The sequence below is a fragment of the Mauremys reevesii genome, linkage group 17 (genome assembly GCF_016161935.1).
Source record: "Mauremys reevesii isolate NIE-2019 linkage group 17, ASM1616193v1, whole genome shotgun sequence".
NCBI lineage: Eukaryota > Metazoa > Chordata > Testudines > Geoemydidae > Mauremys > Mauremys reevesii.
In genome coordinates, this window is record NC_052639.1 from 10,189,680 (window position 1) to 10,260,368 (window position 70,689).

General features: G+C 50.8%; 1 protein-coding gene and 7 non-coding genes across 8 annotated transcripts in view; 3 read left to right on the top strand and 5 right to left on the bottom strand.

Moving 5' to 3' along the window:
- Positions 1 to 5,881: 5,881 nt before the first annotated feature.
- On the top strand, positions 5,882 to 5,953 carry TRNAE-UUC. The gene has a single exon. It is a non-coding gene; the product is annotated as a tRNA-Glu (tRNA).
- A 3,377-nt stretch (positions 5,954 to 9,330) lies between these two features.
- Positions 9,331 to 9,402, bottom strand: TRNAC-GCA. The gene has a single exon. It is a non-coding gene; the product is annotated as a tRNA-Cys (tRNA).
- Positions 9,403 to 16,099: 6,697 nt separating this feature from the next.
- Positions 16,100 to 16,193, bottom strand: TRNAI-UAU. Its single transcript has 2 exons — positions 16,156 to 16,193; positions 16,100 to 16,135 (listed from the first exon to the last, which is right to left on the bottom strand). It is a non-coding gene; the product is annotated as a tRNA-Ile (tRNA).
- A 795-nt stretch (positions 16,194 to 16,988) lies between these two features.
- On the bottom strand, positions 16,989 to 17,060 carry TRNAQ-UUG. The gene has a single exon. It is a non-coding gene; the product is annotated as a tRNA-Gln (tRNA).
- Positions 17,061 to 20,271: 3,211 nt separating this feature from the next.
- Positions 20,272 to 20,353, bottom strand: TRNAS-UGA. Its single transcript has one exon. It is a non-coding gene; the product is annotated as a tRNA-Ser (tRNA).
- A 4,204-nt stretch (positions 20,354 to 24,557) lies between these two features.
- Positions 24,558 to 24,639, top strand: TRNAS-GCU. The gene has a single exon. It is a non-coding gene; the product is annotated as a tRNA-Ser (tRNA).
- Positions 24,640 to 48,444: 23,805 nt separating this feature from the next.
- Positions 48,445 to 70,689, top strand: part of LOC120385078 (zinc finger protein 850-like) — a gene marked incomplete at its 5' end in the record, with an annotated part of 387,202 nt that continues 364,957 nt past the window's right edge. Inside the window, 2 exons of the mRNA XM_039504205.1 lie at positions 48,445 to 49,645; positions 69,354 to 69,358. Of these exons, the coding sequence (XP_039360139.1) occupies positions 48,445 to 49,645; positions 69,354 to 69,358 (1,206 nt within the window). The remainder of the gene's footprint in view (positions 49,646 to 69,353; positions 69,359 to 70,689) is intronic.
- TRNAI-AAU lies at positions 68,482 to 68,555 on the bottom strand. Its single transcript has one exon. It is a non-coding gene; the product is annotated as a tRNA-Ile (tRNA).

Below are 70,689 nucleotides of genomic sequence, written 5' to 3' on the forward strand. Positions count from 1 at the left end.
ACGAGAAACGTGACGGAAACAGTGAGTAACAGCAAACCGCTTTTAATAATGTAGTACACAGTGGGGGGTTGAAACTTGGAGTTGGGACTGGGTGATGCTGTAAGGAAAGAACTTGTACAAATTTACAGCGAGAGGTGTCGTGAACCTGAGCGCTCTGCTGCGGTGCAGTGACAGTTCTCACGGCCCCTACCGCCCCTCCTTCTTGTAACTTTGGGTGAGGGGGGGACAGGACTTCTTGGCGTTGGAGGGCGGTTGCAGATGCAGTGCAGGGGGGCTCTCTCCTCCTGCCTGCGGTCCTGCAGAACATCTACAAGGCGCCGGAGCGTGTCCGTTTGCTCCCTCATTAGACCAAGCAGCGTTTTAGTCGCCTGCTGGTCTTCCTGCTGCCACCTATCCTCCCGTTCGATGTGTGTGCGATGCTGCTGACACAGGGTCTCCCTCCACTGTCTCTGCTCTGCCGCCTCCGCTCTGGAGCAGGCCATCAGTTCCTGGAACATGTCGTCCCTAGTCTTTTTCTTTCGCCGTCTAATCTGAGCCAGCCTCTGCGTGGGGATGCCGGGCAGTCCGGGAAGGAGCCAAGCTGTGTGATGCGAAAAAGTAGGTGATTCCCTTGAACACATACATGTTTGCCAACAGTGAACACAGTCTAGTCAGTTTCAGTGAACAAGACCATACAGGGCACCAAGTCTCAGGAGATCTCAGAACCAGTTCGAGATTTCGGAATACGCTCTCATTGGCGGCGCCATTGCACTGGAGAGCGCACAAGCGAGGAAAGACAGCTGCATCCCTCTTGCACAAAGTCCTGGTAAGCCTTACAGTACATACTGCTTATCAGTTAGTGGATAGCTGTGCTCTCCTGCTAAAGGCAATGTGCAAAGCAGAAAGGATTAGCCTTTTGCAGCCCCTCCCGCCAGTGCACGGGAACGATCAATGGATGCTTGTTCTCTGTGGCCTCTAGCACGTGGCTGTTAGGCGAGGGTCATTGTTATGCAACCTAATTGTAAACCATTAACAATAGTAACACTACACTAATTGCCCTACTTAGATGCAGTATTTGCAGAATGAGATCACCCTGAGGCGGGTCACTCGTGCGCAGAAAGACAGGATGTTACGGGACGCACTGCACAGACCAGGACCATATGCAGCAATGCTAGTAGAGGCGATGATTCCTCTGTATATTCGGATGTCCTGGCGTGGAAGAGTCTGCTTCCACGGAGCGCCCAACAAGGCACCTCTTCCGACGAACCTCCTGCGGAGGCTTTGCGAGGAACTGAATGACACCTTCATGGAATTGTCGATAGAGGATTATTATTCTATCCCCATTTGTGTGGACCTTCTTTTCATATAGTTTAATATTTAGAATTTTGTAAATACTGTTTCTATTTTTTCTATAACAATGTTATAAAAAATAAATGTTTATACGTGTGTAGCACTTACCGCCTGATCCTTCCCTGATTCTGAGTCCGGGTTAATGGCAGGAGGTTGGTAGGGGATCTCTGTGAGGGTGATGAAGAGATCCTGGCTGTCAGGGAAAGCGGGAGTGTGTTCGCTGTCGCCTGCGCCGTCCTCAGAAGACCCTTCCTCATCTTCCCCATCGGCGAACATCGAGGAGGAACTGTCCCGGTACACTATTCCGTCCCCGGAGTCCACCGTCACTGGTGGGGCAGTTGTGGCAGACCCACCTAGAATGGCATGCAGTGCCTCATAGAAGCGGCATGTCTGGGGCTGTGCTCCGGAGCGTCCGTTTGCCGCTCTGACTTTTTGATACCCTTGTCTTAGGTCCTTCACTTTCACGCGACACTGCATCGCATCCCGGCTGTATCCTTTGTCTTTCATGGCTTTAGAGACCTTCTCGAAGGTCTTCGCGTTCCGCTTGTTGGAGCGCAGCTCCGAGAGCACAGACTCCTCGCCCCACACAGTGATCAGATCCATGACTTCCCGGACAGTCCATGCTGGGGACCTCTTTCTATTCTGGGATTGCCCAGACTCCTCTGCTGGAGAGCTCTGCATCGTTGCAGGTGCTGCGGAGCTCGCCCCGATGTGCAACCAGGACGTCAGATTCAAAGTGCCCAGACAGGAAAATGAATTCAAATTTTCGCGGGTCATTTCCTGTGTGGCTGGCCAGAGAATCCAAGCTCGGACTGCTGTCCAGAGCGTCAACAGAGTGGTGCAGTGTGGGATAGCTCCCGGAGCTACTAAGTTTGATTAGCATCCACACCAAGCCTAATTCGAGCTAGCCATGTCGAATTTAGCGTTACTCCACCTGCCGGGGTGGAGTACCAAATTCGAACTAAAGAGCCCTCTAGTTCGAATTAAATGGCTTCCTGGTGTGGACGGTTGAGCGGTTAGTTCGAATTAACGCTGCTAAATTCGAATTAAAGTCCTAGTGTAGACCAGGCCTGGGACGCTCCTGAACAAACTGGGCACGAAGCCTCTCGCGTGTGACCCTCGCCGTGCAGCAGGAGGCAGAGGGAAGCTGATTGTCAGGGCTCAGGGCTGCTCCCTGCCATGCTGAGCCGGTGTCTGTGCTAAGTTCGGCATCAATCAGGTGATTCTGGGCAGTTCGGGGTCCCCGGGCTCCCACAGGAGGGTGAAGCAGGCTAGAGCTGCAGGGTGACAGTGGGGTTGCTGCCCCTGTGAACAGCTGCTGTAGCACCGCCTGGGCAGGACAGGGAGAGCCAGTTATACCCTCCCCCCCAGCCTGTATTGGGGGATGGGAGCACTCACACCCTGGGGACCCACCCACCAGAGATCTAGTGGGGGGAGAGTGGCACCCACACACCCAGGATCTTGTAGGGGGGGACAAGGGCATCCACACTCTGGGATCCTCTGCAGAGGGACGGACACCCACACATCCAGGATTCTGTATGGGGGGCAGAGGTACCCGGACACCTGGGCTGGGGGATGGGGGGCACCGAAACATCCAGGATCTTACCTGGGAGGACAGCGGCGCCTGCAGCTCGAGATGAGATGGGGGCTGGGGAAGAAGGAGCATTTCCCAGTTCCAGGCTGTCCCCGTCTGGCCAAGGCACAGAGCTCACAAGCAGAGTTTAAAGCTCCAGCTGCCAGGCTATGAAACAAGCCGGGCTCTGTGGCTGGTGCCTGTGATCCCAGCTCCTGGGGAGGCTGAGGCTGGCGGATTGCTTGAGCTCAGGAGTTCTGGGTTGCAGGGGGCTGTGCCGATCGGGTGTCCGCACTAAGCTCGGCATCAACATGGTGATCCCAGGGAAGCTTGGGGTCCCCAGGTTGCCTAAGGAGGGGTGAACCGGCCCAGGTCAGAAATGGAGCAGGTCAAAACTCCCATGCTGATCAGTAGTGGGATCGCACCTGTGAATAGCCCCTCCAGCGTAGCCTGGGCAAGACAGTGAGACACAGTCTCTTTTTATACAGACACCCCCCGCAGAGCCTGGAGGGGGGATGGGAGCACCCACGTGATGGGGATTCTGACTTGGGGGGAGGGACACACCCAAGCAACACAGATCTTGAAAAGGGGAACAGAGACACCCACAGATCCCGGATGGGGGCAGGCAGGGGAAACCACACACGGGAGCTAGTTCATGGGGTGGGGGACAGAGACGCCCACCAGAGATCCTGGATGGGAGCACCCACATGATGGGGATCTTGAACTGGGAGGAGGGAAGCACCATGTACCAGAGGTTCTGAAGGGGGAACAGGGACACCCACACACCAGGTGTCTTGCAGCAAGAGCTGCGGTCTTCATTTACACAAGGCAGTGATGGGGATTTAACCACGTCCCTTGCGGAGCTTGTTCCACTAGATGATTAGCCTCATTCAACACTACAAGTTTATATCGAATTTAGCAGCGTTAAATCACATTAACCCTGCACCCATCCACACAATGAAGCCCTTTATATCGATCTAAAGGGCTCTTAATACTGGTATCTGTACTCCTCCCCGACAAGGGGAGTAGCACTGAAATCGGTATTGCCATGTCGGATTAGGGTTAGTGTGGCCACAATTCGACGGTATTGGCATCCAGGCGCTATCCCACAGTGCACCATTGTGACCGCTCTGGACAGCAATCTGAACTCGGATGCACTGGCCAGGTTGACAGGAAAAGCCCCATGAACTTTTGATTTTCATTTCCTGTTTGCCCAGCGTGGAGCGCAGATCAGCACAGGTGACCATGCAGTCCCAGAATCCAAAAAGAGCTCCAGCATGGACCGTACGGGAGATACTGAAGCTGATCTCTGTATGGCGAGATGAATCTGTTCTATCAGAACTCCGTTCCAAAAGACAAAATGCCTAAACATTTGACAAAATCTCCAAGGCCATGATAGACAGAGGCCACAACAGGGACTCAACACAGTGCTGAAACTTAAGGAGCTGTAGCTATCCCACAGTTCCCCTCACTCTCCGAAAACCATTTGAATTCTTGGCTGAGTTCCCAAAGCCTGATGGGTCAAAAACATTGTTGCGGGTGGTTCAGGGTATATGTCGTTGCCCGCCCACCCCGTGAAAGCAAAGGGAAAAAATCATTTCTCGCCTTTTTTCAGTGTCACCGTATGTCTACTGGATGCTGCTGGCAGACGCAGTGCTGCAGCGCTACACAACACCATCCCCTCCCTTCCCTTCCCGGTACTACAGGACTGATGTTATGGTAGGACTGATATCTGTCATTGTCATCCCGTGAGTGCTCCTGGCTGGCCTTGGTCAGGTCAGCTGGGGGTGCCTGGGCAAAAATGGGAATGACTCCCAGGTCATTCTCTTCTTTAAGCTTTGTCTAATGGAGATTCAGTCCTGCCTGGAATATTATAGCAGCTGGAGGCTGCCTTCCCTCCACCTTTGAGCTCTACTTGCAGAGGCAATAAAGTCAGTGTTGTTTCAAATTCCTGCATTCTTTATTACTTCATCACACAAATGGGCGGATAACTGCCACGGTAGCCCAGGAGGGTGGGGAGGAGGAAGCAATGGGTGGGGTTGTTGCAGGGGCACCCCCTAGAATGGCATGCAGCTCATCATTTCTGCGGGATGTCTGGGGCTCTGACCTGGAGCGGCCGTTTGCTTCTCTGGTTCTTTTGTAGGCTGGTCTGATAGTCTAGACAGGACTGACCCTCCCTTTAGACAAAACTTAAGGGAATGACCTGGGGAGTCATTCCCATTTTTGTCCATGCACCCCCAGCCAACCTCACCAAGGCCAGCCAGGAGCACCCATGACAGCAGCAAACGGTACAGTATAACTGGCAACTGTCATTGTCAACTTGCAAAGCAGCAGTGGGACGGTATGGCTGGTAACCATCTCTGCTAACTTGCAAAAGGCAAGGGGATGCTGCTGTGTAGCGCTGCAGTATCGCGTCTGTCAGCAGCATCCAGTAGAGATACGGTGACAGTGAAAAAAGGCTGAACGGGCTCCAGGGAAAAGGGCGTGAAATGATTGTCTGCCGTTTCTTTCACGGAGGGAGGATTGACTGACATTTACCCAGAATCACCCACAACACTGTTTTTGCCCCATAAGGCATTGGGATCTCAACCCAGAATTCCAATGGGTGGGGGAGACTGCGGGAACTATGGGATAGCTATGGGATAGCTACCCACAGTGCAACGATCTGGAAATCGACAGTAGCCTCGGTACATGGACGCACACCGCTGAATTAATGTGCTTAGTGTGTCCGCGTGCACTCGACTTTATACAATCTGTTTCCAAAAAACAGTTTCTGTAAAATCGGAATAATCCTGTAGTGTAGACATACCCTGTGATTAATAACTTTGGTGGCTAAATGAAAGGCTGATGGTTCAAACCCAGGTGAAGATGGAGGTTTTTTTTTTAGTGATGAGAATCCAGTACATTTTAACAGGCAGAAAATCTCCTCAATGCTGCCCTAACCTCATTGGGCAAGCATAAGTGGTCCTTTTGCCAAATGCATTGGTGGTATAGTGGTGAGCATAGCTGCTTTTCAAGTAGTTGACTTGGGTTCAATTCCCAGCCAATGCAGGCATGTGATGTCTTCTCTGCTAGGAATTGGTTTAATTTCAGTCACGTTGTATCAGTTTATCAATAGAATGAAAGAATCAATGTCTAGCAGGTCATTCAACACAGAAGAAAGGGGCGGGACTATACAATGAGCTGTTGGAGTTATCCTGGTATTACAATATTTGGTTTATTTTTTTTTTAATTTCTTTACTTCCCTCTCCCTTTTAGACTCAGAGCCTTTAAGGTCAGAAGGGACCAGTGTGATCATCTAGACCGACCTGCTGCACCTTGCAGGCCAAAAGACCCCACCCACCCACTCCTGTAATAGACCCGGGAGGGGAGGCAGCTCTGTGCTCTGCCCCTCCCCCAGGCAGCACATGGAGGCCCTCTGCTCCCCTCCCCCCATGGGTGTGCAGAGATGTGCCAGCAGCACTAAGGTGGCTCCCTGCCCACTCTGCCTCAATCCCTCCGTGCCACTCCCAGAAATGGCCGGCATGTCCCAGCATCCCCTGGGGCGGGGGGAGTGTCTCCATTCACTGCCCCTGCCCCGAGTACCAACTCCGCAGCACCCATTGGCCAGGAACTGCAGCCAATGGGAGCTCTGGGGGCGGCACCAGCAGGCAGCGGCGCACAGAGACCCCCTGGCCCCGCCCACCTAGGAGCTGCTGCCGGAGGGTTGTGTGTACCAGACACTTTGGGAGCTGCAGTGCCCAGGGTAAGCGCCACCCCTCCTGCACCTCAACCCCCTCCCCCAGCACAGAGCCCGCACCCCGCACCCAAATTTCCTGCCAGAGCTTTGCTTGTTTCCTTTCACCCAAAACCAACCTTCTTCTCCGGGGCTGCAAGTAGCCATCCCGGGGAAGCCAAGAGGCAGGCACAAGATTCTGCCTCCCAGCAGCCAGCCGCACCTCCCTGACTTTAGTCCCAGGCTTGGATCTCCTGAATGATGAGAAACATCCTTGGCTGCTACCCAGGGACAGCAGCTTCTGGTGACATACCAGGGCTGGGATGTGAGGGGAATGTTGCATGGACTTTATCATACAGGCCCCATCTTGCTTCTCAGAGCCCACAGGCGAGAATCTAGAGAAGGGTGAATCATTTCTCAGCTGCATTCTCAGGAGTAGCCAGTAGCCGTCCTTGACCAGAGACCCAGGGGAGCAACCACAGCAGTTCTGCAGGGAGCTCTGGCTGCCAGGGGATCCAGCTAGGAGAGGGAGTGCTGGGGGCTCTGCAGTTTTTGCAGTGGGGCTGTCTCAGGAGTCACAGGGGGCTTTGTTGGGGGGGTGGGGAAGTAGGGACTACAGGATGTGAGGCTGGCTGAAATGAAACTGCACAAAAAACCTCCCCCTTTGCTCCAGCTAAGGCCCTACTTTGGCCTCTCCCGCTTTCATAAATATCTCCATATCTTTCCCAGCTCTCAGAAACCCCCTCTCTCCCATGGGTATTTTCACGGTTTCTTCCTTTTTTCATGGAGAGAGAGAGAGAAAAAACAAACCTATTAATCTGAGCTACCGACACAGTTCACAGCATGAAATACACAATTTTGTGTTCAATGAGTTGTGTTCATTTATATAACATGAAAAATATGTTTTGGTCAATGCATGAAAACCTCACTGCATTGAACAACCCACTGGATATAGTTAATGTACTACAGAATATTTAAAGAAGTTAAGAAAGATGTGCTTATAAATTAACATGTTGTGCCATTTACACACGCACAAGACACAGAAGAAACTGAAATCTGAGCTACTAAAATTTCCATTTTCTCACAGCATTTTAGTTCTCAATATTGTTTTAATTTGCTTATTTTTTTGGAACTAGAAATGAGGAAAGAGGAAGTCAGTGGAATTACTGCAGTGAAGGATTAGTCTCATTATTTGTCAATAACAAAACCTTTGTTAACAGAGAGTTAACTTTGACTGTCAAGTATCAGAGGGGTAGCCGTGTTAGTCTGGTTCTGTAGAAGCAGCAAAGAATCCTGTGGCACCTTATAGACTAACAGATGTTTTGCAGCATGAGCTTTCGTGGGTGAATACCCACTTCTTCGGATGCAAGCAGTGGAAATTTCCAGGGGCAGGTTTATATATGCAAGCAAGAAGCAAGCTAGAGATAACAAGGTTAGTTCAATCAGGGAGGATGGGGCCCTGTTCCAGCAGCTGAGGTGTGAACACCAAGGGAGGAGAAACTGGTTCTGTAATTGGCAAGCCATTCACAGTCTTTGTTTAGTCCTGAGCTGATGGTGTTAAACCTTCCAGAACATCAACTTCAGTAAAACTCAAACTCTGGAAAAACAGGGAATACAGAGTGAGGGTACATGCCCAGATAACCTTAACTCTGCCCTCTAGAAGAGAATCCCTGATAGCATATGAGAACAAGGAAAGGTTTGGGGACAAATTACAGCTACTTCCCAAGAGTTTGTTTCTTCTGTAATTAATTGATCCTGGCCCCATCAATTGATCCTGGCCTGGTGTCTGGCTGTGGAATTTACTGTTTACTATTTTTATCCCAGCATATTTAAAGGCAAAACTGCTTTACAAAAGCTCCTTTATTCTAGGTGATACAAACAGGTCACTTCCCAGCTATTTCAAGGAGATGGAATTTTCCTGACCCACAGGGAACTTAAACTAACATGCTCAAGATCACACATTCCTTAGGAGAAAACGAAGGGGGAAAAAACAAACAAAACCCACCAAACCGTTGCTGTTTCTACCCAAATGATCAATGAGACCAGAAAGGGAGACTGTGCAATTAACTGTCTGGGACTACACTGACTCTGCAGTTACTTGGATGCAGACACACCCAGCTCTATGGTTGGGAAACGTACAGAGACTCTGCTGCTGCTCATGAACTAGCAGCACATGACCTCTGAACAGCTGCCATTCGAATGTATCTGAAAGTCACAAGGAACAACGATCTGTGTTAAAGGAAGGCTGCCATTTATTAGAGCCCCAGTTGATGCCGTGTGCACAAACAGAGGATTGAATGTGTAACAGGGAGTTTGGTAAATCTTGGTTATTTTAGTTTTGTAACAGGCTCCTGTCCACCTCCAGTAGAGTTTTCAGTCCCAATGGCAACTTACTTACCAAATGTAATACAGACTAGTCCATGCCTCCCACGTGGATGTGGTTCTTGTTCTTCTGCACATTGTAGCCCGTGGAGGACAAGGACCTGCAAATGTGTCTTCACGGGCCTTTGTTTAGTTGATGAAAACACAAATTAGACACTTAGAGGATTGGAACTGATTTCAGCTGAGGGACATGTTTGCTAGGTTTTTATGCATTTGCACAGGAAAATGTTGAGTGTTTCTGTTTATTTCAGGTATCCCTAGTCAGTGGAGCTCCTGAACATAATGGAAATGGATATGCAATTATTACCACTGTTGAAGGACCAGGCTTTTAAGGGGGCACTTGGATTTGAACCAAGGACCACTTGAACTGCAGTCAAACACTCTACCACTGAGCTATACCCACTGACAATTACATGGGCAATGTCAGTGATCTTAAGGATCTTGAAACCTGAGAGTGGCGTTCGTTTCTTCCACACCAGTGTTGCTGTCTGTGCATCCCGGAGCTATGGGGTGAGTGGGGAAGGCCCACAACTAGCTTGTCAGTATCAACAAAGGAGCAGCCGACAGCAGGACCAACGAGACGTGCTGGTGGCCCATCAGGAAGAACCCACTCTCCCAGAGACTTCTTGGCGAGGGCACGGTACACAATGGGGGCTACCTACCCCCCACGTCCCAGCAAGGGTCTGTCTAGTCCCACTTCAGTGTTACCCAATTTGTAATCAGTCTTTGGCCCAGATTCCCTCCCTGAGCGGCACCAGCACATATCTGGGCCCCCTGCTAGTGTTAAATCTGCCGTGAGCTGGGACCCAGCTTGGCAAAGAGCCTGCAGCCCCCTCTGTGCTGGAGAGTGAGAGCAACCTGGCACTGGGCAGGGCAGCCCTGAGGGAATGAACCCAATGGGCCCGTGAGGCCCTGATCCAGAACCTCTGCCAGGCAGCTTGTGCTGCTCGGGCGTCTCTAGTCTCCAGCGAGGATTCAAAGCTTCTCTGCTCCAGGGGAACCCCTGGGGGAGGGAGGCAGGGCTCCTGCAGGATAAATCTTCCTGCTGGCAGAGCTCCGGTCCCCTCCTCATGGGCACAGGGCGTTGCACACGGCACCCACCACATGCACACACCCCTTTGTGGGGAGAATCAGCTCCGGGATATTGGGGTCAACCCCCCCCCACCTCCTCCCTGCAAACCTTCTCCTGGCTTCAGTGAGGAAATGGGGGCGTGAGGGGCTAGTGCGGTAACAGCAGCAGCGTGGCCGTGGGGCTCGGCCGGTGGCTGGGGCCAGTCATAGAATCATAGAATCATAGAATTCAAGATCAGAAGGGACCATTATGATCATCTAGTCTGACCTCCTGCAAGATACAGGCCACATAAGCCGATCCACCCACTCCTTAAGCAAGCGACCCCTGCCCCATGCTTCGGAGGAAGGCGAAAAACCTCCAGGGCCACTGCCAATCTACCCTGGAGGAAAATTCCTTCCCGACCCCAAATATGGTGGTCAGCTGAACCCCGAGCATGTGGGCAAGACTCTCCAGCCAGACCCTCTGGAAAAAGGCTAACAATATCCTATCATTGACCCATTGTACTAATTACCAGTGTGGCACTTTATTGACCTATTGACTAAGCCAGTTATCCTATCATACCATCCCCTCCATAAACTTATCTAGCTTAATCTTAAAGTCATGGAGGTCCTTCGCCCCCACTGTTTCCTTTGGTAGGCTGTTCCAGAATTGCACTCCTCTGATGGTTAGAAACCTTCGTCTAATTTCAAGCCTAAATTTCCTGACTGACAATTTATATCCGTTTGTCCTCGTGTCCACATTAGCACTGAGCTGAAATAATTCTTCTCCTTCCCTGGTATTTATCCCTCTGATATATTTAAAGAGTGCAATCATATCTCCTCTTATCCTTCTTTTGGTTAAAGAAAACAAACCGAGCTCCTCAAGTCTCCTTTCATACGACAGGCTTTCCATTCCTCGGATCATTCTAGTGGCCCTTCTTTGTACCCGTTCCAGTTTGAATTCATCCTTCTTAAACATGGGAGACCAAAACTGCACACAATACTCCAAATGAGGTCTTACCAACGCCTTATATAACGGGACTAGCATCTCCTTATCCCTACTAGAAATACCTCGCCTAATGCATCCCAAGACCGCATTAGCTTTTTTAACGGCCACATCACATTGCCTACTCATAGTCATCCTACGATCAACCAGGACTCCTAGGTCCTTCTCCTCCTCTGTTACTTCCACCTGGTGCGTCCCCAGCTTATAACTAAAGTTCTTGTTAGTCATCCCTAAATGCATAACCTTACACTTCTCACTATTGAATTTCATCCTGTTACTAATACTCCAGTTTACAAGGTCATCCAAATCTCCCTGGAGGATATCCCGATCCTTTTCCGAATTTGCAATACCTCCCAACTTGGTGTCATCCGCAAACTTTATCAGCCCACTCCTACTCTTGGTTCCCAGGTCAGCGATAAATAGATTGAATAAAATCGGACCCAAAACCGAACCTTGAGGAACTCCACTGGTAACCCCCCTCCAACCCGACAGTTCCCCCTTCAATACGACCCTCTGCAGTCTCCCCTTTAACCAGCTCCTTATCCACCTCTGGATTTTCATTTCGATCCCCATCTTTTCCAATTTAACCAGTAATTCCTCATGCGGTACCGTATCAAACGCCTTACTGAAATCAAGATATATTAGATCCACCGCATTTCCCTTGTCTAAAAAATCTGTTACTTTCTCAAAGAAGGAGATCAGGTTGGTTTGGCACGATCTACCTTTCGTAAATCCATGCTGTAATTTGTCCCAGTTGCCATCGGCCTCAAGGTCTGTAACCACTCTCTCCTTTAAAAATTTTTCCATGACTTTGCATACTACAGATGTTAAACTAACAGGCCTATAGTTACCCGGGTCACTTTTTTTCCCCTTCTTGAATATAGGAACTATATTAGCTAATCTCCAGTCAAACGGTACAACCCCCGAGTTTAGAGATTTATTAAAAATCATCGCTAACGGGCTTGCAATTTCACTCGCCAATTCCCTTAATATTCTAGGATGAAGATTGTCCGGGCCCCCCGATTTACTTCCGTTTAGCTGTTCAAGTTTGGCTTCTACCTCAGATACCGTAATGTCTACCCCCATATCTTCATTCCCATCAGTCCCTCTATCACTATTCCTTAGCCCTTCATTAGCCTCATTAAAGACCGAGGCAAAATATTCGTTCAGATATTGTGCCATTCCAAGATTATCCCTAATCTCCACTCCGTTTAAAGTTTTAAGCGGTCCCACTTCTTCCTTCTTGGTTTTCTTCCTATTTATATGGCTAAAAAACCTTTTGCTATTGGTTTTAATCCCCTTTGCTAGGTCCATCTCCACCCGGCTCTTTGCCTTTCTCACTGCTTCCCTACACCCTCTGACCTCAATAAGGTAGGTTTCTTTGCTGATCCCTCCCATTTTCCAGTCCTTGTACGCTTTCTGTTTTTTCTTAATCACCCCTCTAAGACGCTTGCTCATCCAACTCGGTCTAAAACTGCTACCTACGAGCCGTTTTCCCTTTCTCGGGATACATGCCTCTGACAACTCCTGCAACTTCAACCTGAAGTAACCCCAGGCATCATCTGCCTTTAGATCCCTAAATATGTTAGTCCAATCCACTTCCCTAACTAGTCGCCTTAATTTAGTAAAGTTAGCCCTTTTGAAATCGTAAACCTTAGTCTCAGATGCAATTTTGATTATCCTCCCATTTATTTTGAAACTAATTAGCTCATGATCACTCGAGCCAAGGTTGTCCCCTACAACTATTTCCTCAACAAGGTCCTCGTTACTCACCAAAATCAGATCTAAAATGGCATCCCCCCTCGTCCGTTCAGCAACTACTTGATGAAGGAATTCATCAGCTATCACGTCTAGGAAAAGCTGAGCCCTATTATTATTACTAGCATTTGTTTCCCAATCTATATCCGGGAAGTTAAAATCCCCCATGATCAAACAGTTCCTATTAGTATTTACCTCCTTAAAAACATTAAAGAGCTCTCTATCCATATCCAGGCTAGATCTCGTCGCCTGAGCATGAACCCAGCCGACCCCAGGAGATGGACCTGGGTCACCAGCCCAACCCACCATGTGGCTGCTGCCGCTGCCCTGTTAGTGCACAAGCTGCCACAGACCACGCTGGGTAGAGCCCCCAGCTGCAGGGGAGACGCCCCTGAGTGCCTGGCAGGGCCCAGCTCCTGGCTGACCTGCACTGCTGGGGGTCAGGGGGCTGGGTGACAGGGGGGCGTTGGCTCTGGGGTGGGACTGTCACTTCCCCCCTTGCCAAGCCAACAGGATCACAGCAAACGAAACCAGCTCGGCCGGCAGGGGAAGAGTTCAGTCCAGGGCATGGTGCATTCTGGGAGCAGGGGCGGTGCAGAGAAAGGGCAGATAGGGGGCAGCTCTGAACACTCCGCGCAGACCTGCCTGTCCTGTCCCGCAGCCCCTGGTACAGGGGGCTTTTCGCCATAGTTTTAATCAGGCCAATAAATTGAAACAAACCCCTGTTAAATCATTGCTCAGCCCGAGTCCTTCACCCACATTCCTTAGGGCATTGGGTGTTTCATTTCCTGCCTCCATTTCACACAGAGACACAATTTCCTTTGCACAGATCCGTGAACAGAAAAACCTCCCTGTGTCTCTGGTCTGAGCCAGGGCATTCGATTCCAGTGAACCCTTCTCTCCTGCAATGCGATGGTCAGACAGAGGGGTCGTGGCACCTGCATCCCTGCCAGGGAGATACTGGCTCGGCTCTTTCTTTCTGCTGCTGTTGTTAGTCCATGAAACATCAAGGATGGAATGCAAGACTGAGTTCATGCACCAGCCCCCTGAAAAAATTTCAGTGCCCCAGAGAAATCCTGCCACCTGCTATTGGAACGATGTGCTGGAGATTTGAATGGGAAAGGGACTGTCTGAATTGTCAGAGTGGGGAATGAACAACAATCTACAGCAATGTCGTTCACACAAACACACTCTAATCATGCTCCAGCCAGAAGGGAAATGGGCAGGAATTCTCACTGTTCAGCCAAGGACACACTTACGCTGATGCGCAGCCATGAGTGTGCTGGGGAAGCTGGTCTGAGCAAACAATTTGAAGTGACAATTCAGTGAGAACAGAATCATTATGTAGTGAATTGTAGTGTAGGTTAAGTAGTTGTGGCCAAGTGGTTAAGGCGCTGAACTAGAAATCCATTGGGGTCTTCCGCCGCAGGTTTGAGTCCTGTCAACTACACAAGCACTGTGCTGTTGTTGTTATTATTGTAGTCTTAGTACCTGGGCATCCACAGTGGGAACTGGAGCTAAATCTAGTTTCACTCTGTCTACAGTTAAAAGGCTGCTGTGGCACTGCTATAGCACTTTGGAGTAGACAGTGACTGGAGGGGTTTTCCCCAACCCTGTAATAGCTACATGGACAGAACAATTCTTCCTTTTTCTTTAGCACTATCTAACCCGGGCTTAGGTCACCTTAAATCTATGGGTTTGGAGTGGGGGCTTTTCACACCCTGAGAGACGTCGCTCTGCCAGTGAAGTGCCCAGCGTACACCAGCCCTTAGATCCCTCTTGGTATTTCAATGCAGGCACTGACCTGTGAGAGGAAAGCATCAGCTCACAAACACAGAGACTGAATTCCCTACATTTAATCTCGCTGCACTTTCCAGAAAGTCACGAAATTCAATTCATTCTTGCTAGGACAGAGACAAAATAAGTGACACTGAGTTTTTGGCTTGATTACATAGAATTAAGTGTTTAATTAATATAGTAAAAATCTGTACTGATTCCTCTAAATAACACCATAGCGTGAAATAGGAACAGAGATAAATCTTGTCAGTGACGACTAAGTTCGCAAATGATCTACCCATTGTTAATTTCCACGCTGCCCCCATTGGAGGTCTGGGCATCTCCAGTGTCATTGCTCTGCGTTCACCTTCCCCTAGAATTGTTCTCGGACATTCGACTTCCTCTGCGGCATGGGTCTCGGGTCACTTGCTGGAGGATTCCCTGCACCTTGAGGTCTTTAAGCCACAATTTGAGGACTTCAATAACTCAGACATAGGTTAGGGGTTTGTTACAGGAGTGGGTGAGTGAGATTCTGTGGCCTGCATTGTGCAGGAGGTCAGACTAGATGATCATAATGGTCCCTTCTGACCTTAAGTCTATGAATCTATGAATCTAGTCCCAAATTTGGAAAACGGTGCAGTTCAGAATGAGAATAGTGACCCCGTCTCCTTCCTGCACCTGCTCTACATTGCTCCACAGCAGCTTCTCCACCTGCAATCACCCCAGCACTGCAGTGCAGCTGCCCAGGGTTCAACAGGGGCCCCTTGCAAGGACAGTGGGTGCAGCTAACAGCCCAGTTTGCCTGGCCCTGAGGCAGCTGTAAAAAAGCAACACCCTTGCCCCAGAAGTACAGAGACTGAGTTCCTCAACTTTAACATCATGACCCCCAGTAGAAAGCCACACGTGTCAGTTGTATTTTCACAGGGAGATGCAAAAATCAAGTGACACCAATTTTTAAGTTGAGTAAATAAAGTTGAGGAGATAGTTATTAACCTCCCAAAAATATACTAAAGATCCCTCAACATAACACCTGAAGGTGAAATATGAACAGAGACAAACCTTGTCAGCAAAGGCTCATTTCCCAAACGATCCTCAAAATGTTACCAATTCCCACCCCTCCTCCACAGGAGCTCTGTGCAGTGTCACTGTTCTGCAGGCAGCTTCCCATTCAATGCTGTTGTGGGACATTCCCAGGCCTGGAAATGTACCAACGACAGAATTTGAAGAGCAAACCTGGCTCCCCGCACCAGGCGGGATTTGAGTGTTTTGTCCCTGTCACTTAGTCTTTGTCAATAGTACAGACGCCAGGGGCAGGACTCCAGGCTCTGCTTGAGGGATCCTGGCGCAGGGGCTGGGGCGGGGAGAAAGGATGGTAGATTCTGACCTGGAGAGGAGGTAATAATTGAAGGGGGCATTTTTTATTAGCCCCCTCCTGAGGGTCCCCAGGGCTGGAATTCTACATTCCACAGGCCAAATGAGGGGGTGACACTACTTGGTTAATGAAAACCAGTGCTCCAGGTGAGGTTTGAACTCACAACCTCAGCATAGCTCCTCTCAGCACTGCCCTATAAGTACTGTGTGCAAACCAATTGCGCCACTGGAGCACCTGTTAATTAGGATTCTCTGAGAGCCCTAGGTTGATACAGGCGAGGAGTGACCCCAAAACATTCTCAGTGGAGCTGAGAGCAGGTAGCAACAAGTGTTGTACTTGGTGGGGTGGATTCTTCTTAAGGCTTCCAGGCCCCATTTGACCCTTTTGTTCTTCCCTGTGTAATAACAGAGCTGGTTAAGACTCAATGGAGAGTCTTGCTGCAGACCAACAGATCTGAAATCACTGATAACCAGCTCTAAGCATTAGTCCTGCTTTGGGACAGTGTCTCTCATGCAACAAACTGCCCAGTCTGCACTAGCAGTGAGGCTCCCTCACTAACAGCTGAAATCAGGGAGAGCTGTGTGAAGTGCAGGGCCCCAGGGGTGCCTGGACAGGGGGGAACAACACCCCAGGTGCCCAGAGGAGGAGAGGTGTGTTGGGCTCCCGCCTGGGACTCTGCCTCCCTCCTGCCCAGCCCTGACTATGAAGCCTGGTCCTGGCCCTCCTTCCTTTAAATGCCATGTGAGCAAAAGGAAGAGTGTGGCAGCTGCAGGGACCAAAGTTGTGGACATCAGGTGAAGCAGCAAGAAACAACCATCCGGTCAACCCACAGGAATCTCTAGCCAGACTGTTAAGTTCTAGGACCCCAACCTATAGCCGCCCATTGAACCATCCAGACCAAAGACCTATCTCCAGTGGCCATCAGTCACCCAGCAGGAGGGAAAAATGTCACTTTAGTTCACCCTGAGAGAAGGTAACCAAACACATTGAGCTCCAGTGCTTTGTAGCAAAGCAATGTATCACCACGAGGTCCCACTGAGATTTGAACTCAGATTCCAGGATTCAAAGTCCTGAGTGCTGCCCATTACACCATGGGACCTGCTGCTATTTCATTTTCTAGACCCCTGTGACTCTCAGCTGGCTGGTTTGCACTCTGCACTTATTGCTTCCCACCATCAGCTTCCTCTCGCGGGTCTCTCTCTCCTCCTCCAGTGACTGTGGTCCTGCACTACCGGATCTGTGGGTCCTGCCCTCAGACCCCACATCCCCCTGCTTTGTCTCCGTTCCCTGCAGGCTGCAAAAATGTCAGGGGAGTCTGCTCCTCCCTTCACTCGGTGCTCCCGCTCATATCGGCCAACTGCAGCCTCATCTCCTGGAACTCGAGCAGCTGTCGCTTGATCCGGTCGTACAGTCACAGGCTGACTAGCTCCCCTGCCTGGATGCTCTTGTGGAAATCCCACAGGTGACACTGCAGGACTTTGCACTGTTGGTTTCTTTAATGTTGTGGTGTTTCCCCAGCATCCGGAACAAAGCAGCCAACTCCTCCCTCACCGACTCCCATCAATCCCCCTGGTTGCCATAGAACCCTCTGATGCTTTCCCGTTCTGCCAACACCTCCAGGCCTCACCCCCCTGCTCCTTTATCTTGCAAGCTCTGGATGTTCAGCTTCCAATATCCTCTGCCCTGGGTCAGGGAATTGCCCACATTGAGCACACGGTGAGAGCTGCGTGATCCGAACAGTCCATTGGCACCACCCTGCACTGGGCTGTCGACGTGCTCTCCTTCACGGAAATCCGGTCAATGCAACTCCTGGCCTGTCCCCGCAGAAAGGTGTATCCCCTCTGCGGCTGGTGTGAGCTCAGGTCAGAGGAATAGGAGGCTACCGCCCGCCCTCCACTGGTTCCACTGTGGAGAAACACGTCCTCTAAGCCGACCTCACTACAGACCTGCGCCAGGTAGTGCTCATCATAGAAGAGTTTCCTCTGACAGTCAGGAAAACAGGGCCAGCAGTCCTCAGGCCGGAGCAACAATTGAAATCCTCCCCAACACCAAACACTGTGCTGTCCAGAGGAAAGGAGACAGTTCCTTCATAGAACTTTCCTTTTAGGCCTTAATTGGGGACCATACACACTAATATAGCCATAACCAGTGCTGCAAAGCCCACCAGTAATGCCCTCCCTGGTCAGAGCTCCAGCCCCTTCTGTACTCGCACCATGAATGTGAAGAACAAGACTCCAACCCCATCATTCTTCACTGCCCTGGAGGACCAGAGAGATGGGCCCTTCCACCAATCACCATCAAACTACCCTAGAGTTGTTAATGTGCATTTTATGAACACCCACCCTGTCCAAGTCCAGCTGCTCCAAGGCAATGAACACTCAACATCTCCTCCTGGGCCCCCAAATCCCTGCCACCTGGCCACTTTCACAGATGCCCCTTCCAGGGCACTGCCCTCCCTCAGCTGCACAGAAGAGTTTTCATCCCCTGTTCCTGCCTGTCACTGCCCAGTCAGCCCCTCTGGCACCATTCCTGAGGGCCACCCTGCCTCACTCTTCTCCTTCCACATTGGGTCCACCAATAACTCATGTAGGAGAGACAGCTCCCGTCCTTCATTGTTAAAGGTGAGACCAGCAGCACACAGTTGTTTTTTTCAATTCCAGAACCCAAGCTCAGGGACTCACCTGGGGTGCAAACCACCACTATACAAAGAGGGATTAAAGGGCCTGCCAAAGTCTGGGATTGAACCAGCAACCTTGAGATTTTCACTCTAACACTCTCCTAACTGAGCTACTTTGGCAGCTGTGTAGTAGTATTTTGGCCTGTTGCTTCTCTGCCCGGGATGTTTTTGCAGCAGTTGCACACAAAAAGGACGTCATTGTGAGCGGTCCATGAAGACAAGACTCGCTTTTTCCTGCCTTGCTCGGCTTGACTTGCTGCCTCACCCCGTTCCTGCCTGAGTTCCCGGGTTGACCTGGTGGTGGAAGGGGACTGGGGGCCAGTGGTGTGGGGAGGACCCTGAGCTGGACCCTGAGCTAGACTAGACCCTGGCGGTGAGAGTCTGGTCACCACTTGCCGCCCCACCCTGTTGTCCTGGCTTCCCCCACTGGGCGTCATTTCGGGAGGGAAGTGGGGCTTCTGCCTCCCCTCCCTGATTTTCACACCGCAGAGGAGTGCGAACAGGAAAACGAACGGCTGCTCCACACCCCCACCGGAGGAACGTGACGCCCTTAGCTGTGGGGAGTAAGAAGTGGCTGTTGGCTGACAGGGCCTGTCCCCGAGGAGCTGGAACAGCAGCTGCCGCCTCCCCCTCGGCTCCAGGCTGTGGGAAATACTCATTGCCTGGCTGCATGGGCGGCTGCTGCTCCGTGCTCTGGAGAGCGTCTGTATTGCTCTGTCAACCCCCCGTCTACACTGAGCCAGTCTGGTAAGGTCCCAAGTGCCCCCTCCAGCCTGGCAGCTGAGAGTCTGTGCAGACATCAGCCCCCCTGCCAGCCCCACAGGCAGCAGCAGCACCAGCCCCCCCAGCACCACAGGGGCACTCAATGCACTTCCTGTGGGGAAATGGCTCCTTGGCGTCCAGCTGCTAGAGTGAGAGCCAGGAGAGAGCAGTGTCTGGCTCAGCTTGGGGGAGAGAAGAGACCTGGTGAGTGCGGATCTCCCTCAGCCTCCCCCGCAAGGCTGGTCAGTTGTATTGTCACTGTGATAGTCGGTGCTTCCCTTCAGGGCCATCCCTAGAGGGATCCAGGGTATGGGACAAATCCCCCCTTTCCTCCCCAGGCCCTGCCCCCCAGTCCACCCCTTCCCCCAAGCCCCCACCCCTGTCCCATCTCTTCCCGCCCTGCACCTTCCTGCCCCATTCCTTTCCCTCTCCCACTCTCCCTGCTCCTCCCCCTGCGCCTCCTGCACCCCACTGAACAGCTGATCACTGGCAAGTGTGAGGAGCTTGTCAGCAAGGCCTGTAGTGGGGGGGGGGAGCTGGCTGCCAGTGGGCACTGAGCACCTTTTTTTCTCTCTGTTGGTTCTGCAGCCCCGTAGCTCCCATGGAGTCGCTGACTCAGCTCCTTTCACATGCTAGAGAGAGGAGCAGAACCAGGGCTATGGCTGATCTATGGGGCACCAGGTGAGTGGCAGAGGCTTCAGGTGCTGAGAGTTTGCCTGACCCCTCAGGGACACAGTGTGAGGTGGTGTCCCAGGCATCTCTATGAAAGGAGCAGAACAGAATTTACTTGGGGTGGGGAGAGAATTGAGAGTGTCTCAGGGGGTTGTACAGCGGTATTGCCCGGGTGAGAGACTGGCTAAAACACAGGCCTCGCTGTGAGCAGGATTTGAACCTGCGCAGGGGAACCCTATTGGATTTCAAGTCCAACACCTTAACCACTCGGCCATCACAGCTGTGAGCACAAAACTGCCCCAATGCCAGAGAAACTGGTAAATAATCCCAATGCCCAGGCGTGAAGTCATCTGAACTACAGGATTCCCACAGCAAACCTGGCTCCCAAAGCACAGGGGGGATTTGGGGTTTGTTCTGTTTGCTTAGCCATGTGCCACAGGAGTCTTTGCTGCTTTTACAAATCCAGACTAGCACGGCCCCTCTGATACTCCTAGTGACACTCTCCAATGGATCCCCATCCTCCACCTACCTTGAGCTAGGTAGGAGCGGATCATCATTATCCCTACTTGAGAGAGGGAGAAGCTGAGGCTGAGAAAGGAGAATCGACTTGTCTTAGGTCACACAGCCAGCCAGTGGCAGAGTTGGGAATAGGACCCAAGAGCCCTGATTTTGAAACTAACCATCAGATCGTGAATTTCAAACACTGAATGACCTGAATAAAGTGCTCTCAGATGAGCTCCAGACCAACAACAGTTCACAGTAATTATTCAGCAAGTATTTGAGGAGACCTGCAATGTTAGAGAGAATCATGAACTGCTCAGAGACCATTAATGCAGCAAAGCAGCAAAATTTGTCAACATATAACAGGGTATGACTTATTTCCTTAGTCTTAAAAGAGAACAACAAGGACCTGAATCTCCACCCTGTCAATAACCCTCTGCTCAGCCAATCAGGGTAGAGACTGAGGACGGGAGGCTGAGGGTTCTCACCAGAGAGCCCAAAGGATGGCCCAGGTCACTGGTGGGGATCACTGCCCGAGCACTATTTCAGCCCCACATTTTTGGGTGGACCTCCCACAGTGGGAGCTGCAGAGCACTCCCCAGCAACACACACATACACACACACACACACACACTGCTCCTGGTGTTGGGAGGGGAACAAGTGAAAGGACAAAAGAAGCAAGAGACAAAGAGAAAGGAGAGAGGGAGGGATGGAGGAAAAGGTGAAACAGAAAGGACAAACCCTAATGTCCCCACTGATTCTTTGGGACAAAATCCCAAGTGTGAAATAAAATTCTGCCTCCTTAAGTTCGTGTTTTCCATGCCTAGAATTCAACTGTCACCAGATGGATCAGACTGAACAGGTTTCAAACCTCGAGGAGGCTTCATCCTTCTAAACAGAGATGGCTGGTCACTAGTAAAATCACTAACAGGGGAAGGAGAAAACTCGAAAAAGGTTCCTACTGGCACTCACGTCCGTGAACCCGAATACTCTCTCAGTCCTCAAAGAGAGACCTGGAGAAGGAGACTTGCTGAAGCAAAGCCACAGGGGTCTCTGAGGTTTCCATGGCCCCTCGCCCCTGTCCTGTCTGGCTGATGTCAGCATCTCTCTGTAAGGTCACCACCTCCCCACCACCTTTGACCAATAGTCTGAGGTCCTGCAAAAAGTCTTTGTGATGTCACTGCCACACCCCTCTCTTGCTGTGCTAATGTCCTGCCCCTGCCCAGGCACTTTGGAGGTTTGAGCTACTCCCTGTGGATCACCCCACTCAAGGAGCGTTCGTTCTAGGAAGCAAGCCGGCTAGACAGGAAAACATCAGACGCTGCTCCCAATGCTACACTCAGTTTTTCAGAAATTAGTCGACTTTATGGCCAGAAGAGACCATTAGAGCATCTAACCTGACCCCCTGCATATCACAGGCCTCCTGTATGACACAATATCTACTTTTGGGGCAAACACATTCCAGAAAGGCATCTAGTCTTCATGAAATGACATCAGGATATGGCGAATCCACCACTTTCCTTGGTAGCTTGTTCCTGTGGTGAATCATCCTCGATGTTGAATATTTGTGCCTTAGTTGTAATATGAATTTGTCTCTTTTCACCTTCCAGCCATTGGGTGTTGTTATGCCTTTCTCGATTAAAGAGCCCTTTCATACCCCATCTTTTCTCTCCATTAAGGCCCTTCAACACTTCAATGAAGTCACCTTTCAATCTTCTTTTGATAAGCTAAACAGGTTGAGCTCGTTCAATAGCTCACTAGAAGGCATTTTTCTCCAGCCCTCAGAACACTTCGTGGCTCTTTGGTCATCAGACTCCTGAACTGCAACTGGATGTGGTTCTTGTTCTTCTGCACAGCACAGCTCCTGGAGAAGAGGGATCTGCAAATGTACATTTGTATGATACCTTTGTTTAACTGATGAAAACATAAACTAGACACTTAGAGGATTGGAACTGATTTCAGCTGATGGACAGCTTTGCTAGGTTTTATGCATTTGGACAGAGAAATGTTGAGTGTTTACATTGATATCAAGCACTCCTGTATAGAGGAGCCCCTGAACAGAATGGAGAATGGAAATGAAAATGTTTAACTTTTTAAAAAAAAAAGAAAGAGGGTTATAAGAGAACACACAGGTTTTAACTGAGGACTACTTAAACTGCAGTCAAGCACTGTAACACTGAGCTATACCCCCATGACAGCAAAAGTATAGAATCGTGATGTCCAGGACTTTGAAGGACAAATCCTGCTTCATCGAGGTCCTTTGCCATTCCCAGACCACAGGTGGTTTTAAAAATGGGGTTTGATTAAACTTCTTAAATGTGGTAAACACCACAGCTTGCACACCCACCGATATAGCTTCTCCCACTGACATAGCTGTCACCTCTTGGGAAGTGGATTAACTACACCCCCAGGAAAACTCTCTCCCATCAGCATAGAGCAGTAGTTCTCAAACTGTGGGTCAGGACCCCAAAGTGGGTCATAACTCTGTTTTAATGGGGTTGCCAGGGCTGGCATTAGACTTGTTGGGGCCTGGGGCTGAAACCAAAAGTCTGAGCCCCACCACCCAGGGCTGAATCCCTCAAGCTCTGGTTTTGCCTTCCCCTAACTGGGGCAGGGCTCAGGCTTTGTTTCCTCTGCCTCTGCTCAGTGGGGAGGGGCTTGGTCCCTCTTTCCAGGGCCATGTAGTAAGTTTTTTTTGGCAGAAGGGGGTTGCAATGAAAGAAAGTTTGAGAAACCCTGGCATAGAGCCTCTGAATATGTCTCGACTTGGCTCCCTGTGGCAGATCAGACACTGAAAGTACAGCCGTGGAGACACCACACACCAGCCTTGCCTAGCAGGCAAGAATCAAACCACTACAGAAAGATGCCTGGTGCTTTCTAACCCATCTCCCTAAGCCCTCAGCCACCACCACTTAACAAAGGAGCTTTTCTACATGATGGTTCTGGTCTCACTGAAGGGTCATTTCCAATTGTTTGCTCAGACCAGCATTAGGGAAAATGGTGCCCTGGGCAAAGCTTGTATTTTGTCACTTCCCCATTGCCCCTGGACGATCCCCACTCCCCCTTTACCGCTAGCTCCTGCACTCCCAACCCTTGCACCTCCTTCACCCCTAACTCCTGCCCCCTCCACCCTTAACTCCCTGGGCCACCAGCCATTGCCCCTCTCCTGCAGCCCCTTCACATGGTTCCAGTGCTGGGGGCCCCGCACTTGTTCTCCCTTTCCCTGGGCTTTGGCATCACTAGCCCCTGCTTAGTGAGTAGGGTTCAGTGGTCCCCAAAATGTGGGGCATGACTCCTAGGGGGACACAGAGGAACATTCATGGGGGCACCTCAGGGCCTGAGCCAGCCCCCATGGAGGTAGCAGCACTCAGCCCCACTCTGCCCCAGGTCTTCCCCAACCCCCACCCTCAGCCTGGGGCTCTGGCTCCCTGCTCGGCCTCGACCCCCTTACCCCTGTCTGCACCCCTCTCCCCAGCAAGCAACAGCCCCATTACCAGCCCCGGTTCTTGACCGTGGCTTCCGAGGGGCCACAGCCATGGCTAAGAGGGCACAGTGTGAAATGTTTGGGGACCCCTGGTTTAGGGTGATGTCCTCAATCACTTCTATAAAGTCCAATAAAAGCTATTCCTCACCCACCCACCCACCCAGCCCTCCATCAGGACGGACTAGGTATGTTCTGCTGCCCTTCACTCATGCAGGAAGGATAATAACATTTCATTCCACTCAATCCTAAAGTGATTTGTAACCCACCACCAGCCAAAACTGGTCATTTTGGGAAAGCGGCCCCATCATGCTGCATATCTAGGCAGAGTAGGTGTGTCTGTGCAAACACGGTCTGTTCCTGAAGTCTTTCCCCCATCTCCTCACTAGATGTGAGGGGGGAGCTCATTCAGCCCCTGCTTCCGCTTAGTATTTAAAAACTCCTTATTGTCCCTAGCTCTGCTGGCCTAAGATTTCTCCTCCTGTCTCTTTTTCGCTAGCTCAGATGAGGTGGCCGAGTGGTTAAGGTGATGGACTGCTAATCCATTGTGCTCTGCACGCATGGGTTCAAATCCCATTCTCATTGGATGCATTTGGTCATCACCCCTCCTTTGTAGACAATCATCTCCCCTTTGGTACAATGACAGATCAAACAATGTTGCTTCTTGCAAACAGAAACTCAGAACTCCTTTGCTTTAAATAAAATGTCTAAATCCCAGATTTCTTAAAAAAAAATTCTCTAGTGCTGTATTTCTTAGTTTTTATCTCAAAAGGTAACATCCTCATCATCTCCCCCAAACACCCTGGGACCTGCCCAAATTATTAAAATACCCTCAGCCCGAGCAAGACCAGAGCAGTGAACCAGAGCTAGTGTCTAGGCCAAGCTGTTCTGAAGAAGGCAACTCCAACATTTTCTCCCTGCTTCCCTTGGCAAGGTCTGACTGAGAAAACAAAATTCCCCAAACTGAAAATTTTCTGCTGAAAAACCAATACTAGTCTGGTTGGGGTCTTTGGTTTGAAAGTATTATTGTTATTATTCTGTTCTGATTTCTGAATCAGTTCAGTCCAGTCTTTGTCCTCCAGGTGTGTTTCCAGCTACTGAATTGTGGCGGAGAGAGGCCAAGTCATGATGTCTCTTCCCCTCTTTCATAGTTTCCTCCAACTTGCTAGGAAGCTCCTTTGCTACGATGTGAGTCAAGCAGTGTCCATTGTCTCTGTGCTATCTCGGAGAAGCCTGCATTGTACACGGTTCCTGGGATAGTCCTTGGGAGTCTCCAGTGCAATGAAACACCCTCGGCTGGGCCGTGTCGGATTAATCAGGGCCATGCGGCTTGGGCTGGAGTAAAGTTGCAGTGTCCGTGTCTGGGCTCAGGCTCAGTCCCCTGCTCTAGGAGCCCAGAAGGGTGGGAGGGAGTTTAGCAAGTGGAAATGGTGAAACCGCATTGAGGACTGGACCACTGACCTATCAGCTCTTATCTCCCAAACTTTCAGTAACTCTATTGTCAGTGTCTGTGAGTGTAATTTAAACCATAAGAAAAACCACACTGGGCTAGAGCAAACGTCCATCTAGCTCTGAATCTTGTCTTCTGATAGTAGCCAACACCAGGTGCCCCAAAAGCCACTCCTCACTGCACCACTAGGAGTTGAACCCAGGATCTCCTGTTCACAAAACAGGTGCTGTAACCAGCTAAGCCCTGGTGCCTGCTGTTACTTAAAAGCATCGTGTTTGCCCACACCTGACTCTCTGCCAATCCCCACTGAGCCCTGACAAGCTTTGCTCGTGTTTGGATTCTGTAAAGCAGAGGAGCAGGGGAAGGTTTACGCCCAAGGTGTGTGAGTGATTATTTGCACAGGTCTACGCTACAAAATTAGGTCGGTGTAACTCCATTACTTAGAGGTGTAAAAAATGTAACCCCTCCCCCCCAAGCAATGCAGTTATATCAACCTAATCCTGGTGTAGATAGCGGCTCAGCTGTCAGAACTTTCCGGAGCTATGAAAGGGGAGGGGCCCAGCCTCTGTAGCAGGAATGCAGGGCAGGCGAGTTCACGGCGGGCATTGTGGGATACTGGAGGTGGCCACTTATGGTGATATAATGACCAGCAGCATTTACACTGACAATTTGTCATTTTAAGTTTGCTGCAAAAAGCTCTAGGCCTCTCATCGAGGTTGGGATTGAGGGGCACTGGGAATAGGAGGGGCTGTGGGTTGGGACACAGGAGAAGAGTGCCGACCGAGGGAGCGTTGTGTGTTTTTCACACAACTGAGCAATATAATTCTGCTGAAATAACTTTGTAGTGCAGACCTGGCCAAAGATTCACACACACACAGCTTGCAAGGAAAACCTCACCTGCTTCTCTGCTTTGCAGAATCCAAACACATGGAAAGTTTGTCAGTCCCCACTGGGGATGGCAGAGAGTCAGGTGTGGGCAGAGATTATCCCTATCCACAGGCAGGTACCATGGCTTAGCTGTCTAAAGCACCTGTTTTGTAAACAGGAGATCCTGGGTTCAATTCCCAATAGTGCCTTGTTGAGTACCTCTTGGAGCACCTGGTATTGGCTACTGTCAGAGGACAAAACAGAGAGCTAGATGGACCTTTGGTCCAGTCCAGTATGGTTTAAATTACGCTCACAGGCACTGATAATAGAGTTGATGAAAGTTCAGGAGTTAAGACCTGATAGGTCAGTGTTCCAGCCTGTCACAGATGACCCCCCCCCCCTCTGGGACAGGGGCAGGTCTGGGCTCTCACACCAAATGGCTCATTCTGGCTGCCAGAATCCATGGGCAGCTCATTTAGTTTACACCCAGGATTGAGTCCTGCTTTGTGCACCATGTGTGAGAATGAAAATCCTAAACCGCCCTTTGAAATAACAAATGCAGCAGGACGTGTTATTGTCCCTGCCCCAAAGCAGACAGACCAATGGAGAAATGCCATTGAGTCCAGGGTAATACTTCACCATTTCCACTCGCTAAACTCCCTCCCAATCTTCTGGGCTCCTAGAGCAGGGGACTGAGCCTGAGCTGAGACACGGACACTGCAACTTTACAGCCCAAGCTGCCTGACCCTGATTAATGTGACAGGGGTCAGCCGTGGGTGCTTCCTTATGTCTACACTGTGATTAAAACACCCAGGGCACCTGTCTTAAAGCCCAGGTCAGCTGCCCCAGGCTTATGGGGCTTGGGCTGCAAGACTAAAATTGCAGTGCAGACATATAGGCACTAGATTTGCCTTTTTCCAATCATCTAAGACCTCCCCCAATCGCCATGAGTTTTCAAAGAGAATGATCAATGGCTCTGCAGTCACATCTGCCAACTCCCTCCAGACCCTCAGATGCATTAGATCCAGAACCAAGGACTTGGTCATGTCCAGCTTTTCTAAATAGTCCTTAATTTGTTCTTTCACCACTGAGGGCTGCTCCCCTCCTCCCCGTACTATGCTGCCCGTGTCTGTGAAGACCGAGGCAAAAAAAAGCATTGAGCACTTCCGCTTTATCCACATCATCTGTCCCTAGGTTGCCTGCCCCATTCAATAAGGGTCCCACACTTTCCCTGACCACCTTCTTTTTGCTAATACACCTACGTAGAAATTGACTTTGAAGCTAATCAAAAGAAGTTCCATTTGAAATACAAATCGATACTGAGTCAGTTTTCTCCTCTATTCTATTTCTCACACACATTCCCCCACCCCAACCTTTGGAGTGAGGTTTTACAGCCGGACATTTTAGGCCAAGGGGGGTAAATTACATCAAAGAAGCTTTTCAGGATTAGCCCCCATTTCCTACATTACTAACAAAAAGAAAAACAAGACAAGTTTTATTTCTCCAGTATAATTCAGTTGATCACACAATTAAGTCTCTTCTCCGTTAAAGAGTAACTTCATGTGTAATTTCATTTTCATTGGTAATAATAAATCCTCAACAATTAAAGAATTTTCTCATATATGGCAGTTTTCCTTTAATCCCCCTTTCCACCAGTGAACCCTTGAGTACAGTTGTGGTTAGGGATTAGATCGGGGTGGGCAAATTTTTTGGCCCGAGGGCCACATCTGGGTATGGAAATTGTATGGGGCCATGAATGCTCACGAAATTGGGGGGGGGGGTTTGGGTGGGGGTGAGGGCTCTGCCTGGGGCAGTGGGCTCTGGGGTGGAGCCAGAAATGAGTTCAGGGTGTGGGAGAGGGCTCCAGGCTTGGACAGGGGATTGGGGTGGGGCGAGGGATGAGAGGTTGGGGGTGGAGGAGGGTGCTCCAGTCTGGGACTGAGGGGTTAGGAGAGTGGGAGGCTGGGGCAAGGGAGGGGTTAAGTCTCCGGTTGTCGCTTACCTCAAACAGCTCCTGGAAGCAGCAGCATGTCCCCGCTCTGGCTCCTACACGGAGGCATGGCCAGGCAGCTCCCAGTGGATGCAGTTCCCGGACAATGGGAACTGTGGAGGTGGTGCTTGGGGTGGGGGCAGTGTGGAGCCCCCTGGCTGCCCTTATGTGTAGGAGCTGGAGGGGGGACATGCCAGTGCTCCCAGGAGCCGCACGGAGCCACAGCACATGCGGAGCGGGGCAAGCCCCCGACCCGCTCCCCGGCTGGAGTGTCGGAATGTGGCAAGCCCTAGCGCCTGCTCCCCAGTGGCTGGATTAAAATGTCTGAAGGGCCAGATGCGGCCCCCTGGCCGTAGTTTGCCCACCCCTGGATTAGATACAGTCCTGGATCAGAATCTCTGTAAAATAACAGAGATGAGGTTCCTATTAAAAATGCAGCCATCTCACATACGACACTGATTTCGTCCTACACACAGTTCCATCACCCACAAATGGTGAGTTCAACAAAAACACCACTTCTGTTTCCTCCACATCTACATCATTATGGACAGTGTCGTGGGGTTGATACATCCTGTCACAGGGTGTGTGGCCATGTATGGAAGAAGGCAGGGATTTGGGTGGGGCGGAGAAATCTGTCCCCTGGGTCAAGACAGCTTGTCTTCAGGTGGTGACTCCATCCAGTGGTGGGTGCAGTGTGGGGAAGAGGGACCTGGGACCACCCTACTCCACCAGGTCCTGACCCAGGGCCTTGAGGAACCAATACTCCTGTGTCCAGGGTTGATCTCTCACTGCAACAGTCCCATTCCCTGAGTCACTTCCCACCCTTATGTCCAGAGTCGGTAACGTCCCGGCATCCAGCATCGCATCCTTGGCGGTCAACTGGGTGTCTGCAGGGGCCTCAGGGTGGCTGGATGGTGCAGCCTGGGGGTCCAGCAGTTTCCTGGCAGGAGCCCACAACATAGGTTTGTTCTCCTCCTCAGTCCACCCAGGCTGAGCTGAGCTGCTCCCTTTTATACTCCCTCTCCAGTCGGCGCATGCCCAGAGAGGGGGAGGGGGTGTGGCCTCTTCAGCCCACAGGGCAGTTAACCCTAGCAGTGCCAGTTCAAGGTTGATGCACCTCATCACAGACAGCATTTCCCAAATGTTGGGATTAGCTAGGAGATCTCTTCAGGAGTAACCTCCTGTAGGGACTGGGTCACAAATACCTTGGGAACCAAATACCTGGGCATTTTGCCTAGTTCCAAGTCACTTACTGTGGAATTCTATCCCTGGATCATCGGAGACAATATTGACTTCAACAATTGAACCACCCTGTGACCATGTGCACTTACTTCCGTCGGTTACATGGTTTGGGGTCTGCTGCTGTTCACCTTTTCAGACTGGAGGTTTAAAACCAGACTGTTTCTCTGATAATATGTCCAGCAGCTTGGAGTATTCTCTCCTATTGACTGAACTGCATTTGAATTTTCTCCATGTCACCATGCAGGGATAGGGGAAAAACAAACCTAAAGTAAAGAATGATGGTCATTTGGCTGAAATTTCCCAATAAATCTGAGCTACAATCTGTCAAACACCACGAACATGCAGTTATATGACCAAGGACCCTTCATGAAAGATGGAAAACTCATATCACAGAGAGGTAGAAGACACTTTCATTTTAATTTAAAGTGAAATTCCAGACTAGGTTACATCTGATGTCTCAGAATCGGGATAAGAAATTCTCCAATGATCCACTGAAACCTGCTTCACCCAGCGCTGTCTCATTAGTGTTATTTACAGAAGTTTTAGCACCTTCATAACGGGTGGAAAAAACAGCCGACCTTCCCAGAAGTGGCTTTGCCAATAGAGGGAAAAGGGGTTTTGAACAGTGCTTGGGATCCATTTGAAATCCCCTTCCAAGTCTGTGACACTTTCACCTCCTGCCGACTGACTGATTTAGGATCAAAGACGTACAAGCACCATTCCCAAGTGACAGCCAAGAACATGACCTCACCGGACACTTTGGGAAGTGAAGGAATATGAAGGGGTGAACTCTGCATGGCTCAGGCACAAGGTAACAGTTCTGGGGTGATGGGGTGACTCAGAGATTTCATCCTTCCCCATCTCCTTCCAGTGTCACAGAGCCTAAAATGACACTTATTTCCCTGACACTGCTCCAGCTCTTCATCATATTTAAATATATTTTAAATGAGGAAAAAAAGTCAAAATAACTGCTGTTCTGCACAATCCAGGGTAATGTGACAACAACTGGGAATGAGACAATCTGTCCTCAAAGAGGAATGTGGCAACTCGAACAGTAACTTTGCACTGGGAGGAGGAGTACAAATGTGAATCTCCAGGTTTGTTTAGACAAGGAAATGTGACGGTGGTTAGGTCAGATCAGGAGGAAATGTGCAAGATAACTCCACCTACTTTCCATTGCCCACGTCTTTAGTGCAAGAATAGTTCTCTTTTTACATCAGGAAAGTGAACTCAAGCTAGCTAACTCCATGGCAACCATAGTGATGAGGACCAGGTAGATTTTATCTCAACGTAACTGGTTGAAGACACCCCCTATCTCCCTCACCTGGGGTGACGGACATTCCTGGTAGAAAGGACACCCACTCCCATGACTCGCAGGACAATGGAGTTGATAGAAAGGACCACAGGATCCACCCCAAAGATGGGCGAGCTTCAAAACTGGGCAACTCATGTGTGGGAGCTGAGGGACCACAATGTGCAAAAGATGCAAATACCTTAATAGTCACTATCTGGGAACTGTCAAAAGAATTAAAGAAAAAAAATTTCTGACAGCTCTAGAGAAGGTTTTTATGAAGTTTATCTCCTTTACGGATTCTCTGATGTTTAGAAAGGCCTGAGCTATGAGTGATGATTTTCCCACACTCGCAGCATTCATTGGGTCTCTCTCCGTTGTGGACTCTCTGATGAGAGATAAGGGAGGAGAGGTGAGTGAAATGTTTCCCGCACTCACGGCATTCATAGGGTCTCTCTCCTGTGTGGATCTGCTGATGTATAATAAGGTTTGAGCTCCGAGAGAAGCTTTTCCCACAGTTGCAGCATTTGTAGGGTTGCTCTCCTGTGTGGATTCTCTGATGAGAGTTAAGGGTATATCTCTGAGTGAAACTTTTCCCGCACTCACAGCATTCATAGGGTTTGTCTCCTCTGTGTATTCGCTGATGCCTACTAAGGGCTGAGGTACGATTGAAGCTCTTCCCACACTCTCAGCATTCGTAGGGTGTCTCTTTCGTGTGGATTATCTCATGTCGAATAAGGGCTGAGCGGTAATTGAAGTTTTTCCCACACTCACTGCATGTCGTCTCTCTCTTTTCCCTAAGGATTTTCTCCTGGGATGTAGTTTCCTTGAGGTCCCTGTGAGTTCCCTGACAATTAATGGGTTCATCCACTCTCTCCTCTGAGTATCAGAGGGGTAGCCGTGTTAGTCTGGTTCTGTAGAAGCAGCAAAGAGTCCTGTGGCACCTTATAGACTAACAGACTAAAACGTCTGTTAGTCTATAAGGTGCCACAGGACTCTTTGCTGCTTCTCTCCTCTGAGTGGCTTCCCTGCTCTCTCTCTGGTCTGGGGTAACTTTCACCAGCTTTTCCCTGCTCACGGGGGCGGGACACACTCCCTTTGGCTCTTCACAGTAATTCCCCATGCGCTTCGGCGAGCTCAGCATCTTCCTGGTGAGGATTCTGCTCCTCGCTCTCCCTCACCACCCCATCACCTGCTAGAAGGGAGGAGAAATCTCAGAATTGGGGATGGAAAGGCAGAGAACAAACCCAAGTAAGTGCTGAGGACACAGAAAATAAAAATCGGGGACTGAACTCCCCCAAACTCATCCCCATAGAGGACAGTGGAGGGAATCAATTCTGCTCCCCACCCAGGACTGGCCTTTAGGGGTCAGACGGGTGCCCCACCCAAGGGGGTGCCGGGTGCAGGGTTTGGATTCCCGCCTGACCTGCTGCCAAGAGGCTTGCTGGGCTGATGAAAGCGGCATGGGAGGCAGATAAGCAGCAGCGTGGGGGAGTGGGAGAGAGCCGAGCTGCAGGGGGCAGTTGGACGACCAGCCATCAGAGCCAGGTGACTGCTCCGGAGCGGAGGGGCCCCTCTCTGCCCTGCTCCACGTGTGCAGCTGCTGCTGTTCCTGTCCCCCCAGGGCTGCGTGGGGCGGGGGAGCAGCAGTCCAGTGGGGGAGCGAGCAGCAATGCCAGCTGCTTTGTGCATCTAGGTCAGGTTCCCCACTTGGGTGCAGGAGGATGCAGGGGTTAGGGGCAAAGGGGCAGAGTGCAGGGGCTCAGGAGGGGCAGGGGTTGGAGTGCAGGGGCAGAAGTTAGGATTGAAGGGGTGTAGGGATTAGGGGTGCAGGAGGGGAGAAGGCATTTGGGGCAAAGGGGGCACAGTGCAGGGGCTGGGGCTCAGGAGGGGCAGGGGTTGGGGTGCAGGGGCAGGGTTTGGGGTGAAGGGGTATGCACCGTTCAGGGTGCAGTAGGGAGGTGCAGGGGGTATGAGTGAAGGGGGCACAGTCCTGGGATTAGGGGCACATGAGGGAGGGGAAGGGGTTGGGGTGAAAGGGCACAGTGCAGGGCTTAGGGGCACAGGAGGGGGCAGGTGCTGGAGGGGGCAGGTGTTAGGAGTGAAGGGGGAGCAGGTATTTGGAGCGAAGGGGGCACAGTGCAGGGGCTGGGGGGAAGGGAGGGTGAGGAGCCTGGGGAGCCCATGGGGGACAGAGAGAAGGGGGGGTGCCATGCCCATGGGAGCCAGGGGCACCAAAATTCAAGTTTGCCCAGGGTGCCATGTCCCCACGGCCGGCCCTGCCCACATCCCATCCAAACACTCAGTAGGAAGGGAGGGAGCTCCAGCCAAGCTGTCAGTCATCATCTGTAGGAAGCCAGGAGTGAGATCTGCTGGGGACTGTCCTGAGCTCACAGAGTCTGTGTGGGGAATCCCAGCTGGTTCTCTCAGGCACTTACAGTTTCTGGGTTGATTTGATGTTTCCTCACCTGTCCAGGGACTTCTCAGGATCTCGCTTTCCTCTGAACCCTGGAGATCCAGGACCCACGGCTCTTCCCCTCCTTCCAGCTCGGAGATCACGTAGGGTTTGGAAACTGGAAACCCTGCTCAAGGGAAAGAAAACAAGGGAGGCAGGAGGGTACTTTGCCCACCTCTGGTATAGATGGTGACTAAACTTAAACCTCTGCAAACCAGGAAATGAGAAGTTAATATAAACGCCCCCCCTCCAATGCAACCTTAACTTTGCCCCCAACCGTTAACCCTGCAGCTGGCAGGAACCACTGAGGATGGTTCTGTGTGGGCCGTGCAAAGGTTAACAAACTGCCACAGGGACTCAGGTGTTCAGCTCAATGCAGCAGTAACGGGATGAATTCTACGGTCTGTGGTATGAAGGACATCAGAGTAGATGACCTAATAGTCATATCTGGCCTTCAAAGCTATGAACCTATAATCGATCTGAGGAAAGACTAAGAGAACGTGCCACTGTCTGTGCTGTGTTCACAGGTGGGAATCCCAGCATCTATCCGCATGCCTCCAGCTGTGTGCACGGGGCCAGCTGGAGCTGTGACTGGCTGACGGAGGGATGGGTTGCAGCAGCTGGGCAGAGCTGTGCCTGTGCTATGCAGAGAGCTGCATGTGAAACTTGGGGGGCCAGTTCTGCCTCAGTTCTGTGCTGAGTGTTTAGGCTTTGTCAGCAAAGGTGCTCAAGTGCGTGTGCTTGCCATGGGGGTTGTCAGCACCCTGGGGGCATATGTTCGAGTGATCTGTGGGGCTCAGTGAGGGGTAAGTGAGGCAGTGACTCCAAAGGAAAACTCAGGCTGAGGGCAAAGAGGTGGTAACACTGCGAGTCTCAGCTGGTCTGTGTGCAGGAGGTTCAGCACTGGAGAGCAGGCCAGGGGGAGGAAGCTTCTGTTTGCTATGACGGAGACGAACCTGAATATTATCTTAGCACAGAGAAGTCGTGAGACTTTCTGCTGCACTGCTCTGTTCCCAGAGCGCTCTGTAACCGGGGAGGGGAGAGGGCTAGTGTGTGTCTCTCTGGCATGTTGGGGTGATGCTGAAACAGGGCAGAGCAGAGGTGGCATTGTGGGGGTGCCATGAACCTCAACTCTTCATTTCCTCTTCTAAGAACGGAGGGGACGGGAATCCTTACCCAGCGAGGTCACATTCTCATAGTTCTCCTGCATGACGTCTCTGTAGAGGGCTCTCTGAGTGGGGTCCAGCAGAGCCCCCTCTTCCCTGGTGAAATACACAGCCACCTCCTCAAAGGTCACCGGCCCCTGAAAGAGCAAGAGTCCAACACCTGCTGCCCCACTAGTCATGGAGGAAAGGAACCAATCAAATGGAAGCTCTGAGACAGAGACACTCAGCAGAGTCCTATCCCCACACTGCCGAGAAAGCCGGGGGGCACCACGGTGAGAGAACAAAGAGAGACCCCTTGTCTCTGCCAGCAGATCCATCACACGGCTACGAGCCAGAGGCTGATCCAGCCCCATGGCAGGAACCCAACACCCGCCCCACTGCCAGCAGCTGGATGTGAGGGGCCAGGACATCTTCCCTACACCTCCCGGGTGGGTGCCCCCTTTCCATGTCACACCAGCCCCTGGCTGGCAGGCTGAGGGTTCAGCACTGGAAGTCTGGTCAGTTTTCCCAGCCCCACCCAGGGGGTTGCTTTGTCTGTTTCCTGTTTCACAAATTAGGGAATTTTCTCCCCCAACACCCAAGTGTTAGTTCTGAGGATCTAGGCCCCCGTTAAACAAGTCCCAGCAGGTTTGTCACACACTGTCCCCTCCCTCTCCTCACCCAGCGGATTCCCTGCCCCCCCCAGACCTAACTCCCCAGAAGTTGCCACCTCGTCAGTGTTTACTGCCCCTCCCCCTCCAGCAGGAACCCACCAGCCACCCCCCAAGAACCCGACCTGAGCTGGCCCCACTGCAGCCAGAGCAGCCCCCGCCCGGGCCCGGAGGGGTTAATGTCAGGCTCCCCACGCACAGACCCCGCTGGGGAAGCAGCAGCTGCTCCGCTCCCAGCTCCCGATGGAGGCGGCAGCGTCTGGTCTCTCCGGAGCTGCCGGGGGCTGATGCTCCCGGTTCTGTGCGCTCCCGGCTCCGGCCTCCTTCCTCCCGCTTCCCCCACTGCCCCAGCCCCTTCCTGTGCCCTGCAACCCCCCCGCCCCCGGGCTGCAGCGGCTCGGATCCAGCTGACCCTCTGCTGAGCCGGGCAGCAGCGAAGGGGGAGCCGAGCTGCTGCCACCCCCCGCCCCCTTTTTCCCTGGGAGACCCTGCCCTCTCCTGCCCCTCCGGGCTGAGGCGGGTCCCGCTTCCCCGCGGGTCCCAACCCCTGCGAGGGGGCCGGGGCCGCCTGGGAGGAGTTGCCCTCCCACCCGGCCCCCCGCCCTGTGTGCGGCAGCGGGCCATGGCCGGGGCCGGGAGCGCAGCGGGGCCGGGGACACGCGTGGGGCGGACACGCTCCTGCCGGGCGGGGTCGGGGCCGGTTATTACGGGGGGGTCACGAGCCCCCCCGGCTCTGCCGCTCCCCGGGAACAGGCGGGGGGGGTCTGAGAGGCACCGGCTGGGAGAGGGGGCGGGGCCGGGGGAAGGAGGAGCGGTGGGGGGAGGGTCCGGCTGGCCCCGGGGACCTCCCTTCCCTGGGCTGGGGAGGGCGGAAGCGCCCCCGGGGCAGGCTGGGAGATGTAGTTCCGGACTCTCCCTGGTCAGGAAGTGACGTCGGAGAGGGAGGCGGGGCCGGACTGCGAACGCGCGCGGGGCCGTTGGCGCCTCTCCCGGAGCCGGAGAAGAGGTTTGTGTCTCCCGGCTCTGGGCATGCGCAGATCGGGGGCGGGGCGGAGTGTGATCAGCTGCTGGGTGAGCGCCGCGCGCTGCTCCACTGTGAGCCGGGAGCCCGGGCGGGGCAGCGGGGGTCCTGGGCCCATTAACACCCGGGGCTGGGAAAGGGCGGGGGAAGTGTCGGTGCAGCCCGGACATGGCCGGGAGCCGGTGACCCCGGGGAGCGGGGGAGAGAAAGGGGGCTGAGACCCTCGGATTTACCGCTGCCCCGTGGGGACCCCTGCCCCGCCCCCTTTCCCCCTAGAGCCACCACCATCCCCCAGGGGGACCCCCCCCAACCCCGGAGACGTTCCCTGCCCCCCCCCCCGATTGTGCCCCATTTTCTCTCCCCTTCGCCAGTGTCCAGCTCTCCCTGGGGCTGGTGGGGGCTGTGGGGGTGTCTGGGGCCCCTGGGGGCTCTGGGGGCCAGGGAAGATCTGGCAGGACCCTGGCTGGGGCTGTGGGGGTGTCTGGGGCCCCGGCTGTGGGCTCTGGGCACTGGGGGGTGTCTGGGGGCTGCTACTAACCCTGATCCTGCTCCCGGATCAGTTTGTGCCACAATCCTGGCTCCAAGCGCGGCCAGGCAGCCCCCAGCCAGGCCCACTCACCCTGGTAACTTTCTATCCACTTACCAAACACTGTCAGGTGAAATCACAGATTTGTCTTTTCTCCCCTCTTGAAAACTGCAGGAACTTCTGGTATATTCATGCTCTTCTCCCCCCCACCCCCCCGTCTTTGTCCTAGATCTGGGGGTTGCGGCAGGTGGGAAGGGGGCTAGAAATGCCACACAATGGTCTCTTCCACAGCGTTCTGGACTCCTTCTTCCTGAAATCTGGTTTCATTGAGACCATTATTAATCCAGAGTCACTGCATGGAAAGACAAGGAGTGACTCCAGATGGACAGTAGGGCAAATGAGATCAGCAGTCCTCCCTGTGAGGAGGGGCTCTCATTAGCTGCTCTCCCCAGAGAGCTAAAGGAGGGAAGCTGCTCAAACGCTCTGTCCCTCTCTGCCCGGGATATTGGGGTTCAGCTTCCTGGGTCAGACGCTGCAGCCTCCACTGTGATCTGGGAGACCAGGCTTAGCAGCTGCTGCTCCCCCAGCGGGGCTCTGTGCTGGGATGTGACCTTAATTAAAGCTGCTTCTCTGCCCGGCCCAGGTGATGACTTTCTCCAGCTGGTCCTAGCCCCTTGGGGCAGCCCTGGGCCCTGTTAATACAAATTCTACCACAGACTCCAAGTAACTGAAAGTCCTCTGGGAAAGTGCTGGGGACTGGCAAGAAAGTGACTCTGCACAAACAGCCTCTCCTCCCATTACCAATTGCCAGGAGCAAATCCAGCCATGGGAGAGCAAAGTCCCCAGGAATGGGACTGTCCCAGCCAGAGGAGCAGGGAGAGAGGATAGGGGAAGGAGAGACTGAAAGGGGCAGTGGGAGAAATGAGGGGGGGGGGAGAGATTTCCAGCTCTCTAGTCCACCCAGACACATGTATTGCAGCATCCCTGGGCAGAACCACTTTCCAGTGATCAAGAAAAGGATCAGACAGAGGAAAAGCTGGTTCTTGACTCCATATTCCCCCTGCTGGGGTGTGACTGCCGGGGGGTCAGTGTCCGAGGGAATCCCCCACAGTGACTCCTTTGGTTCTGCTCTTTTCTAGCCTTGTGTTCAGAGACTTAGTTATGAGATTGGGGGAGGGAGAAGGAAGGTTAAAAATCTCTCTCTGGGCTTAGCCTGGCAGGAGGGGCCAGGTCTACACTGTAATACAGAGATTGAGCATTTTCCCAGGATGGGAGAATCTAGGATGTCTGTCTGCAGGGAAAGGGCCTGGGAGAATCGTCCTGTGAAATTAACTAAAGCCTCTTCTGTAACCCCCACAACTGCCCTTCTCATCCTCCCACGCTGCAGAATGACGTCCGTGTTTCACTCCAGCTCATCCCATCCTGCCATGGGACAGGGGAGAGAAATGGCTGCAGAGGAGCCTGTTCAGGTAGGGATTGTCGGGGGGTTGCTGGTGGGTTCCTGCAGGAGGGGAGAGGGACAGCAAATACACCGGAGATGGGAAGATTTGCACAGTCTGGTTTGGAGCCGGGCAGGAAATGCACAAGGTGGGGAAGGGAGGAGGACAGCTTGTGACATTCCTGCTGGGGGGGAGTTTAATGAATGGCCCAGATTCTAGGAACAGACCCATGAGATTAGGAGGTGGAAATACCCCAATTTGTGAAACAGAAAATAACCCTCCTACACGGGGCTAGGAAAACTGACCAGACTCCCAGTGCTGGAGCCTGGCCTGACTGACCAGCGGCTGCTGTGAGATATGAAGGGGACACCCACTAGTGAGGTTTAGGGGAGATTCCCCTCCCTTCATATCCAGCTCCTCACAATGGGGAGGGTGTTGGGCTTCCTACAAGGGAGCTCTCCCTGGTCCCTGCTAGGGGCTCCATCTCCTGTATCGGTCTGTGGCTAGTAGGAGTGTGATGGATCTGCTGGGAGAGAAAAGGGACTCTCTATTCGTCCCCTTAACCTGGTGTTTCCAGGATGCTCTGAGTGGGGTGGAGGTGGGACTCTGACTGTGATCCACCCAGAGCTTGCATTTGATTGACTTCTCTCCCCCACAAATAGTGGGGCTGTGAGTGGGGCAGCAGGTACTGAGTGTTGGACTCTTGGTCTTTCAGGGGCCAGTGACCTTCAAGGAGGTGGCTGTGTATTTCACCAGGGAAGAGTGGCCTCTGCTGGACTCTGCTCAGAGAGCCCTCTACAGAGACGTCATGCAGGAGAACTATGAGAATGTGACCTCGCTGGGTAAGGATTCCTGTCCCCTCAGTTCTTGGAAGGGGAAATGAAGAGATACGGTTCATGCCAGTCCCACAATGCTACCTCTGCTCTGTCCTGTCTCTGCATCACCCCAATACGCCAGTGACCAACACACTGCCACAGACCCTCCCCTGCTGCAGAACACAGGAACAATATTGCACAGTGTCAAATATCTCCTGTTTGCATAAGTAAACTTCTTTGAGATGGGGCAACCACATCTGAACGCAGTGTTATGCTCCTACAAAGCACACGGGATCTTTATAGAGGAACACACACACACACACACACTCTCCCTCTCCCTCTGCCAGAGCAGTTCATAGTTACCAGTCTGTTGTAGCTCGAGTCAATCTAATGGCCAATTACACTGAGCACGAATGTGGAGCTGGGCTCTTGTCGGTCGCAATCCAATGCTCCGGGTGTGTGGCAAGATGAACCCAAACTCCCATGGCCAAGCACCCTGGTTCTTATAGGGTTTTTTCCTTTGTTGAAGTCTATGGATTTTGCTGTATCAGTTTGTGATCGGTTACTTCTTAACTGGTGTAAACATTCCAGTGCACCTCTGAGAGGGTCAGCCTGTCCTTTGTTCTCATTTAATCAATTGTCCTCAGGGGTGCCAGCCTTTACCTCAGAGTCATCAATCTGCCCTTCGTTATGGATGGACGTTGATGATTCTTTGATGTCCTTTAAGTCTCTTGACTCCTTCTTCCTTGACTCTGGCTATAACAATGGCCTTTACACCTTCTCTTTTCCTGATGCATACATCCTCATTCACACAAACCCACTGCGAATACAAACAGTAGTATTTTATATCGAGCAAAAAGGCATTGCAAATGAAACCTTGCCTTCAATGTTTCTCTAATCTACTTAACATAGACACAATAGTGAATCCTGTCTCTTATTTACTAAACCTTAAAACAAAGACATGTAGATTTAACTAGAGTGCCTAATTTGTAATACATAGAGGAAACCATAGTAGACAGTGTAACTTATCCTAAAACAAAAGGTGACCATAATCAGTCAGAAGGATTGTTCTGGTCTGTCATTCCTTTCTGCTATTCAAACAGGGTGGCTGACAGGATGAAATCAAATCATACATTAAATTCTCACAGTACATTATAAAATCCAGCTCCTACAGCCGTATTCGAGATGTGGGTGCACCATAGATTTATATACAGGCAATATGATATTTTCTGTCTTTTCTATCCCTTGCTTAATGATTCCCAGCATTCCATTCGCTTTTTGACTGCTGCTGCACATTGAGTGGATGTTTTCTGAGAACTATCCATGACTCCAAGATCTCTCTTGAGTGGAAACAGCTAATTTACACCTCATCATTTTATATGTCTAGTTGGGATTATGTTTTCCAATGGGCTGCACTATGTGCTATCCTGACATCTAGTACTGCTGAGATCCTGCATTCAGTACTGTCCCTGCCCTTCCTGTTCCCTTTCTCCACTGAACCCCACCAGCCCATGGTTACTGTCCCCAGCCTCCCCAGGACTCTCTCATTGTCTCTGGACCTCTCTGTCAGCAAGAAGCAGTGGCAGGGAGACTTGCCCTCTCTCTGGAGTCTTGGATTTCTGGGACATGGATTTACTTTCTCTGTGTTTTAGGATCCTCTTTGAAATTGAGTGTCTGTGACATTAACCACAGTGCAGTCTGGAGTGTTGAACAGCTGTGTCCCCTCAGTTCCCCAGGCTGAGGTGACTTTTACACTGTTTTACTGTGAGAGCAGCCGCTCCTGGGCAGTTAACACACAGTCTCCAGCATGTAACTCGCTCCCAGCTACACAGTATTTAGTGCTGCTAGTCAGCGACTCAGGAGTTACAGTGCAGCACAGGAAAACCCCAGAAAAGTCTCTGTTCCCAGACTTCCCCCAGAATTGTGCATCTTTCCCTGTCCAGCACACTACTGAACAAGGCAAGCTCATATGACGTCTGTCATTTCATCAGTGGAAAATGACATGCACCAGCCTTGTTATCCCATGTAGATGAGTGGACTCATCCCTGCGGCACCCCCTGCTGGTGACTTCTGGGAATTAGCTCATTCCAGCTCTAGCGCACCCTCTGTAGGCCGGTGATCCGCCTGTCCTCTGACCCCCGTGTCCCTCCCTGGACCTGGTGCCCCTTTTACCTGGGGTGCTGCCCTCTGGCAGTAACCCCTCAGTCTTAGAGTCTCCCCTCCCCAGGGAACTCCCACCCTCTATGTTTATGTATTGGACTGTAATATAAAATCCAATCAAACAGTCCCCCTTTTCCCTCTAGTTATTCAATAGCTGCCCAGCCCAGGTGATGACTTTCTGCAGCTGGTACTAGCCCCTTGGGGCAGCCCTGGGCCCCGTTAATACAAATTCTACCAGAGTCCAGGTAACTGAAAGACCTCTGAGAAAGTGCTGGGGACTGGCAAGAAAGTGACTCTACACAAACAGCCTCTCCTCCCATTAGCAATTGCCAGGAGCAAATCCAGCCCTGGGAGAGCAAAGCCCCCAGGAATGGGAGTGTCCCAGCCAGAGGGACAGGGAGAGAGGACAGGGGAAGGAGAGACTGAAAGGGGCAGTGGGAGAAATGAGTGGGGGGAGATATTTCCAGCTCTCTAGTCCACCCAGACACATGTATTGCAGCATCCCTGGGCAGAACCACTTTCCAGTGAACAAGAAAAGGATCAGACAGAGGAAAAGCCAGTTCTTGACTCCATATTCCCCCTGCTGGGGTGTGACTGCCGGGGGGTCAGTGTCCGAGGGAATCCCCCACAGTGACTCCTTTGGTTCTGCTCTTTTCCAGCCTTGTGTTCAGAGACTTTGTTATCCGATTGGGGGAGGGAGAAGGAAGGTTAACAATCTCTCTCTGGGCTTAGCCTGGCAGGAGGGGCCAGCTCCACGCTGTAATAAAGAGATTGAGCATTTTCCCAGGATGGCAGAATCTAGGATGTCTATCTGCAGGGAAAGGGCCTTGGAGAATCGTCCTGTGAAATTAACTAAAGCCTGTTCTGTAACCCCCACAACTGCCCTTCTCACCCTCCCAGGCTGCAGAATGACGTCCGTGTTTCACTCCAGCTCATCACATCCTGCCATGGGACAGGGGAGAGAAATGGCTGCAGAGGAGGCTGTTCAGGTAGGGATTGTCGGGGGGTTGCTGGTGGGTTCCTGCAGGAGGGGAGAGGGACAGCAAATACACCGGAGATGGGAAGATTTGCACAGTCTGGTTTGGAGCAGGGCAGGAAATGCACAAGGTGGGGAAGGGAGGAGGACAGCTTGTGACATTCCTGCTGGGGGTAGTTTAATAAATGGCCCAGATTCTAGGAACAGACCCATGAGATTAGGAGGTGGAAATACCCCAATTTGTGAAACAGAAAATAACCCTCCTACATGGGGCTAGGAAAACTGACCAGACTCCCAGTGCTGGAGCCTCACCTGACCAACCAGTGGCTGCTGTGAGATATGAAGGGGGCACCCACTAGTGAGGTTTAGGGGAGATTCCCCTCCTTTCGTATCCAGCTCTGCACAATGAGGAGGGTGTTGGGCTTCCTACCAGAGATCTCTCCCTGATCCCTGCTAGGGGCTCCATCTCCTTTATCCGTCTGTGGCTAGTAGGAGTGTGATGGATCTGCTGGGAGAGAAAAGGGACTCTCTATTCATCCCCTTAACCTGGTTTTCCAGGATGCTCTGAGTGGGGTGGAGGTGGGACTCTGACTGTGATCCACCCAAAGCTTGCATTTGATTGGCTTCTCTCCCCCACAAATAGTGGGGCTGTGAGTGGGGCAGCAGGTACTGAGTATTGGACTCTTGGTCTTTCAGAGGCCAGTGACCTTCGAGGAGGTGGCTGTGTATTTCACCAGGGAAGAGTGGGCTCTGCTGGACTCTGCTCAGAGAGCCCTCTACAGAGACGTCATGCAGGAGAACTATGAGACTGTGACCTCGCTGGGTAAGGATTCCTGTCCCCTCAGTTCTTGGAAGGGGAAATGAAGAGATATGGTTCATGCCAGCCCCACAATGCTACCTCTGCTCTGTCCTGTCTCTGCATCACCCCAATATGCCAGGGACCCACACACTGCCACAGACCCTCCCCTGCTGCAGAACACAGGAACAATATTGCACAGTGTCAAATATCTCCTGTTTGCATAAGTAAACTTCTTTGAGATGGGGCAACCACATCTGCATGCAGTGTTATGCTCCTACAAAGCACACGGGATCTTTATAGAGGAAGGTAAATACACAGCATTTATTGAGAATATAACAGTTAACATATGCTTTTTACACACACTCACTCACTCTCTCTCTCTCTCTCTCTCTCTCTCTCACTCACTCCATAGTTACTGGTCTGTTGTAGCTGAAGTCAATCTAATGGCCAGTTAGATTGAGCACAAGTGTGGGGCTGGGCTCTTGTCGGTCGCAATCCAGTGCTCCGGGAGTGTGGCAAGATGAACCCAAACTCCCATGGCCAAGCACCCTGGTTCTTATAGGGTTTTTTCCTTTGTTGAAGTCTATGGATTTTGCTGTATCTGTTTGTGATCGGTTACTTCTTAACTTGTGTAAACATTCCAGTGCACCTCCGAGAGGGTCAGCCTGTCCTTTTGTTCTCATTTAATCAATTGTCCTCAGGGGTGCCAGCCTTGACCTCAGGGTCATCAATCTGCCCTTCATTATGGATGCGCGTTGTTGATTCTTTGATGTCCTTTAAGTCTCTTGACTCCTTCTTCCTTGACTCTGGCTATAACAATGGCCTTTACACCTTCTCTTTTCCTGATGCATACATCCTCATTCACACAAACCCACTGAGAATACAAACAGTAGTGTTTTATATCGAGCAAAAAGGCATTGCAAATGAAACCTTGCCTTCAATGTTTCTCTAATCTACTTAACGTAGACACAATAGAGAATCCTGTCTCTAACTTACTAAACCTTAAAACAAAGACATGTAGATTTAACTAGAGTGCCTAATTTGTAATACATAGAGGAAACCATAGTAGACAGTGTAACTTATCCTAAAACAAAAGGTGACCATAATCAGTCAGAAGGATTGTTCTGGTCTGTCATTCCTTTCTGCTATTCAAACAGGGTGGCTGACAGGATGAAATCAAATCATACATTAAATTCTCCCAGTACATTTTAAAATCCAGCTCCTACAGCCGTATTAGAGATGTGGACGTACCATAGATTTGTATACAGGCAATATGATATTTTCTGTCTTTTCTATCCCTTGCTTAATGATTCCCAGCATTCCGTTCGCTTTTTGACTGCTGCTGCACATTGAGTGGATGTTTTCAGAGAACTATCCATGACTCCAAGATCTCTCTCTTAAGTGGAAACTGCTAATTTAGACCTCATCATTTTATATGTCTGGTTGGGATTATGTTTTCCAATGGGCTGCACTATGTGCTATCCTGACATCTAGTACTGCTGACATCCTGCATTCAGTACTGTCCCTGCCCTTCCTGTTCCCTTTCTCCACTGAACCCCACCAGCCCATGCTTCCTGTTCCCAGCTTCCCCAGGACTCTCTCATTGTCTCTGGACCTCTCCGTCAGCAAGAAGCAGTGGCAGGGAGACTTGCCCTCTCTCTGGAGTCTTGGATTTCTGGGACATGGATTTACTTTCTCTGTGTTTTGGGAGCCTCTTTGAAATTGAGTGTCTGTGACATTAACCACAGTGCAATCTGGAGTGTTGAACAGCTGTGTCCCCTCAGTTCTCCAGGCTGAGGTGACTTTTACACTGTTTTACTGTGAGAGCAGCCGCTCCTGGGCAGTTAACACACAGTCTCCAGCATGTAACTCACTCCCAGCTACACAGTATTTAGTGCTGCTAGTCAGCGACCCAGGAGTTACAGTGCAGCACAGGAAAACCCCAGAAAAGTCTCTGTTCCCAGACTTCCCCCAGAAATGTGCATCTTTCCCTGTCCAGCACACTACTGAACAAGGCAAGCTCATATGAAGTCTGTCATTTCATCAGTGGAAAATGACATGCACCAGCCTTGTTATCCCATGTAGATGAGTGGACTCACCCCTGCGGCACCCCCTGCTGGTGACTTCTGGGAATTAGCTCATTCCAGCTCCCGCACACCCTCTGCAGGCCAGTGATCCACCTGTCCTCTGGCCCCCCATGTCCCTCCCTGGACCTGGTGCCCCTTTTACCTGGGGTGCTGCCTCTGGCAGTAACCCCTCAGTCTTGGGGTCTCCCCTCCCCAGGGAACTCCCACCAACTATTCCCACCTGGGCTCAGTATAAGGCCAGTCATCATCTAGCCCCACCCCCTGGGGCAGGCTGCAGGATCAGCCACTCATCACTGGCAAGGAGGGTTTGGACCCGCTGCCTTTGCCTACCACTGGGCTGCCCTCTGCAACCCCCCAGTACCTATTGCCTTCTGCTAGGCCGCAGCCTGGGGCTTTCCAGGCTGGAGCTCCCCAGCTCCTCTGCATTTCCCCAGCCCTGCTCCCCTCCGGTACCCTGTGTCTAGCTCCCTGTAGCCAGGCCCATCTCCCTCTACAAACAGAGAGAGATTCTATCTGCCCCTGGCTTCTCTGCCTTTATAGGGCAGCTGAGTCTGTTTGGGGCGTGGCCCCAGCTGCAGCCACTTCCCCCAAGCAGCCCAGCCTAAAAGCTGCTTTCTCCAGCCACAGCCCCCTCCCAGGGCTGTTTTTAACCCTTCAAAGCAGGAGCGGACGTCCACCCCGCTACATCCCAAATGCAGTTTCCAACACACTTTAATCCAAACACGCTAGTTGGATAAAACAATAAAACAAGATTGTTAATTACCAAAAAAAAAAGATGTTAAGTGACTACAGGTAACAAGTCATAAAAGTCAGAATTGTTTACAAAAGAAATGCAAGATAAACCACAAATAAATTCATTAGTCTCTAAGGTGCCACAAGTACTCCTGTTCTTTTTACAAACTAACGTGTAAGTCAGGGGTGGGTAAACTACGGCCCGCAGGCCACATCCAGCCCCTGAGCTCCCGGCGGGGGAGGCTCCCCCATCCCCTCCCCTCCCTTCCTCTCCCCTGCTGTCCCCTCGCCCCCGCTGTCCCCCTGCAGCCTCAACATGCCGCGCCCTCAGCGCTCTGGCCCACCGCTCCCGGGCAGTGCTGCAGCGGTGGGACTGCAAGCTCCTACTGCTCTGAGTGGCATGGTAACGGGGCTGGTCTGCGCGCTCCTGAGGGACCCCGTGTCTAGCTGCAGCAGGCCGCGTGGCTGTGGTAAGGGGGCCAGGGCCAGGGGGTTGGATAAGGGGCAGAGAGCCCTGGGGGGCAGTCAGGGAGCAGGGGATGGTTGGGCGGGCGGTGAGGGGATGGGGAACTGGGGGGTTGGATAGGCGTAGGCGTCCCGGGGGCGGTCAGGGGGCGGGGGTGTGGATATGGGTTCATATCCAGGACCCCACCCCCTACCCAACCCCGCTGCTACCTGTCCCCTGACTGCCCTGACCTCTATCCACCCCCCTGCCCACTGACAGACCCTTGGGACTCCCACACCTATCCAGCCCCCGTCCTCCCAGAACCTCCGCCCCATCCAACTGTCCCCTGACTGCCCCCTGGGACTCCCTGCCCCTTATCCAACGCCCCCACCTCCTTACCATGCTGCTCAGAGCAGCGTGTCTGGCAGCCACGTGGACCATGCAGAGCCAGACACATTGCCCTGCAGGAGCGCACAGCCCCGCCCCGCAGGAGCGCTACCTGCACGGTGGTGTGGCTGCGGGGGAGGGGCTAGCCTCCCCAGCCAGGAGCTCAGGGACCGGCAGGACGGTCCTGTCGGCTGGATGTGGCCCGTGGGCCGTAATTTGCCCATCCCTGATCAAGGGCATAAACCTATTGAGTCAGCAAGACATGCAGGGGTATGTCTGTGTGCTGAGACCTCCGAGGCTTTTCCATGCCCTGTGCTGTGAAGCTTGTGTTTGGGGCACAGGTAGTACAAGCCACATGGCAAAAGGAATATAAAGGGCAGCTGCATCATCTCCATTTTGTCTTCAATCCCTCTTCCTACCTCTGGAGCAACTTCTCTACAAATTGAAGCCTGGAACAAAGGACTGAAAGACCCATCGAACTTGTGGTTGTGTTCCAGACGGACTTTCAAGCCAGCAGCTCAACAATACTGCTAATAACCTGATATATAGATTTTGGAATGCATCTCACTGCTTTTCCATTTAACAACTTTTTGTGTCGTGTCCTGTCTTGTCTTTCCATGCTAAAGGATTGGCTGGCAGTGTGGTCTTTTGGGTAAGATCCAAACCTATAGTGTTTGTAATGTGGCTGACCTTTTGGGGTCAGAAAAACATTTTGTATATGAGCAGAATTTTTAGATAACCTCTCACTGTACTGGACCTAGGTGCTGATTGGGAGTCGGAGAACTGGAATGCAATAAAGGGGGCCGTGTGATTTCTTTTTTCAGCTTCTCGATAACCCGTGTGTGGGATCAGAAGCACAGTTTGTGACTGGTCATTAAACTCAACTTCAGTGTTAACCACCAGTTTTGGGAGCATCTGCTCTCCCTTTTTCATCCTGCCCTGACCCTGGCATTTTCAGTGTGGACTGCCCCAGGCACACCCGTTACACTAAGCACTGAAGTTAAATTAATAGAATGTTTTTTATGACAAAGTTATGAAATCAAGTGACCTCCTTTGTTTTCTTTCATCTGAGCAGGGTTTCCAATTTCCCAACCTGATGTGATCTCCCAGCTGGAACAAGGGGAAGAGCCATGGGTCCCAGACCTCCAGGGTTCAGAGGAAAGAGAGACCCTGAGAGCTCCCAGCACAGGTGAGGAAATATTAAACCAACTCAGAATCTGTAAGTGCCTGAAGGAAACATCTGGGATGCCCTACAATGCCCTTGGAAGGTCTCTCAGTTCAATATTGTCCCTAGCAGGGGTCGTATCCTTAGGGTAAATATAGCTCATGGCTTCCTGTAGACCCTAGCAGACACCAGGCAGTAGTTTCCTCCCTTCTCCCTGTGAATTTGGATGGGATGTGAAGCCTGAATTGATCCCCTTCTCTCTCCTGTTTGGGGAAGAACTTGGGGGAGATCAGTTCCTGATTTTATTTGACCTCTCTCCAGTACTTGTATTGGTTTGGCCTTCCCCTTTCCATCCCTGTTTGAGGTTTCTGTCTCTATCACAGCAGGTGACGCAATGGTATACGAGAAAGAGGAGCAGAATTCTCAGCAGGAAAATGTTGAGCAAGTGGATAAACAGAGAGCATTATCACAAAGATCGAAAAGGAATGTGTCCTGGAGTCATAAGCAGGAAAAATCCCATGACATTCAGCACAGACCAGAAGGAGAGCAGGGAAAGCAGCCAGGGGAGAAAGTGGGTAAATGTATTTCCTGTCAGGAAACTCAGAAGGACCTCAAGGAAACCAAAACACAACAGGAAATCCTCAGCAGAAAGAGAAAAAATACATGCAGTGAGTTTGGGGAAAACGTATGTGATTACTCCATCCTTATAAAGCATCACAGAATCCACACAGGGAAGAGGCCCTATGAATGCACTGAGTGTGGAAAATGCTTCCCTAGCAGCTCAGCCCTTTCTCAACATCAGAGAATCCACACAGGGGAGAGGCCCTATGAATGCAGTGAGTGTGGGAAAACCTTCAGTCACAGTTCACACCTTATTAGGCATCAGAGAATCCACACAGGGAAGAGGCCCTATGAATGCAGTGAATGTGGGGGAAAATTCAATCGCAGCTCAGACCTTCTTACCCATCAGAGAATCCACACAGGGGAGAGGCCCTATGAATGCAGTGAGTGTGGGAAAACCTTCAATTGCAGCTCAAACCTTCTTACTCATCAGAGAATCCACACAGGGGAGAGGCCCTATGAATGCAGTGAGTGTGGAAAATGCTTCACTAGCAGCTCAGCCCTTTCTAAACATCAGAGAATCCACACAGGGGAGAGGCCCTATGAATGCAGTGAATGTGGAAAATGCTTCACTAGCAGCTCAGCCCTTTCTCAACATCAGAGAATCCACACAGGGGAGAGGCCCTATGAATGCAGTGAATGTGGGGGAAAATTCACTCGCAGCTCAGTCCTTATTAGACACCAGAGAATCCACACAGGGAAGCGGCCCTATGAATGCAGTGAGTGTGGAAAATGCTTCACTAGCAGATCAGACCTTATTAGACATCAGAGAATCCACACAGGGGAGAGGCCCTATGAATGCAGTGAATGTGGGGGAAAATTCAATCGCAGCTCAGACCTTATTACACATCAGAGAATCCACACAGGGAAGAGGCCCTATGAATGCAGTGAGTGTGGCAAAAACTTCACTAACAGCTCAAACCTTCTTGCCCATCAGAGAATCCACACAGGGAAGAGGCCCTATGAATGCAGTGAGTGTGGAAAATGCTTCACTAGCAGCTCAGGCCTTTATCAACATCAGAGAATCCACACAGGGGAGAGGCCCTATGAATGCAGTGAGTGTAGAAAATGCTTCACTGACAGCTCAGCCCTTTCTCAACATCAGAGAATCCACACAGGGGAGAGGCCCTATGAATGCAGTGAGTGTGGGGGAAAATTCAATCGCAGCTCAAACCTTCTTGCCCATCAGAGAATCCACACAGGGGAGAGGCCCTATGAATGCAGTGAGTGTGGGAAAACCTTCAGTCACAGTTCACACCTTATTAGGCATCAGAGAATCCACACAGGGAAGAGGCCCTATGAATGCAGTGAGTGCGGGAAAACCTTCTGTGGGCACTTCGCCCATGTTAGTCATCAGAGAATCTGCAAGGAAGATCAACAACATAAACACCTCTAGGGCTATCAATACTTTTTTTTTCTCTAATAATTTTCCTGATTCCCACATAGTAACTTTTAAAGCTGTTTGAACTGTTTGCAGCATGGTTATCCCTCAGTTTGACCAGATGAGGGGCCCATTTTTGCCTTTTGCAGTTTGCCCTGTTTTGAGGTGGACCCATTTGTCCTTTCTATCAGCTCCATTATCCCATGAGTAATTCTAGTGTGCCCTTCCTATCAGGAACCAGGGAGCATCACATTCATACTATTCTTCCTATTTCAAAGTTATTGTTAGTCACCAGTGATACAGATTGTATCATTGCCACTTGTTCTCAGGTTGCTCTGGGTTGTGCTGAAGAGCAGATATAATGGGAATTTTTCAAATTATATTTAAATGAAGAGGAGCAGGGGCAGGAAAAAAGGCGTAATTTCAGCCTCTGACACTGGAAGAAGATGTGGAGACTCAGAGATTCCCTCCTTCCCCATCACTGCAGAACTGTTACCTTTTGTCTGAGCCATGCAGAGGTTATCATCATCACATTCTATCCATCCACTTCTCAAAGTGTCCTGTGAGGAAGAGTTCTCAGTTGTCTGTGCTTGGAGATGATGCTTTGACTTCTTTAATCCTATATCAGAGTTGTTATGACTGGAGATGAAAGTGTTAAAGACCTGGAAGGGGAATTCAAATGGATCCCAAACACAGTGTGATCATTGGGAGTTTAAATCGCAGGTTCCATCTATTGGTAAAGCCACTTCTGGCAAGGTGAGTGGTTTTGTCCCCCATTATGGCAATGCTCGGATACTAAAAATTTTGTAAATAACATAACTGGCTATTGAGACAGTGCTGAGTGAAGTATGTTTGAATGGATCAGAGGAGAATGTGATGGGAGAATCTCTTGTCCTGATTCTGAATAATCAGATGTAACCTGCTCTGGAATTTCACTTCACACTTTCATTGCCATGTATTCTAGCTCTCTGTGATGTGGGTTTCTATCTTTCCTGAAGGCTGTTTGGTCACTCAGTTGGATAGTAGTTCAGTTTGATAGGATGTAGCGCAGATTTATTGGAGAATTTAAGACAAATGACTATTTGCTAAAGTCATCATTTCTCACTTCAGCTTTGCTTTTTCCCCATCCCTGCATGATGTCATGGAGAAAGGTTGAAGTGCAGTTCTGTCAGCATTAGAGAACTCTCCAATGTACTGGACAGGCTAACAAAGAAACAGCAGTGATTTAAAATCTCTACTCAGAAATGGTGAACAACAGCAGAACCCCAACTAACTGAAGGAAGTGCATATGATCACAGTGTAGTTCAATTGTTTAAGTCAATATTGTCCCAGATGTTCTGGGGAGAAAAATCCATGCTAAGTGATTTTTGAACTAGGCACAATGCCCATGTATTTGGTTCCAAAGCCTTTGTAACCCAGGCCCTACAGAAGTTCTTTCCTAGCTAATCTTATTGTATCGGAGATGCTGCCCTTCATGATGCAGATGTTGAGGAAATAGAAGTGGAGTTTTGTTGAAATTATCCTTTGTAGGTGCTAAAAATGTATATCGAATCAAATCAGTTTTGGAAATCTAATAGCTGCAGAAAAATAGCTATTTTTGAATAGAAACTCCAACTCTGGTCACTAATGAAGATTGTGATCCAGCCCTGTATCCAGTCCCTTGCCTGGAACTGTGCCACCAAATTAAAGAAAAGCTGGGTATGTTTTGGTAAGCCTCCATGTTTTGGTAAGCCTCACTAACACTGCTGAGATTTGGAGTGGTTTTGTAAAGGATTCTACTTCGGAGAAGTGTAAATTTACCCTAACCAAGACCAAGGATTTGGAAAGAGCTGGGGCTGAAAGAGTCCACACCCAGTTCTTCGTTTCCACCACAGTAAAGGAAGCTATGGTGACCAATGACCCAAGGAAAATTGTTTGTACAACTCCATTTCCTAGTTCAGTGTCACTGATTACAGTTCCAAAGGATGCCAGGTTACATTGAGAACAATCATCCTTTACCATTTGGATCCAAAGAGAGAGCTTCAAAGGACATTCCTTCCCCGTGGATCCCAAACTGGCTGCCTGATTGGGTAACAAGGACTTCAAGGCTGTAGAAATGATGGTAACCAATGAGGCAATGAATGCATCAGGCTCCAATTTCAGACTTCCGGATACTCGCATGTTGAGTTCTGATTCTATGGTTTTGTGTCTGATGCTATGGCTACACAATAAAGCTGATGTTGGTGCAGCTGCACCAATGTAGCTGCGCTGCTGTAGTGCTGCTATTACAGACGCTTTCAGCCAATGGGAGAGATTTCTCTCATCGGACTTGATTAGTCTAACCCTCGCAAGCGGCAGTGGCTCTTTTGGCAGGAGAAGTTCTGCTGCTGATGTATAGCTATCTACACAGGGGGTTAGGGCTGTGTAACTACATTGCTCAGTGGTGTGGATTTTTCACACATCGGAGTAATATAGTTAACCGATAAATGTCTTTAGTGTAGACCAGACAGTTCTCTCTTGTGTTTTATGCATTTACATCACTTCTCTATCTTCTCTCACTTTGAAAGATTAAAAGTGTGACACGAGAGGTATTTTTCCTCATGATGCAAAGATTCCCACATAGGAGACCCCTTCCACCAACACATACTGTAGAAGATCCTGAGATATATGAACTCACAGAAGTGGTTGGGACAAACCACATCTTGAGCCAAGGTTCAGTTGTTGGCAATGGGCATTAGAAGAAAACTAACATATATGATAAGAATTTGTGATCTTTGAATATGTTTTTATCATCTATTAACATGAGATTATTGGTGAAGTTATTGGTTAAAGAAGAAGAGACTAAATGTGTGATAATCTGAAGTATTTTGGAAAACTGAAAGTTGTCTTTTTTTGTTTTGTTTTGTTAGTCGTACAGGAAATGGTGGCTAATCTTGAAAAGTTAATTTGATTTAATTTACCCCCTGTAGTGTAATGAGTTCTGGTGGAAAACCTCACTCCAACGGTTGGGGTGGGAGAATGTGTGTGAGAAAGTGTGTATAAGAGAATATTGGCCCAGTATACATTTTAATATTTTGTGTTTTCAAATAGAATTTATTTTGTTTAGTTTCTAAGTCAATTTCTATTCAAAGGAAAGCTACTCGAGGTGACAAGTTGTATAAATTTTTACCAACTTAGACTGTAAGGGTCACTGTCTTCCCCACTTCTCTAATTTGCAAAGGAAAGGCCTGACATCTGTCTCAGGATGTGTTCAGCAGGTAGGACAGCTGCACTCATCAACCATCAATATAAAGAAAGACTGAAATCCATTGCCTTTCAGGTCAATAAGCCAGCTAAAGGCTGGTCGATGTTGAAAAGCTGTGTTGGCAGAGCACATCTATCAGGGGTGTGAAAAGTCCTCTCCACTGAGAGAAGTAGTTAATGTGACCTGAGCCCCAGTGTAGACAGTGTTAGGTTGTCAGAAGAATATTTCCAGTGTTTGAAGTGTAGACACAGCCTTAACATCAATTCCAAATTTGACCCATCTCCCTATGTGTGAGAAAGTTACTCGTATGGAGGGGGAGCCAGCTGTCCGCTCACCTGGTTCCTCAACTGTAGCTACAGCTCTTAGTGCCCATGAATGCAAAGACTGAGAGAAATGGAGAGTTCCAGCCATTGTCATTTTAGTATCTTATTGTTCCTCTCTCTGTTTTTGTGCTGGCCTTTCTGTTCTATCAGGGGGTGATGGTATAGCTCAGTGCATCTGTGACAAAAGCTCATTGGTGCCAATTGGCAAAGGGGGTCACAGTTCTTCACAAGCAACTCCTGTCTCAGACCTGACAAACTCCTCACAGCTAATACACTGCTTTTATGATATTTATCCAGGAAGCATAGCAGTGAGATCTCTACTGAAAGCTTGTAAATTATTGATACTCCTACTCACTGCGAGAGGTGTGTCCAAGTCATGGTTAAGGGGTAATGTAAGTACATGGAAAATTATGCCCATATGGTATTGTTGTGAAAGTGAGTCACCCCAATCATAGGTCTTGTTGGGAACAGCCCATTCCAGTGGGAGGGAATTGGCACCTGTTCCTTGCTAGCCAGTTATGTGATGTATTGCTCCATTGTCAGCCTTTGCACCAACCCAGAAAAGCCAATAGAAAACCATCAAAGACAAATTATAGACATCGAAACCCTGTGGAAGTGACAAGGACAATATGAGAATGAGGAGATCGTCCTTTCTGTGAATAAAGACAAAAGACTGATTCAGTTCATAATAGGGTGGAGAAAAACACTCTGGGTCCATTCACCAAGGAGATTCCTAATGACCAGTGGTGCTTCATGAAAGGCAGGGCCGTGGCTCCTAGGGACTAGGAATCAGTGAAATTGACTGAAGTGTAAGGTGAGAATCTACTTAGATAGGAAAGGTAACTATTAAAAAGTGTAGGTTGCATTTTCTGATTTTGTTTAGTTGGTAACGGTTTCCATCACTCACGTTTGTTTAAATCTCTATCGGTTGTTAAATAAATTTCTGCTTGTTTGATAACTATACTCAAGTGCTGTGTGAGATACAGTAGCAGTGGTCCACAGTAAAACTAGTAACCTGGGATATACTATTGCTTTGGGCAGAGAGAATCTGGGATTTCTCTGAGTATCTGGTGATCCGGGCTGGACCCCAGAGGGGGACACATTGAAGGAACTCAGGGGTTAGGGTGGCTGCTGTAGCTCAGAGTAGGGTCCTTGAGTGCCTGACGGGCTGGGTGAGTTTGGTCACTAACATCCAGCTGCCAAATGCAAAACTCCCTCTTCCTAGTGGAAGGTGGCAACAAGGAAACTCACAGCCCTCAGCTCCTTGAGAAGGGTCACAATATGTCTCTATGTTGATTCACCTGTCAAATTCATACAGGGAAAGCTCCCTATAGCATAAAACTCTGCCATATGAAATCATGGAACATGTGCTCTTCACTCTGTGAAAGCATGTGAAGAATCCAAGCGCTGGAGGGTAGGGTTTGGGTCCAGAGTGACCTAGACAAATTGGAGGATTGGGCCAAAAGAAACCTGAGGAGGTTCAACAAGGAGAAGTGCAGAGTCCTGCACTTAGGAAGGAAGAATCCCCTGCACTGCTAGAGCCTGGGGACCGACTGGCTAAGCAGCCATTCTTCAGAAAAGGACCTGGGGATTACAGTGGATGAGAAGCTGGATATGAGTCAACAGCACCCTTGTTGCCAAGAAGGCTAACAGCAGATTGGGCTGCGTTAGTAGAAGCATTGCCAGCAGCTTGAGGGAAGTGTGTTCATTTCAAACCTGCAGCTTATTCATTTCATGTGGTGACCCCTCCTAGTTCTTGTGTTATGAGAAGGAGTAAATAATACTCCCTTCCTTGGTCCTTTAGAAGATATTATGTGACCTCCTCCCCCTTGTTGTATCCATGTTGGTCCCAGGACATGAGAGACAACACCGCAAACAAGGTTCAAAGTCAATGCACATGGGAGAAGCATCTTGTGTTTCATTCCTTATGTCCTAGTCCCATCGTGTGGCCATTTCCTTTTCTTCCTTTCTGTCAAAAGTTTTGGTGTTTTGCACAGAAACATTATTTCCCCAGGAGAGACTCAGGAGTGAGGGCTGCATTCCTGTGCCAAACAGTCACTAGAAGGGGGCAGACAAAGGCCTTTAGGACGAGGCGTCTGTCACTGTCAAAAAATCATCTCCCTCCTGTGGTTCCGCGGGCAGCAGGAGCAGCCGCAGCTCGGTGGCCCCCGGCAGCAGCACTCCTGGGGTGGCCGGAGCAGCAGCAGGCCCCCTGGGGCTCCCCCCGGGGCAGCAGCTGGAGTAGCAGCAAGTTCACAGGGTTTCTCCCCTGGTAGCTGGTGCTCATTATCCATCAAATAAATCAAAACACTTCCACCTGTAAGTGGATTTAGCCCAGGACCCTCAGAGTCAGCAGCTCTTACGCCCCTCATTGAGCTCTCTGGTCAGGTGTCCTAGCGCCGGAAGCCTTCTGTTTAGATCCTAAAATAGCATTTTTGCACCGGGGGGGGGGCTGAAATTTTGGACCAGACATTGTAGCTCCACCGTTATTTTATTGAATTGCCTCAAAACAGCAAGTGTAGAAAGTCTCCTAAGTGCCAGGCTCTCTGCCATGGAAACAGCTGCCCCTGCTCTCCAGGAGTCTGTGCGTTCCACCCAGCAACGTACAAACCTCTGCACTGAAGGGGGGTCAGACAGTGACGCTAACACAAATCTTCCGACTATTAACCCAAGTCCCTTCCTTTCTTTAACCCAGGACGTGCCAGTCACCTGTGAGCCATGGTGTTATTTTCATCTTAAAATACCTCTCAGGACATTGAACAGAGGACGTGAAACCTCCTCCCCCAAATGGCTCCCTGTTGAGGCGTTGTACCGTACTTGCCCCTGGAGCCTGTCTGGTTTTATATCCTTAGACCTTTTCCTCTTCAAACCCCTTATCCCAATCTCTGGGCCACCTCCACATTTCAGAGTTTAGAATTTACTGTCATCACCCTCGTATGGCACTTTCCATGTGAATTAGACAAAGTGAGTGGGAGAAGCTCCCTGGCTAATGAAAACCGATGCTTTGGGTGAGGCCTGAACTCATAACCCCAGCAGTGTGCCTCCCTCACTAGCCAGGTGTGCCCCTGTACATGCTTCATAGACAAGCTTGGGAAGTAGGGTAGTTACCTGGGTCTGTGATTAACCACTTTGGTGACCTAATTGAGAGGCTGATGGTTCAAACCCAGGTGAAGACAGAGGTAGGTTTTTTTTAGTGATGAGACCCCGGTACATTTTAACAGGCAGTAAAACGCCTCGATTCTGGTCTAGCCTCATTGGGCAAGTGTAAGTGGTACTTTTACCAGCTGCCTTGGTGGTATAGTGGTGAGCATCGCTGCCTCCCAAGCCGTTGATGTGGGTTTGATTCCTACCCAATACAGGAATGTGATGTTTTCTCTGCTGGGAATTGGTTTAATTTCAGTCACATTGTATCAGTTTAGCAATGGAATGAGAGAATCAATGTCCTGCAGGTCATTAAACACCCAGTGGAGGAAGAAAGGGGCGGGACTATACAATGAGCAGGTGAAGTCATCCTGGTATTACAATGTTTGGTTTATTTTTTATTTTTTTCCCCTTTACTTCCCTCTCCCTTTTAGACTCAGAGCCCTTAAGGTCAGAAGGGACCAGTGTGATCATCTAGTCCAACCTGCTGCACCTTGCAGGCCAAAAGACCCCACCCACCCACTCCTGTAATAGACCCAGGAGGGGAGGCAGCTCTGTGCTCTGCCCCTACCCCAGGCAGCACATGGAGGACCTCTGCTCCCCTCCCCATGGGTGTGCAGAGATGTGCCAGCAGCACTGAGGTGGCTCCTGCCCACTCTGCCTCCGTCCCTCCGTGCCGCTCCCAGAAATGGCCGGCATGTCCCAGCATCCCCTGGGGCGGGGGAGTGTCTCCATTCACTGCCTCTGCCCCGAGTACCAACTCCACAGCTCCCATTGGCCAGGAACTGCAGCCAATGGGAGCTCTGGGGGCAGCGCCTGCAGGCAGCGGCACACGGAGACCCCCTGGCCCTGCCCACCTAGGAGCTGCTGCCGCAGGGTTGTGTGTACCGGTCACTTTGGGAGCTGCAGTGCCCGGGGTAAGTGCCACCCTGCCTGTACCCCAACCCCCTCCCCCAGCGCAGAGCCAGCACCGCGCACCCAAATTTCCTCCCAGAGCTTTGCTTGTCTTCCTTTCACCCAGAACTGTCCTTCTCCTGGGCTGCAAGTAGCCATCCCAGGGAAGCCAAGAGGCAGGCACAAGATTCTGCCTCCCAGCAGCCAACCGCACCTCCCCAGGCTTTGCAGAATGACTGGTGGTGCTCTACTAACCCCACGTAGCCGCACTGAGGCGCTTAGCTTCTGCCCTGCCTTCCTCAGCTCGACTTTCCTCTTTTGCCCCATTCCTGCCTCACTTCCTCCTTTGGCAAGTCACACAGAAGAGCCGGCCGCCATAGGCCAACCTCCAAGGGCAGAGGAGACCAAGCCACAAGGCTTCAAAAGGTGACTGGCCAAGAGCCTCTAGCTTTCCCCTGCTGATGCCAAGGCTTTTTCTCAGCTCATTTCATCACCCTCTGTCCTGCAGGGGTTGAGTTTATCACAGGTGTTACCCAAAATTGGGCCAGCTAGTCAGCGTAGGAAGCACTAATCACCCACCGGAGTTTGGCAGAAAGCAGCACATTTATTATATTGATAGCTAAGCTGAAAAGAATGGGGGGCGTCACACTCGCACTCCCAGGACAGGCACAGCACTGGAGATGTCAGGATTCTGCAAGGTAAGTGTCCCACAGCGCAGCTATGGACGGTGCGATGAAGGTAACTCTCCCTGAGGCACAATGAAATACAACACAGAGAACCACTGGCCAGGCGGTCCGGGCAAAGGGCATTCACTGGAGGTACAAGCTTGTGAGTGCTCTCCTGAGCACCCCTCCCCCTTTTAAGGGCCTGCACCTCATGGCCTGCGACTAGAGATGACTTGGCTGCATCTGGTTGGTCACACTCCACCCTGGGCAGTGTCCATGCTCTGGGTGTGTGAGTGCTGCCTAATTAGAGTCCCAGACACCTTGTCTACCTGGGAGCTCTTCTGCTCTTCAACCAGCCCCTTCATCCCAGGAGCATTCCAGGAGGGAGCGGGATGGGGAAAGCCACTTCACAGGCATTCAGAGAGGGAGAGGAGACAAAAGTGGGAGCAGGGGAAGTATAACAGACCTTCTGAGCGTTGAAATCACTGCTGCTCCTACAACAGCAGGGAATAGGCCAGTAGGAGCTGGGAAAATTAAACCCACATGTTTCTGCACCAGGGACCTTTTCATATTAGGCAAATGTGATAACCACTACACTACAGAAGCTCTGTCCCAGTGCTCTGCCCCTCCCTTCATAAGAACATAAGAATGGCCATACTGGGTCAACCAAAGGTCCATCCAACCTCACATCCTATCTGCCAACAGTGGCCAATGCCAGGTGCCCCAGAGGGACTGAACCTAACAGGTAATGAGCAAGTGATCTCTCTCCTGCCATCCATCTCCACCCTCTGACAAACAGAGGCTAGGGAAACCATTCCTTACCCATCCTGGCTAATAGCCATTCATGGACTTAACCTCCATTAATTTATCTGCAAAAAGAACAAGGAGTTCTTGTGGCACCTTAGAAACGAACAAATTTATTTGAGCATAAGCTTTCCTGGGCTAAAACCAACTTCACTGGATGCATGCAGTGGAAAATACAGCCGGAAAATACACACACACACTCAGAGAGGACATGAAAAACTGGGTGTTGCCATACACACTATAATGAGAGTGATCAGTTAAGGTGAGCTATTATCAGCAGGAGAAAAAAACCTTTTGTAGAGGCTTTCATGGCCTTTGAGAAAGCAAGACAGAGCCTTGGAAGACCCAGCCGGGTTTGTGGCCCAGGAATTGTGCTCAGATTCCACTGATACTTCACCTCAGGTTGCAGGATTCAAAGTCCTGAGTGCTGGCCCTTACACCATGGGACCAGCAAAGCACCTGTTGATTACTGTAGACTTCCAGCAGGGAGGACTCTGTGGGCAGGGGCGGCTCTAGGCATTTTGCTGCCCCAAGCACGGCAGGCAGGTTGCCTTCGGTGGCTTGCCTGCGGGAGGTCCGCCGAAGTCGCAGGACCAGCGGACCCTTCGCAGGCACGCCGCCGAAGGCAGCCTGCCTGCCACCCTCGCAGCGACCGGCAGAGCGCCCCCCGTGGCTTGCTATCCCAAGCACACGCTTGGCTTGCTGGGGCCTGGAGCCGCCCCTGTCTGTGGGGACAATTTTTCTGGCAGGGAGGACTCAGTGGGAACATGCCTCTCTGGCCAGCCCTGCATTTGCTCAAAAAGTCAGCACCCAGCACTTTGCTGCAGGCCCAGAGGCCTTTCTTCCTCCAGACTGTGAGGCCAGTGGACAGGTGAGGCCAGTGGACAGGTGAGGCAGTAGCACCTTCAGTCCCAGGCAGTAAAGGGCCCTTCCTAGGAAAGGCCATGTCCTGAAAAGGAAAAACTAAAGTCAAGGAAAGTCCTTCTGAAATTCTTCAGGGGTGTTACGGAGAGAAAGTGTTTCTTTGCCTGACCAGGGACTTGAATCCTGGACCCTCAAATTAAAAGTCTGAAGCTCTGCCAACTGAGCTAGCCAGGCTCACATGTGGAAAACTGGCAAATTTTGTACAGAACAGAAACTAGTCAAGAAAAATGAGGGCAGGAAACAATACAGAAAACCTGCTACTCTCGCTCTCTTAGCAGTCCTAACCCCAGCCTGCTCCTCCATCTGGTGCCTTGAGGCCTTATTCTTTTTTTCGTTAAATATCAAATCCAGGAGAAAACACAGTTATACAAAACAAAACGAAATCACAAACAGAAATGTCATTGGAAATACAGAAATAAAAAAGGACAATGCAATTCCCATCACTTTATCATGTCTGGGCCATTCCTGTATCGAGAGCACCCGCGAAGGTCCCTGTGTGCTTACAAGAAACCTGGAGGAACTCATCCCACAGCCTGAACATGAAACTCAACTGCTCCCAGGTGCCGCAGAAAAGCCCTTTCCCTGCTGTGACGTTGCACTCCATAGGATTTTATGAAAATATGCTAATGAGTGTGAATATAAAGTGACTGGACTATGCTTCATGCAAAAGGTCTCTTGTAAGGTATCATTACAAAGCTTATAATCTACTGTGTGTGTTCATCCTATTTGTATGAACTGATCATTCTTGGATCTGAAATTAGAAATATGAACTATAACTCTGAGGTCCTGTTGTAATGATGCAAATTGTGGGCCATTAATAGTGGTTTGGACTCTTGATGGCTCCTATTGTCCAGGACAATAGACTGTAGCTGGCTCTGTCCTGCACCATTTAATTTGGTCTTATTAAAATGTAACTAGGATGTTACACTTGTGTTTTTAAAGGTGGCTTCCCCAAGCAATCCCAAGTTGTTCTTCCCACAGCTGCACACTCTCCTCCACCCCAACCTCCTGACTGAGCCCAGCCCCTGCACCCAAACTCTCTCCCAGAGCCCAGCCCCTCTCCCTCCCTCAGCAAACTCCACCCCAGAGCCTTAGGCAGGTGTGTGTGGGGTGTGGGGCAGGACTTGGTCCCATTCTGGGCACCACCAAAAATTATACAAACCTGCCTCCCCTGTCCAGCCCAACCTTCAGCTGAAGGTTGGGCTGGACAGCCCCCACCCCTGCAGGGTTTGAAGGTTCAGCCCCCACCCCTGCAGGGTTTGAAGCTTCCATTGCTTAAATTCCAGGACACTGAGGGGTTTCAGCTCCCCTTTGCCCAGAGGGAACCTTCACCCCACTCCCAGCCAGGTTCTTGTCCATGGGATCACTGTAGGGGCGCTGGGTCCCACTGGGTCTTTTCTCTCTCTGTGACAGGCCAGGGTGCAATAACTGGGGCATCAGAGCACCCAGGACCTTCTTTGGGGCTGCCATTCCCCTTCCCCTTCTGTGGTCTCATCAGTCATTGACTCCGGCCTTTTTTCTATCCATCATCAGCACCATCCCAAGCAAGCTGCACTCACCTCAAAAAGACAAAGAGTCCTGTGGCACCTTACAGACTAACAGACATACAGGAGCATAAGCTTTCGTTGGTGAATCGTGGGAAGATGGGGGAATCAGGAAAAAAACATGGATTTGTTTATTTTGTAAGTGAAAAATAACTGAGGCAGTTTTGATTTAAAGTCACTTTTCCCTGACTGGGAATTGAACCCTTGGCGTGGCAGTGAAAGTGCCAAAGCCTAACCACTAGACCGCCAGGGAAGTAACAAAGAGGTTTTTCTTCTCACTTATGTTACACTTTCCTAGGGTATGTCTACACTACCAGATTAGTTTGATATAAGTTAATTCAAATTTGTAGAATCGACCTTACAAAGTCGAATTTGTGCGTCCACACTAAGGACACTAATTCGACTTTGTGAGTCCACACTAACGGGGACAGCGTCGAAATTAGAAGCAGTGGACTGTGGGAAGCTATCCCACAGTTCCCGCACTCCCCGCTGCCCATTGGAATTCTGGGATTTCCCCCCAATGCCTGCTGGGGGAAAAACTGTGTCGAGGGTGGTCTTGGGTAACTGTCAGCATTCAACCGTCACTCCCACCGGCGGGAAATCAGTTCGCGCACTTTTCCTGTTAGTGACAGCGCGGACGCCACAGCACTCCACTGCAATCATGGAGCCCGCTGCGATCATCGCTGCACTTATGGCCGTTGTCAACTCCTCGCACCTTATTGTACACCTCTTCAACAGTCAGATGCTGAGAAATCGGGCGAGGCGGCTCCGGCAGCGCGGTGAGGACATGAAGTCACAGAGTGGCACAGACCTCTCAGAAAGCACGGTACGCCGCGCCGTGGAGATCATGGTGGCAATGGGTCATGCTCATGCTGTGGAACGGCGATTCTGGCCCAGGAAACAAGCATGGACTGGTGGGACCGCATAGTGCTGCAGGTCTGGGATGAATCACAGTGGCTGCAAAACTTCAGGATGCGTAAGGGCACTTTCCTTGAACTGTGTGACTTGCTGTCCCCTGCCCTGAAGTGCAAGAACACCCGGATGTGAGCAGCCCTGAGTGTGCAGAAGCGAGTGGCCATAGCCCTCTGCAAACTTGCTACACCAGACAGCTACCGGTCAGTAGCTAACCACTTTGGCGTGGGCAAATCTACCGTGGGGCTTGCTGTGATGCAAGTAGCCCACGCAATCGTTGAGCTCCTGCTCTCAAAGGTAGTGACCCTGGGAAACGTCCAGGTTGTCATAGATGGCTTCGCTGCAATGGGATTCCCAAACTGCGGTGGGGCTATAGATGGGACTCACATCCCTATCCTGGGACCGGCCCACCAGGCCAGCCAGTATATAAACCGAAAGGGCTACTTTTCAATGGTGCTGCAAGCACTGGTGGACCATAGGGGACGTTTTACCAACATCAACATCGGGTGGCCGGGCAAGGTTCATGACGCGCGTGTGTTCAGGAACTCTGGTCTGTTTAGACGCCTCCAGGCAGGCACTTTCTTCCCGGACCACAAAATAACGGTTGGGGATGTGCAGATGCCTACAGTGATCCTCGGGGACCCAGCCTACCCGCTAATGCCCTGGCTCATGAAGCCCTATACAGGCGCCTTGGACACTGAGAAGGAACTCTTCAACTACCGGCTGAGCAAGTGCAGAATGGTGGTGGAGTGTGCTTTCGGACGTCTCAAGGGGAGATGGAGGAGCTTACTGACTCGCTCTGATCTCAGCGAAACCAATATCCGCATTGTTATTTCTGCATGCTGTGTGCTCCACAATCTCTGTGAGGGCAAGGGGGAGACCTTTATAGCGGGATGGGAGGTTGAGGCAAATTGCCTGGCTGCTGATTACGCTCAGCCAGACAGCTGTGCAATTAGAAGAGCCCAGCGGGAAGCGCTGTGCATCCAAGAGGCTTTGAAAGATAGATTCCTCAGAGAGCAGGGTAACCTGTGACTGTTCAGTTTCTTTACAGAGAAGCTGAACCTGCCCCTGTTTCAGTTACTGTTGACTTTCTTTTGTGGTTACATACCCCGTTCACCACATTTCCCCCCTTCCAACACACATTTAAAAATAAAGTTAATGGAATATTGTTAATTAACAACGTTTTCTTTACTAATGAATTCACATTAAAGGGTTGAAACAGGGACGCAGACTGTGGTGGGTAGGGTGTGCTGTGATGTTAACACCGCTTCTGCACTCGAGGAATGACAGGCTCCTGCTCCTAGAGCAGTCTGCAGTGCCGGACTGGTTGTTTCAACGGAGCCTGCCATCCCTCCTTTTCGGGACTCTGTGTGCAGGGGCTATGTGGCCTTGTGGCGGGGGAGGACTGGGGGGAGGATGGTTACAGGTGGGTGTGCAGGAAGGGGTGAGGAGTGCAGGCTCTTGGCTGGGGGCGTAGGAAGGGGTGCGGGGTGTGTGGGAAGGGGGAGGAGGTGTAGGGGGATGAGGGCTCTGGCTGGGGCTGAGGGTTTGGGGCATTGGAGGCTCAGGGCTATGGTGGAAGGGCAGGGTAAGGGCAGCCTGCCTTGCCATTTGTGGATGGCAGGCGCGAGGACCCTGGGGCAGCAGACAGCATTTCTGCAGGGAGCTGCTCTACTGTCAGACCGACCAGGGTGCCTAGTGACTGCATTGTGTGTGTGAGACCTGCTGTGTGACACTGTGTGCTGTGACCTGCTGACCTGCTGTAGATCCTGCCCCCGTGTCTGTACCCTGGTAATGGTGACTGTGCTATGCAATTACCAAAGCCCTCCCCCCGCTTCACACAAAGTCTTCTTCAAAGAAACATGACGGAAACAGTAATGAACAGCAAACTATTTTTAATAATCAACTACACAGTTAGGGGATGAAACTGGGATTTGGCCTTGGGTGACCCAGAAAGGGAAGGACTTCTCAAAATTTAGCGAATGAGTGCTTTTTGGTACTAGAGCACTGTGCTGGGGTGGAATGACAGTGTTCACGGCCATTGGCGCACCTCCTTCTTGTTATTTAGGGTGAGGGGGGTATTGGACTTTGTGGCGGGGGAGGGCGGTTGCAGATACAGTGCAGGGGGGCTCTGTCCTCCTGCCTGCGGTCCTGCAGAACATCCACAAGGCGCCGGAGCGTGTCCATTTGCTCCCTCATTAGTCCAAGCAGCGTTTGAGTCGCCTGCTGGTCCTCCAGACGCCATCTGTCCTCCCGTTCGCTGTGTGAGCGCTGCTGCTGGGAAAGGTTCTCCCTCCACTGGCTCTGCTGGGCCGCCTCGGCTCAGGAGCAGCCCATAAGTTCAGTGAACATCTCGTCCCGTGTCTTTTTCTTGCGTCGCCTAATCTGCGCCAGCCTCTGTGAGGGGCATGCTGGAGCAGGTCGGGATACAGTTGCAGCTGTGTGATGGGAAATGAGTGAATTCCTTACAAAGATACATTTTTGCAAAGAAGAAACATAGTCTAGTCAGTCTCTGTGACCAAGACCATGCACACCACCTATCTCATGCGCACTCACTCAGGGACAGTTCAAATTTTTGGAATTCGCTTTCATTGCCTGGGGTATTGCACTGCAGATCAGACAAGTGGGGCAGGACAGCAGAATCCGTGGAGCAGCCAGGCATGGTAAGCCAAAGACTTTTGGCTGCTTAAAAGTGAATGTATACCACTGTCCTCTTGCTGCAGGCAATCCTGAAAGCATAAACTCTGCCCCTGTTCCACCCCTTCGCGTCTGTTCCCTGGGAAAGATCCCTGTATGCTGACACTCTGCAACCTCCACCACGTGGCTGTAAAGTGACGCTTCTTGTTATGCAAAGGAACAGTGAAGCACTCCCAATACTAATAGTAAACAACTTACTCTAATTTAATGCAGGAGTCTCTGAGCGAGATCACCCTGAGGAGGTCACAGAAAGAGATAGAGAGCGCATGCTGCATGAAAGCGAGCACAAACCAGGGGCCTATGCTGCCATGCTCGTTGAGGCAATGGTCCCGGAGTACCAGATGAAAGCCTGGCGCGGAAAAGTGTGCTACTTCAGAGCACCCAATAAGGCAGCTCTCCCCAGGAACCTCATGCGTAGGCTTTTCGATTACCTCCAGGAGAGCTTCTCGGAGATATCCCAAGAGGATTTCTGTTCTATCCCCATATATGTTGACCTTCTTTTCAACTAGTAACTATTCCTGCTCCATTAAAAATAAATGTTAACATGTTTAAAGCACTTACAGACTGATCCTTCCCCTGATTCAGGGTCCGGGGTAATGGCTGGGGAGGGTTGGTAGGGGATCTCAGTGAGGGTGATGAAGAGATCCTGGCTGTCTGAAAAATCAGCGTTGTAAGCGCTGTCGACTGCCCCCCTCCTTATCTCCTTCCTCATCTTCCCCGTCTGCGAACATCGCCGAGGAACTGGCCGTCGACACTATCCCATCCTCAGAGTCCACGGACACTGGTGGGGCAGTGGTGGCAGACCCACCAAGAATGGCATGCAGTGCCTCGTAGAAGCGGCATGTCTGGGGCTGGGCTCGGGAGCGTCCGTTTGCTGCTTTGATTTTTTGGTAGCCTTGTCTCAGCTCCTTGACTTTCACGCGGCACTGCATTGCATCCCGGCTGTATCCTCTGTCTGTCATGGCTTTGGAGACCTTCTCGTAGGTCTTTGCATTCCGTTTGTTGGAGCGCAGCTCCGAATGCACAGACTCATCGCCCCACACAGCAATGAGATCCAAGACTTCCCGGTCAGTCCATGCTGGGGCCCCCTTTCTACTCTGAGATTCCCTGGACTCCTCTAATGGAGAGCTCTGCATCGTTGCCAGTGCTGCTGAGCTCACCACGATGTCCACACAGGAAATGAGATTCAAACTGGCCAGACAGGAAAAGGAATTCAAATTTTCCCGGGGCATTTCCTGTGTGGCTGGCCAGAGAATCCAAGCTCGGACTGCTGTCCAGAGCGTCAACAGAGTGGTGCACTGTGGGATAGCTCCCAGAGCTACTAAGGTCGATTTGCATCCACACCTAGCCTAATTCGACATAGCCATGTCGAATTTAGCGCTTCTCCTCGTCGGGAGGAGTACAGAAGTCGAACTAAAGAGCCCTCTATGTCGAATTAAATAGCTTCGTGGTGTGGACGGGTGCACGGTTAATTCGAATTAACGCTGCTAAATTCGAATTAAAGTCCTAGTGTAGACCAGGCCTCAGTTTTTCAGAAATTAGTCAACTTTATGGCCAGAAGAGACCATTAGAGCATCTCATCTGACCCCCTGCATATCAGAGGCCTCCTGTATGACACAATAGCTACTTTTGGGACAAACACATTGAATGATATAAAGAGATGGTGAATCCACCACTTTCCTTGGTAGCTTGTTTCTGTGGTGAAACATCCTCGCTGTTGAATTTTTGTGCCTTAGTTGTAATATGAATTTGTCTCTTTTCACCTTCCAGCCACTGGGTCTTGTTATGCCTTTCTCTGCTCGATTAAAGAGCCCTTTAATACCGAATATTTTCTCTCCATTAAGGCACTTCAACGCTTCAATGAAGTCACCTTCCAATCTTCTTTTGATAAGCTAAGCAGATTGAGCTCTTTCAATAGCTCACTAGAAGGCATTTTTCTCCAGCCCTCAGAACATTTGGTGGCTCTTTGCTACCCCAGCTACAATTTCACAACATCTTTTTCAAATGAGGACACCAAAACTGGAGGCAATATTTCAGTATCAGTCTCACTGATGCCGTGTCACCTCCTGTGACGTTATTGACATAATCTGTAACTGTATAGATCACCGTTGCAACCACTGTTCTATATTTGCAGCCAATATGGTAGAAAGGTTGTCGTGTAAGGGGTCTATGGAGAAGTTATGATTGGCTGCTTATAAGGATGCTATCATTTTTGTAGTTGACGTTATGAATATTGGCTCTATGCTGCCCGTATTTCAAACTTGTTCTTTGCTTCCTGGGAACACCCCAGACAAGTTGGTGTCAGTTCTGTCTAGCCTGCTTGATGGGTCATTAAGGACCATCAGCTATACAATCGACCCATTGAGAGAAGGCAGATACGCCTTGTGCCTCAGCAAAGTCTGCAGGGACCTGCCTATGGACAGAACTTTAAGGTTTTTCTATGTCACATGCTGGATAAAGAAAGCAAAGACCACATGGCAAGAGACTATAAAAGGCTCATGCCTCGTCTCCATCTTGTCTTCAATCCTGCTTCATATCTCGGAGGGACTTTGCTACAAACTGAAGCTCTCTACAAAGGACTGAATGACCCCTCCCAGCTGTGGATGTACTCCAGAGACTTCATTTCAACCTGCAGTTTATTCCATCACTGCTACAAGCCTGAACCAAGAACTTTGACATTACTGAATGTGAAGCAGGGGTGGCTCTAGACATTTCGCCACCTCAAGCAGGGCAGCATGCCACGGGAGGCGCTCTGCCTGTCACCGGTCCCGCGGCTCCGGTGGACCACCCGCAGGCATGCCTGAGGAGGGTCCGCTGCTCCCGCAGCTCCACCGAAGCCGTGTGCAGTTTATATAACAACCTGGTTTATGGCTTTTGCCAGCTCTTTTCCAGACCCAAAGTCCAGAGTATGGTCAAGGGACCAGAGGGCTAGCAAATAGTGATCAGCTAAGAGAAAGCCTTGCTTGCTAAGATAGGCCTGGTCATCAGATTGCGAGGTGTTGGAGCTAAGACTAATTAGTAGAGCCCTACCAAATTCATGTGTTCCCTTAAAGCTGTGTGTCTCCCTGTGGGGAATGTAATCCCCATATGCTTGTCATGCCAGGAATGAACCCTAGGCCCTTTGTCCTGCCAAGACTCTTTTGGGTGTCCCTTGCCAGAAATTCAATGTGTATATTCTTTCTGCCAAGAATGTCATACCCTGTGATGTTCCAGTGAGGACTCTGAGCTCTGCGCTTGTCATGCCAGTGATGCTGAAGCTTTCTTTTGCCAAATTCAAATATATATGTTTGTCCTGTTCAGGACTGAACCCTTAAAAAATCAGTGGGGGTGGGGGGGTGTTGTTTGTACTCTTTTTGTTGTTCCCTCTCTGGATGGAGAGAGAGACCAGGAAGGAAAAACATCTCCTGAAAACATACCTGAAATGAGCATCTAAGATTACAAAAATTGTAAGTAAGGGCAAGGAAATGCATTAGATTATTTTTTGTTTTAGCTTGTGAATTTTCCCTATGATAAGAGGGAGTTTTAGTCCTGTTTTTTGTAACTTTGAAGCTGAGCCTAGAGGGAAATCTGGTTTTAGCCTCTGCCATCTCTAGCAGTCAGCCAGAAGACCAGAAGCCACCCTCTCCCTCCCACAGTGGCCAGCATGGGGCTTGAACCCATGACCTTGGAGTTATTAGCACCACACTCTAACCAGCTGAGCTAGCCGCCCTATGGGAAACACTCCCTTGCCTGACCCTTTTGGAAGGAGTAACCGGCTGGCGCGGGGAACGATGTGGCCTCCGTTATCGAATGGATGGATCAAGACATCACTGGCCAAGGTAGGGGAATTAGCTCAAGTGGTAGAGCGCTTGCTTTGCATGCGAGAGGCAGCGGGATCAATGCCCGCATTCTCCAGTGGCAAGGCAGCCGCGGGACCTTCTCTTGCCCTTCTTTTAGAAGCCATGGACAGTCAGCCGGCTCAGCTCCTCCAGTGGCCTCCATCCCTCTACCCGCTTGGCCTCCCAAAAAGCCAGCCCTTGTGGAGCACAAAGCTCTTCCTCCACGGCCCTTCTCCCCCTTGCGCTGACTGGGAGGCTGGAGACAGCTGGGGGAAGTTAGCTCAAATGGAAGAGCAGGGGAGAAGTAGTCAGACCCATACACACATTCTCCAGCCTGCTGTGCTCTGCTGGGCTGGGCTCTAGTGGGGGACCTGCACCTTTCTTTCTGAGCTCTCACTGGAGCACAATCCCTTTCCTCCTCCCTCCCTGCTAGTCTACGCCAAGCTCATTGGCTGGGAGGGAGAGCCACTCAAATACAGAATTACTCACATCCCAGGGGTCCATGAAGGGAATGAGGAGATGGGCGGGAAGTGGGCGGGGGAAGGGAAAGCCCTCTAACAATGGCTCCTTGCTTCTCTCCCTCCAGGCTCAGGGGTCAAGGATGGGCAGGACTCAGGCTCTGCTTGAGGATCCTGGCACAGGGGCTGGTGGGGGAGAAAGGATGGTAGATTCTCACCTGCGCTCTGGAGAGGAGGTAATAAGTGAAGGGGGCATTTTTGACTCCTGCCCTGCCTCAGTGTCCCCTGGGCTGGAATTCTACATTCCAGAGGAGTAAATAAGGGGTGAAGCCACTTGGTTAATGAAAACCAGTGCTCTAGGCCAGGCTTGAACTCACAACCTCAGCATAGCACCTCTCAGGACTGCCCTATAAGTACTGTGCACTAACCAATTGTGCCACTGGAGCACCTGTTAATGGGGATTCTCCAAAACCCCTAGGTTGATACAGGCAAGGAGTGACCCCAAAACATTCTCAGTGGGGCTGAGAGCAGGTAGCGACAAGTGTTGTACTCGGTGGGGTGGATTCTTCTTAAGGGTTCCAGGCCCCATTTCACCCTTTTGTTCTTCCCTGTGTAATAACAGAGCTGGTTAAGACTTAATGGAGAGTCTTGCTGCAGACTAGCAGATCTGAAATCACTGATAACCAGCTCTAAGCATTAGTCCTGCTTTGGGACAGTGTCTCTCATGCAATGAACTGCCCAGTCTGCGCTAGCTATGCCAGCTTGGGCTTGGGGATGGGGTCGACAAATAAGTCATGTGGGAAAGACAGCTCCCATTTCTCATCGTTATAGGTCAGGTGGGCCAACTAGGGGAAGAAGCCCATGCTCTCTGTTATCCTGTTTGGGAGCTCAAAATCAGGTACTTGCCTCAGATAAAGGTGCTGCTGGCCTCCCAGAAAACAAGCCACCCCTGCCCAAGGAAAGATCCAAAGGCCTGCCAAAGCCTGGGATTGAACCAGGGACCTTTAGATCTTCAGTCAGGCCTGGTCTACACTAGAACTTTAATTCAAATTTATCAGCGTTAATTCGAACTAACCGCTCAACCGTCCACACCAGGAAGCCATTTAATTCGAACTAGAGGGCTCTTTAGTTTGAATTTGGTACTCCACCCCGGCAGGTGGAGTAACGCTAAATTCGCACTTGCTAGCTCGAATTAGGCTTGGTGTGGATGCTAATCGAACTTAGCAGCTCCGGGAGCTATCCCACAGTGCACCACTCTGTTGACGCTCTGGACAGCAGTCCGAGCTTGGATTCTCTGGCCAGCCACACAGGAAATGACCCGCGAAAATTTGAATTCATTTTCCTGTCTGGGCGGTTTGAATCTGACGTTCTGGTTGCACATCGGGGCGAGCTCCGCAGCACCTGCAACGATGCAGAGCTCTCCAGCAGAGGAGTCCGGGCAATCCCAGACTAGAAAGAGGTCCCCAGCATGGACTGACCGGGAAGTCCAGGATCTGATCGCTGTGTGGGGCGAGGAGTCTGTGCTCTCGGAGCTGCGCTCCAACAAGCGGGCGAAGACCTTCGAGAA